General features: G+C 37.8%; 2 protein-coding genes and 1 pseudogene across 2 annotated transcripts; all 3 read left to right on the forward strand.

The window, feature by feature from the left end:
- The first annotated feature begins 798 nt into the window (after positions 1–798).
- Positions 799–3,990, forward strand: LOC115741893 (aluminum-activated malate transporter 8-like). The gene is made up of 6 exons (XM_030675908.2): positions 799–1,261; positions 1,528–1,668; positions 2,043–2,315; positions 2,431–2,552; positions 2,758–2,901; positions 3,215–3,990. The coding sequence occupies exons 1-6, from the start codon at positions 1,216–1,218 to the stop codon at positions 3,719–3,721; spliced, it is 1,233 nt and encodes a 410-aa protein (XP_030531768.1). The 5' UTR covers positions 799–1,215; the 3' UTR covers positions 3,722–3,990.
- A 14,751-nt stretch (positions 3,991–18,741) lies between these two features.
- Positions 18,742–21,285, forward strand: LOC115741867 (annotated as a pseudogene).
- Positions 21,286–53,895: 32,610 nt separating this feature from the next.
- Positions 53,896–56,847, forward strand: LOC115741868 (aluminum-activated malate transporter 8-like). The gene is made up of 6 exons (XM_030675884.2): positions 53,896–54,216; positions 54,662–54,802; positions 55,175–55,447; positions 55,563–55,684; positions 55,845–55,988; positions 56,323–56,847. Exons 1-6 carry the CDS (start codon positions 53,928–53,930, stop codon positions 56,845–56,847), a joined length of 1,494 nt encoding a protein of 497 aa, XP_030531744.1. The 5' UTR covers positions 53,896–53,927.
- Positions 56,848–72,089: the final 15,242 nt, after the last annotated feature.

The raw sequence follows: 72,089 nt of genomic DNA on the forward strand, positions 1-72,089 counted from the left end.
CCAAATATCATTTCTTCTCTCTCTCAATCCCCTCTACGAAACATTGTGTATGTGCTAAGTCAATAATAGTTAAGGTTATCAAATGAGCTTAATTTTGTTATGTGTTAAATTTGTAATCTCTCATTCTCAACTAGGTTTTCATATAGGCCCTAATCTCTTAAGAAAGAGAAAAGCATTGATCTGTCTCCCGGGTTTGAATGGTTCCCATGTAGTTTACTAACATGATCAGAGGCATTAATAGAATTTGAAGATGGTTTCCGAGTTAGACTAACTCCAAACCCAAATTGATTTTATTTCATTGTCAAACTCAAATTGGTCGCCCCCTCCCCTTTTTTTTTTTTTTTTTTAACTTTTATCGGATTCCACACGCTTTCAAGGCAACAAAAACCTTGGTGCCTCTCATCCAAACACTTCTATATGGCTCCTCCCGCTTCGCATGCCGTGTGTGCATTTCCAAATTGCATTTTGTATTTCAAATCTAGGGTTTCAATTTACGCGTGGGAATAGTACTTAACGCATGCTCTATGCACCCAACACCCCACATACATTATGAAAATATAAATTTTTTTTGGTCATTTTTTTTTGTTAATTTGTACCTTTTGTGGGGAAGGCAAAAGGACGTTTAGAGGGTACAAACAAGCACGAAACTTCTGGACTGAAGGGCCAGGATGCATAAATAAGAGGGTTTGTACATGATAGTGCGCCAGCTGATTTATCTCTTTTGATTACTAAAATTTTGGTGGGCTATTCGTTTGGGCCTAATAAAAATATTAGGTCGTATCTAGGTAAAAGCCTAGTCGGCCGAGTTGAAACGCCTTTGTCCAAGCAAAATATTCTGGAGACGATGCTGCCAAACTATGCCTCCTTATAAATCCATCGCCTCAAGACCCCATTTTCCTCCACACATCTCTCTCTCTCTCGCTCGTGCGTGAGAAGCAAATTGAGTTCATTTTCCTCGAGCCCTTATCAGCGATGGACATTGACGCCGTGGCTCAGGAGAGACGACCGAGGCTGCTAGCTCGAGGGTTGGGTTGGGTCCAGACACACCTCGTGAAGTCCAAGGACAAGGCGGTCGACCTCTGGAGGAGCATCAAGAAGCTCGGACAAGACGACCCGAGAAGAGTGATCCACTCGCTCAAAGTAGGGTTGGCTCTCACGCTTGTCTCCCTCCTATACTAGGTGAGGCCCTTCTACGACAGCTACGGGATTTCAGGAATGTGGGCTGTGCTCACGGTCGCCGTCGTCTTCGAATTCACCGTTGGTAAGTCTCGTCTCGTGTAAATCTTACACGTCTCGTCTAAAACAAAGGGTCCAAAAAAATGACTTCTCCATTACTAGTGAACAATAGCACCATTAGTTGAGCAACACGTGCACAAATATGTTAAAACTGCGACTAATGGATTTCTGGGGGCGTTGTGCGCAACTGACTATGTATAGACTTTGAATTATAGTGGATGTCACGTGTTTTTTTTTTTTTTTTTACATGATCCCAAATTGAAATTTACATTTTTGTTTTTTTTGGGGCAGGTGCCACCCTAAGCAAAGGTCTGAATAGAGGTTTTGCAACATTCTCCGCTGGTGCTTTAGGTGTTGGCGCACAGCATCTAGCATGTCTTTTTGGAGAGGAAGGAGAGCCCGTTGTCCTGGGGTTCCTCGTTTTCTTACTAGGTATGCATAATATTCCTATGGGAAATCTTAGCGATATCTTAGACTCTTTTTACTGAATTTCTTTTATAATGATGTGGCGAATTGGATGTTGAAGCAAATGAGACTAGAACAAATTAATGGATTCATTTTCGAACGCGTTAGCTAATTCGATATTGTCCAATCACTTTGACATTAAATTGAGTATATAAACTTACAGCATATAGGGTTTCTCTGATTTTGTCTCCAATGTGGCATAATAATTTCCTCATCCACGTTACAGCTAGATTTAAGTTGTAACTGAGTAAAGCCAGAGCATATTATTACCTAGCTAGAGGTTGGAATTGAGATTGCTAGTCTTGAAGTCTCACATTGGTCAAGTTAATCGACAATTTCAGCTGGAACAGCTACGTTTACCAGATTCTTTCCCCAGATAAAGGCAAGATACGACTACGGTGTCCTGATATTCATCCTCACGTTCAGTATGGTGTCCATCTCGGGCTATCGAGTCGAGAAGCTGCTCGAGCTAGCTCAAGAGAGGCTCTCGACGATAGTAATAGGAGGAGCGACCTGCATAATCGTGTCCATTTTCATTTGCCCGGTCTGGGCCGGCGAAGATCTTCACAAGCTCATCATCCTGCACCTGGAAAAGCTTGCCCTTTTCCTCGAAGGTCATTAAAAAAATTTAGATACTATCGTGAAAGATCGACCGTATACATCAAACATAACAGTGAATTCAACAAATATATTGAGATTGAGAGTGAAATACTTGAAACTTTCTGGCAGGATTTGGAAGTGAATATTTCCAATCGGTGAATGAAGATGAAGCTGTGATCTCCACAGGTGAGGAGACATTCCTTCTGGGGTATAAGAGCATTCTTACATCCAAGAACATGGAAGAATCATTGGTGAGATTCTCTCTGTCTCTCTCAACTTTACCTTTGAGTTCGTTAGTGCCATGAAAATCAGCACACTGCGTCAACATGTACCTTTTGGGATTAAAAAACTGTTTTGTCTTTTTTTTACCTGATACGATGAATCGAGATGTGGTTGCTTCTTTCCTACTATTTTCTGTTTGTTTATTAGAAGGACAATGTTTATGTGAATTCGCAGGCGAACTTCGCAAGATGGGAGCCAGGACACGGGCACTTCCGGTTCTGCCACCCGTGGAAGCAGTACTTGAAGATCGGAGCACTCGCCCGTCGATGCGCTTACCAAATCGAAGCTCTCAATGGCCACCTCAACTCTGACCTCCAAGTAACAACGCTTATTATGCTTGATAATAGTGTTCATTTGCATGCCAATGTCGCATGAGTCCTCATCATGATCGGTCTTGCCGCCATGCGTGGAAAATTCAACAAGGACGCTCACGCGTAAGGCGGAATGAAAAATTAATTTCGACTTGCTGCATTTGCTCCAAAAGAGAACGATATTTCGAGAAGATTACTTAGATTTCCAAACAATGGAAGATTTCCTAATATAAAATATGTCCTAAGAAGATTTTGTTCCTATCGACGCATTTAGTTAGACTCCATTAAACTCATGCAATTTCTTTTTTTCCAATCAACAGGCGCCGCCGTCATTTAAGAAGAGAATTCAGGAACCATGCATGAAGATTACTTCGGAATCGAGCAAGGCGTTGGGGATGCTCGTCTCGGCCATTAAACTCACCACAGACCCGTCCCTGGCAAGCCTCTACCTGCACAACTCCGAAGTCGCAGTCGACAACCTCAAGATTCTGCTCAAAACCACGCCATTGGAGGACACGGAACTGCTTTCGATTGTCCCAGCCGCTACCGTTGCTTCCGTATTGATTCAGGTGGTGAGGTGCGTTGAAGAAATCTACGAAGCCGTCAACGAGCTTGCCCACTTGGCAAAATTCAAGAGCCCGCCGAAACTGAAGGTGCCGCTGGAGAAACCGCAAGCGCAATTGCTGCTACATCGAGGGGTCGCGAAACCGGTTGTCGATGTTGCTGGAGACAACGGCGATGTAGTAGTCACGGTGCTTGATGACAAAACTCCAGAGGATGAAAATGATTCTCGAGAACATAATCCTGACCAATCCGTGAAACTGTAAATATTGGTTGTCGCTAGTTGTGACCTGTGCTTCGATTAATTAAGTTTATGTAATAATCGTGCCGTCCAAGAATGAACTCCAAAATCTCGGCCTGAAGAGGCGAGATGACAACTTCCATTTTACTGCATTTTCATTTTCTACTAGTTGGTGTAACTTGCATGAGGGTTTCACATATCATGTGGATCTCAGCCCATGCAAAAATAATCAATAGTATTGGCCAATTCATCAAAGTACTTTGGCAAAAAATAAATCTTGAAATGACATCGATATCAGATTCATTTCATTTGTTAAATGAAAAGAAAACAACCGCTACTTTAAATTTTTCCTGAATTTTTCATTTTTTATTTTTTTTTTCGTTGAGCTTACTAAAGGCCACGAGCCCTCACCATATCAGATGAGCACCGCCTCGCTAAAGGCCTCGAGGGCCGACCTCACGGCCTCTAGTAAGGGCCCAACCCCTATGGCTTGGAACAAGGTCGCCCTCACTAGTTTTGGTGAGGGCTCGACCCCCATGGGCCAGCGATGGCCACCCTCGCCCGATTTGGCGACAACTCGACCAGTTGAGACCATGACCATCACTAGTGACTAGTAAGGGCTTGCAGGACTAGCAACCCTCGCTAGCCACAATTGAAAAAAGAAAATAATTAAAAATAAAAAAAAAATCATAAAAAAATTTATTCACATTAGCATCAATTGTGCTATGTAGAACGGTCAACGACCATGTTAAATTGGCCGGATGAATTGTGTTGGCTAATCATCAAAAGGTTCGGATTCTATTAGTACGGTTGAAAGGTTTAGAAATGAATTAGCACAAATGCAACATATTTATGACTTTTTTGATACTTTTCCCTCCTAAATCAAATTCTTCTCTCTTTCTCTCTTCCTCCCCTCTATCTCCACCGCCACCGCCGGCAACAATCAGTCACCATTACTTGGAGGTTGCTAGGCCTCAAGATGATCTCCGATCTGAGCCGCCTAAGGTTGACGACCTCCAACCTAAGGTCGTGCGACCTTAGTTGCAAGGGGAAAAAAACAAAGGGCCATGACACTTACTAATTTAGAAGATTCCAATCCGAAAAAAAAAAAAAAATTAGGATAGTTCCAATAAGAAGAAGCATCATATACAAACGATATATTATGTATATGTTGGGTGGTCTTGAGCTTCTTTCATTCCAAAAGCTAGTTCAAAGGATGAGGCTTTCCTTCGCACTTATAAAGTGATCACCAATCCTTTCCATAACCGATGTGAGATAATCCAAACAATCTCCCCCTCACACATCGGGCCATGGGTCGGAGCCGCAACAATCCTTATCTCTCCTATGTGACTATTGAGTCTAAACTTGTTGGTAACCTGGGCTCTAACATCGGTGTTGGGTGGTTTTGGGCATCTTTCATCCTAAGAGCTAGCCCAAAGGATATGGATTTCCCTTGCACTAATAAACCGACTACCAGCCCCTTCCACAACCGATATGTAATAATCCCTCAACAGTATCACACAGAGAACATATTTAGGATTCTAAAGCTAAAGCTCACCACCGCAAAGTAGTAGATTTGCTTCTATACATTAGCAATATAGCTTTTGCATAAGATCACTCGCTCTCTCTCTCTCTCCAAATGCATTTCTAATCATAAAAATTAATTGTTTTTAGACAAAATATAACTTTTTATTGAGTCCAAATTTTAATAAATGCATTTTCTAATTCATTAAGATCAAAAGTATGATCTGGAGCCTAATCATTGTATCTCGATTTGAATCCCACAACTCTATCGTCAGCCTCAAAACTTGGCATCAAATTAATGGATCCCTATTAAGTATAAGGTAAAATTCTCTATAGCAATTGATATAATAAAAGCATAGCAGCGCCCAGTCCAAAACAAAATTGAGTTTGACATACAAGTTTTGACTCTCGAGGTTTTTTTCTTCAGAAAGAGTCTTGACTACCTTCGAAATGTGTGCCATAACCATATAAATACGGAGACCCCTCTCAACATGTTGATAGTTTGTTTGTGAAACAAATAAAGGTGTGACTTGTCTCACATCAAAAAGATGTGTGTGTGGACCAATATATAAGTGGAAGTCTTCTATCCTTACGATTGAAAACCACGGGCTAAGTGAACTATATCCTTCAGTACCCACTCTTCAAATCTCTCCTTCAAGAAAATGCTTGGTGCGGGGCGCAATTATTAGGCGCACTTATCGATGATCATTTCTATAAAAAAAAAATTGAATTTACAATGACAAGTTATGTCCTTTGGTAATAGTATGTCCGTTCACGAAAGGGTTTCATCATAATAAATTCAATGTTACTGTTTCAATATGTTACACTTTTCAGTTTTCTTTTTTTTTTCCTTAAAATACAACATCTATTCTCCTATTGTTTCCTTTTGAGATTTCTTGGAGAAACATCAGTATTGCTATTGGGTATTCTCATTTGAGACTTTATTATATATTGGAGGATTTTTATCAGTAACCTTTAACAAATTTGTTGGACAAATAATTCCTTCAATATAATTTATTCACGCCTCAAAATCTAATTCCATTCTTTCTAATTATTTCCTAACAGAACAAAGAACAAACGAAAAGGGCAACGAAAACCATCAACTTAAAGGCGGACGTGCAGTGGATTTGGAAATCATGCTGACGACATATCAAATGTATCGGGCATCATTTCCCATTAACTTTAGTTTATATTAATTGATTGTGCTAAAAGAATATTAGAATGAGATCGGTGTTCCAAAAAGGATGGCGGAGTTCAAAAGTAAAGAGGCTTAATCTATAGTTAAAGATCATTAGGTCATGCATGATATCGTCAGTCAAACAGACAACACCCGTCAACCGAGATGACCATTTCCTCATACAATTCGTTTCAACTTGTTGATATCAGCATGAAGAAAGCTGTGAATCACTTTTTTAAAGGTGATATAGATAGTCGATAGTTTAACCTTTTTTTTCCGTTGCTCAATTACATTCCTAAAGTTTTTATTTGTTCAATTTAGTCGTGAAATCTCAAAGGTCGAGTTAATTTGATCCCTCTGTTAAATGAAGCGACATGTCACATGTATATTTTCTCAACATGGACTAGTAACTCAGCGATAACTAGTCAAAATAAAATAATACGGACCATCGGATCGTGTTTTCCCAATTGCTCGTGCTCCCTCTCTGTCTCTTTGCTTCCCTAGCCTGTGTGAGATGCCCTCTTGCACCTCGGCCTCGATTGCCATCGGGATCTCACCAAGCTCAATGTCGGCTGGGAGACCTCGACATTTGCAAGGCGGCCTCTGAGCCTCCAAATTTGGAGGCCCCGTTGAACCTCAAAATTTGGAGGCTCGACCCGTTGAGAATAGAAGGCTTGCGCCATTGATGAGTAGCTCACCCCATGGCGACAAGGTGGAGCTCGACGAGTCGCACCAAGTGCATCATCGGGCTCCACCCAATGAGAGAGAGAGAGAGAGAGAGAGAGAGAGAGGAGAGAGAGAGGAGACGAGAGGGAAGAAAGAGGGAGAGATGGGAGAGCAGACCACAGAGGGGCTGGGGCCACATCGTCGGCATCAACTTGGTGGCAGCTCTCACGGTGGTCATCGTCCCTTGGGTGATCGAACTGGTGGCAAGCTTCTCTTTTTTTTTTTATATGGAGGCCCTATCCTAAATTGGCTACGCACGAGCCTACTTAATTTTTTTTCCTCCGGATGCATGTGAATTGGATAATTTGCGTGCCACCCTTATTTAGTCAAGCTTAAGGTTCAAATATCTGTGTTATTAGAAAATAAGAAAAGTTGAAGAGTTATGTAACGGTCTTGATAATCGCCCCATTAAATCATTGAGTAGTAAGATTTGCAGGGAAAAGCATTAAAAAAAAGTCTCAAATCTATCGCATTGGTACCAATTTAATTTTAAATCTTTCAATTTGACAAATTTAATCCTAAATATTTATATTTGTGCCAATTTAGTCAATTTGACCAATCTTGATAAAAAATGGCCGAAATTTAGTCAATTTCTATCTCACTATGATTCGTACTTCAAATCTCTGTTCTCAACCAACCGTGAGCGCACTGCAGGCAGCTTGACATTGCAAAAGTGGAAGTGGAAGACATTAGTCGCAATAGGCCGGGAGAATGAACATCCATGATTGCAAATCAAGATTTAAGATCGGCCTACATGTCTGGTGGTTGGCGTAAAGAGACAAGCTAGCTAGATCCTCGCCTAAGGTCATCAACAACCTCACATTCAACCACAAAGAGACAAGCAGCAGCCTCGTAAAAGGAAGAGAAAAGAACAGAGAAAATCAAAGGGAAACTTAGGTCATGGAAGTCTGAGTTGTCTCGCATGACATTTCATTAATAATTCAATGGTGTCTAAGGATATCAGTACCATTTGTTCGTTTTGTTTGACCTTAAACAAATATGTGCTTGCGAGGGTTCCTTATGTAGAATATCTTGCCACAACTTGGATCCGCATAAAATCTTTCCTTTTTGAACTTTTGTCCCCCTAGTTTAGTTCAATACCCATCAAATAACTACAATGCATAAAACAACATATGGAACATTATTGTCGATGTAATAGTTCTAGCCTTCTTTCGTGTTTAAGAGTGTGAGGAGGGGGACCGACGATATTTTTATTTATTTATTTTGTGTAAATGTGTGAGTATTATTAATTAGATGAGGTACAAAAGTTCAGGGGAATCCCTTAGCATTACAAAGAGGCTAATCATGCGAGAATATGGAGGGAGGAGGCCTCCATATAGTAGCCGGTAGAACATTTGTTTGAGTTGAAATATACATGTGAGTTCTGTTAGAGAAGCCCACATTGAAGAATTGATGTGGTCTTGAGCAATTACTACATCATAGTTGGCCAATAATTCATGAGTTTAAGATTTTGAGTGAATGTTTGTTCAATTGAATATGTTGACTGGCTCGAACTTGGGCTCCCTTTTGACAATCTCCCCGTGCGAAGGTGTCGGACTTCAATTTCGCGCTCCCAACAAATAGTATCAAAGCTTTGTTTGGCAAATATCTCAAAGAAAGAATCTAGTGACCAATAAAGTTTCCGGGCGGTAGTGTTGTGGATGATTTGACTTGAGATAAGTTGATGCAGAAGGATACCTAGATTAAGGGGGACCTTGAGTCGGTTAATATGTCATAGTTAGCCTTTAACTCATTTACTTAAGTTTTTGAGTAAAGGTGGGGGTGAAGGTATTGGATTTTTGCTGCACCCTCCCAATAAGTTGGGACCAATGCTGATTGCTGACGGTAAAGAAAAGGATAAATAATGTACTTAAAATGATAAATCAAAACCCTCAAGGGATTGACTAAGTAATTAAGCATTTGGATTGAATGAAACAGAGATTGTCGTGTTTAAATTACAGATTATTCCACTGTATATAACCCAAGTCACCACCGTCACTTTGTGGGTGGAGTTTTAGCCAATTCAACTGAATTGGGGGAATTTCCGAGTGGACTAGTGAAGGAAGGTCACTAAAAAAAAATTGTTGCTAAAAGTTCAAATTTGGGGACAAATGATAATCATTCTATTTCTCTGTTTCTATTCCAAACCTGTTTCTGAAACATGTTTGGAGCAGAAATTCGTTTGGTAATACAATTCTATTTTTCTGTTTCTGAAATAAATTTTTGTTCCAGAAATAGATTTGAATAAGAAATGAGAATCTCAAAATTGTAGCTTCACTATTCCAGAAACATAAATGGGAAATAACCTACCAAAGCCCTTCATTTTTTTCTCAAGTTCTTGTCGCATTCTCTCTGTCGCCCTTCCTTTATTGGTAGGCGCCCACCGCTGCCAACCACTGACCTCCGCCGGCGCCCCCACCATAGTAACCATCGCCAATCGCCGCGGCAACCAACGCCGACCGACGTCACCGTAAGCACCATCGTCACCACCATCATCAATCGCCACCACCCACAACCATGACCACCGCTAACCCCGCCGCCGCAAACCACCACCCACCACCATGACCACCACTAACCCCACTGCCGCAAACCACCACCCATCACGGACCTCCGTCGCCCCCTGCTAGCCTACACCGCTCACCGCCCCTACCTCCAATCACCGCCCTCCGCTGCCCATAGCTGTGACCACCGCCGGCTGTTGCCAACCTCTACGTCATTGACCACCACCCCCAGCCGCCACCGATTGCCCGTAGCCACCAATCGCCAACCATCGCCCACCGCAACTAACCGACCATTGCCCCTCGCCACCCTTTATCGACCATTGCAACCGTCGCCGGCCGCCACAACCACCGCCACCTTTGGAGTAAAAAATAAATAAATAATTTTTATTTTTAAACAGTAAACAAAATTTTCTAATAGTAAAATTTATTTTTTAAAGAAATTTAAAAAATAAAGTAGAAAATTTTGTGTTAATAATATTCTAGAAGTAGAAATTTTCAACAGTTATCAAACAAATTTGTATTTCAAAAACAAAAATTTTATATCATTACTAAACACGTTTTTTTCTCAAAAACTCATCTAGACCTAGAAATAGAAAAATTTATTTCCGGTTATAAATTAATTCCATAAATAGAATAGTTATCATGCACGCCATAAAAGTTTTGGTGGTTAAACGGAGCTATCAAGAGAGGAGAATCGACATTCTTACTTTATCCTTTCAGGTTTCTTATTGATTCATATTATTTTATGTCCTCAAAATATTATATGTACTTATATTATGACTCTATAAATAGTGCCCTTTTATGTCTATTATCTTCTTTTACCACGATTGATTTGGATCCACTTAAAATAAAACCCACGTAAACTCTAGCTGAGAATTTGATTGATGTTGATATTGATTCTGTTACAGTTATTATGCATATTATATCTTATAAAAGTTCATGTCTACACCAATACTTAGAATACAAATATAATCTTAGACTCGTGCAACATACGGGTATCTTCCTAGTAGATATGTATAATGAAAAAAAGAGGTTATTGACATTAAACAACAACCACATCTAAGAAATCATGTGGTATAAGCGTGTACTAACACTTGTATTACTAAAAAAAACATATTTTCGCTTTCTTCCTTCCAATAAAGCATGACCCAGGTGTGCTTTTAACGCTACATGTAGTAAGGAAGTGAAAAAGAAAATGACGGTAAAAAATAATTATTATACACGTAGTTTACGAGGGACTGTAATTGCAATACTCCAAGTACTGCATCAGTATGGGAGAGGGTCTCTGATGTTATTCAACAGTAAAGACCCGTTCGCAATTTGTTAGTGACTTGCTACTTCCTTTCAAGGTTTTGGCAAACACGGATCGAGTTGTTTCACTACACATGGTATCAAAATAACACTCCCTCTAATAAATGGGTGGTTCGAGGACGGATGAGGTCCTTAGCATGATCGCTTCTTCACGTGGTAGAAGTGTTAGGATATACACGTGTGAGTTGCGTTAGAGAAATCCCACATTGGATAATTGATGTGGTGTGGAGCAGTTAATATACCATAGTTGGCCATAACTCATTGGCTTAAGCTTTTGAGTGAAGGTGGGTCTAACTAGATATGTTAATAGGCTCGCACTTGGGCTCCCTCTTGGCGATCTACCTGGTGAAGTTATCGGATATGCTGGTGGGCGTTGTGGTGTAGCAATGTGGGCCCGATAGGCATCGATGGAAATTCAAGTTGAAATATGTTAGTGCAGAAGGATACTTGAATTAAGGGGACATACATAACACCGGAGCTCACATGTGAGGGGAAGATTGTTAGGATCCATATGTGAGTTATGTTAGAGAAGTCTCACATTAGATAATAGATTTTGAGTGAAGTTGGTCCAACTAGATATGTTAACGGACTTGACCTTAGGCTCTCTTTTGGGGATCTCTCCGGTGAAGGTGTTGGACTTTGCCATGCACTCCCAACAAGAAGTGGGACCTGTGTCGGGTCGCACCAGCTTTCGATCGAGCCCCACCATCCCTTGCTAGATTACAAGATAAACTGATGGATAGTGTAAAAGGCTACAAGTCTTCTTTCTATTGACCAATCTCTGTCTTTTTTCTTTCTCTTCTTCCTCCTCACCTTCGTCTTCGACAGTCGTTTTCAGTTGTTGCAACCTTTGCGAAGTTCCTGCCATAGTTCTTGCCCTCCAAAATTTGATCTCCATTGGCTTTTGTCTCGGTTTTCAACGGATGGCCTCCATCACCCCTCTAGTCCAACTCTCTCTGGGGCCGTAAAACTTCGCTTTTGCCAACAGCTCCCCAGAGAAAAAGTATTTGCCCTCATTTTAAAAACATAAGTGGAAGTTGAATATAATGACCATTGAAATAAAAGTTACGCAATAAATTTTCGAAAGGAACAATGGGGAAAAGTAAATGTTAGAATGTAAGGTAACATTTATAAAAAAACTCTCATGCTGTGTCTAGTATGAAATAGGGGCGTGCAACTAGATCAAGTAGAACTGAGAACCGAACCGGACCACCCAAAAAGCCTGTCTGATTCTCGGTTCCTACGTGAAAAGCTCCGGTTCCCGATTCCAAATGAAGACCTACTCGGGAAACGGACTGCTTTTGAAATTGGTTCCAAGCTACAATAAAAAAACAATAATTTCTCTAAGTTGAGTCTAATTCTGCCTTGTCTCATTTGTTTCTTCTCCATTCTTTGTCACTCTCTCTTTATTCTTTGGAGCAATATTTTTATGGATGAATGGAAAATAGAGTTTAAATTTCATTTTGATGAATGAGGAACGGAATTTTATGATATATGTTTTATGTTATGTGTTTGAACTTTTTATTGTTTATAATCGTACGCGGTTACCTATTTGAACTTTTTATCGTTTATAGTTGTACGTGACCCTGTGTTGGCAGATAGAGATTTATGTTGATCATCTATTACTTTGAACCGTTTTGCTGCTCATATTATTTTGCTGTAAAAACAAAATAAAAAAGGAAAAAAATAGGTTCTCGGGTAGATCCTAAAAAAACAAGGTAAGTTGTAAATTCTAAAAATTGAGAACCGGTCATAACAGGATAGGTTCCACTTGGAACCTACCCACCCTTGAACCGATTATCTCTAGTATGAAATACAATGGAAGGAATGGAATGGGAAGATCCATTTCTCCTTCCTCACTGATCCTTCGCCTCTTCTTCTCTTTGTTTGGTTGTAAAAAAAAGGCATGGAGTCGAATGAGGAGTACAAGCTCTTTGTTTGGTTGTAAAAAAAAGCGTGGAAATAAAAATGGAATGAGCATTTTCTCCTTAGTTGTTCGTGATTTGATTACTCTCTCTCTCTCTCTCTAAATTGTTTTCCAGTAAATGAAGAAGCCGTCATGCTCTCCTATATGCACATATTATTATGTAAGAATACCAAATTCAGTTTAATTTCATTTCCTTTTCACTTTCCCTTTCCACGAATAGCTTTTTGTCATCACAAAAAATTGAAGCAAATTTAACAATACATGCAACAATATTTTGGACTAAGGATAACGATCCTTAGTTATTTTCGTGAGTTCTTTTATCTCCATATATGACATAATAATGAAGACGGTTTGACAAAATCCATCTATTAATATCTAAAATTCCTTTCATTAAATTCAAGTGAAACATCTATATCATCATTATTGTTCAAGGCTATGACAGTATAGTTGGAATTGGTAAGAAAAGCCCATGGAAGCATGAGTAGTAGTACAAGTTCTTAAAATAAATTAGATAAGGAGGTGAAAAGCAGTCATGCGTGAATTTGCACTGAAAAAGTTAATGTGAATACTAAATGATGCTTAGTTAATTGATGTTTAGAGTGTATTTTGGCCAAGTAACTAAAAAGAGTGTGTTTTAGCCAAAATAGGTATGGAAACTGCTTCACCCTTTTAGATGTTTCCTCTTAAATCAAGATTGGTTGCTTATGATATATCTTTTTTCGGTTACTATTCTTCATTTTTAATTGATTAACTTTTACATTGAATGAATCACATTGTAGTTTTTTCTTATGTTTCTCGATTATTAATTTTCGTTATAATATTTCAATAAGTTAAATCTTAGTGGTATTTTTTTGGTCAGAAATCTTAGTGGTTGAAATGTGTGCAAATTACTCCTCTTTTTTTATTATTTATAAAATTTACAAAATGTTTGCAAATTTATCAATAATTACAGAAGACAGGAGGAAGATAATAGGCATCTTTTAGGCACAATGCGGCAATGAGAAGTCTAATTAAGGAAATAGCTTTGTGAGAGATCTATTTTGGGAAACAAATAATCGAAGTACTTCGAAAAATCTTATTTGAACAAACCAAGAATGTAAGAGAATCCACTCTCAATGGTTAGGACACGAAGTGTCGGTAATGGGTTGTTGTGTTTTTGTTCTTATTGCGTTTCTTGTTCGGGAATGTAACGTAGTTGTGGCAATATGGATGGAGACAAACCATTGAACACTACACAAATTGAGCAGATATTGATAGGATCTTTAGATTCTCAGACATAATCTTTCGGGCATACTTCAATAACAATTATGCAATGCTATCGAGGACGAAAGAGACGCTCCATTTTTTTTTTTTTTTGTTTAGTCCCTAGTGACGAATTTTTCTAATAGTAGAATTTTATTTCCTACTTGTCTATTGTTTAGTGAGAGAGGACTTAATCATTAACTTATCTGAATATTTTTCTACCCACCTTAATCTACCGATTTATATGTGTGGAAGATTGATGGACCTACATCGAGCCCATACAAGAACACTGGGACTATTATTTAATTTGCATCATAAATCACTAGTCGTTTTCATTGTCATTCAAGAATAAAAGACATAAGTGACCTTTGTGATAATTTTTCATTGATCAAGCATAGTAGGGGCAAGCAAAATTCAGTCCACTCGACAACCGGTGAGTGAAATCCTAGAATTGGCGCAGTTGATTGTCATTTTAGGGAATTTGCAGCTCAGGATTTACAGGTCATTGTTTGAAACCTACTGACCGTGTGCAAACAACTCTATATCAACACCACCTGCAAAGGTCAAGGCCCGCACTTATCGGCTCATGGGGCTTTTAGGGTGTTTCATGAACCTTCAAATAATTAGGTCTCCACACCCGAACCACATGGGCGTGTGCGCAATGAAAGTTTGAATGCTTCATTGAATACAAAAACTATCAAGTACTAAGGGTGTGTTTGTTTTAGTAAAAAAAAAAAATTCTGCGAATTCATTTTCCGGACTTTCACACATTTGATTTACTAAAAATAATTGGTTAGCGAAAAACTATTTGCGGTCAACGAAAACCTTCACGATCAACATAAGGAAGATAAGTTCCCTAATCTGAAAAAGGGCAAATGTTTTTCTTGAGAATGATTTTCATAAAACGCATTGCCCTTTATAATGAACTTTACCGGCAACAAATATATCCTAAATTGCAGATAAGGCGAAAGAACACACGCTTGCGAAATCATTAGTCTTCTTAACGTCTTTTAGCATAGTCATGTTAATAATAATCGGGTTTAATGCAAGACCGGCCTGATACTGGTGGCCCAATCATCAGGCCTATATTTATCCGTAGGCCTAGTTGCTAATTCATGTACAGTGGAAAGATAGCTACTAAAAAGAGAAACAATTACCATCGAATTGCACCTTTTGTCTGTATAATATAAAGCACATTCAGTCTTAAGACTAGTTTTGGTGACAAAAAAGCACACATATTTTTCTTCATCTACATTTCAACTACTTTACTCGTATTTTTCGTGCGAAATCCTATGGATATGAGTAATCGTATATGCACAAACTTCGTCCAATGGATTGGCAATCTTCATAAGATTAGTTCCATAAAAAAAATTCACGCTATACCGTCTTTCGAACTGTTTTTATTCTAACAGTGAATAAATCCTCAAGATTGATTACGCTTTAACTTTCATTAATAGTATAGTTCAAGGACTAGTATTTTTATTTTTTATTTTTTGGTCGAACAAGGACTAGAAGTTGTTACTAAAATAAATACACCACCTATTTTGTTGGAAGACTTACCACAAAAAGTAGGTGTAAAACAATGTGTAATATGCTTGAATCGTGCAAATGTCAAACTTTAGAGATGAGAATCTTGTGTTTTTATGTCGAAGGGACAAAATTGCGAAAACCCGCCCAACCGGTAAACGGTTGAAGTATTTAGGATCCACACTTGCAAAATTTGGGTTTTTGGATTGTCGCCCAATCTGATACCCAGCTTGAATCCACTTACCCCTACTTGAACTGTCTAATTTTTAAGTGCACACAAGGATCGAAAAAATGGGTAAGGTTGGGCCGAATTCGCATAGCTAACAAAGTTGTAGTACCAAAGTCGTTGGATAATCCCTCTGTTGCTCTTCTCCATCACCAGTTCCACTGGGGAAGGAAGAATCTATGGGAGGCAGGCATGCCGCAAGTTGCCTTGAAAAGTGGCCTTTAATCTGGGCAAAAACAAAAAATGGGACAGATCGAAAATTACCATCCTGAGGTCAATTTTTGATCCCAATCCAGTTTTGCTCGAAAGGGGACACTCACATGTCTAGGCCAAGGGTCTTATTTCGGCATCATTTCACATCATATGTCCGGGAAGTTATATGGGTTAGTCCTAAAATACGAGGAAAGATGGAACAGAAATTATTGGGAACGTGGGAGAATATTTTGATTGAGTCAGATCCTACTCACTAGTGATTCCTCAGTTTGCTTGATCCCTTGTCCAGCTGGATCACAGTGTCAGATTTAACCAACCAAAAAAAGAAGAAGACGAAGAATAAAAATATAAAGGAAAAGAAGGAAAGAGAAAAGGAGAACAATAGGAATCAAAGGAATCACACTGGCTTTCAGACAAATGCTGAAAGCAGGATGGATTCTAGCGATCTCTAGGTTGGACTCATGTGCTTTTACTTGCACGATTTTCTATTTTTTTAGGAGATAATAGCATATATTTAAAGAACCATCTCATGGAGGCCAAATGAGGAAGACAAACAACTCTATGGAAGATGAGAAAGTTGAAAGAGCGCCCATGTTTCATCGGGAATTACCGATGAACGATCTTTCATCGATGCGTTGAATCTTCAGGTTTTTTAAGAGTGGTTTCAGATTGGCGGCCATGCGGACAGAAAACGAATTGGCGATATGATGTACTAAATTAAAATAAAACTAAAGATGGTAACTAGTAAAAAATACTAATAAAGAATTGGTAAATTGCAAGTAAATTCGATAAGTTGTTTTAATTGTCGATCTTTTTTTCTTCAGAATTCCTTCGGCCATATATAACCGGATACATAAAGAATAACCCTGAACAACATTACTAATTCTAATCATAACTGCTCCCGAAGTGTTCGGGTTAAGCTCAATAACTGTACTTCAACATCCCAAAGTGGTTGATCCTTGACTCTGTGCGTGCCTCGATAACTTCTTGGTGTTGGGCATTGAACGTTTCATCATTTGCCGATTCCGGATGCTTACCAAGTATCCTTTATCTGTCACCGCTGTCGTTTTGATACTCCAATTTGTGTTGGATTGGTGGGTCAGTCCACTAATGATATCTCATGGGCTCTACGGGTCTTTCATGACCTAGGCAGGCCCTTTTTGGTGTCAATAACCCTATAGTTCTAGGTGATGCTCATGAAAGATGTAAGACGCATTTATTTAATGGAAAATAAATCATTTAAAAAATATTTTCTTAAATTTTTTTTCTTTTGAAATAATTAATTGATAAAAAAATCGCTCCATTATCAACAACAATATATGTTTGAATATTTTCGTGAACATTAAAAATATTTTTCATTGTTTCGTTCTTATATGTGAACAAGCGACTGTCTTAAGAAAAATGATTTTTGAATTATTTATTTTTTGCGAAACAAATTTATTCCCGTTACCGATATTCGAATTGAATATAAGTCCAATATCTTAGGTTTAGTGTGATATAGTTTTCTTCTCTTTGTTTTTTTTTTAACCGTTCCGGTTTCGAAAAGCGGTGTTGCAATTTTTTGCAAGGTAATTGGAGAGCATATCATGACCTTAGCAGTGTTTTTGGAAGTTGCCGCACAAAACACGTATAGACAATTTTTTGTTAAAAATATTCATTTTCTTCCTTTTACCATGTCACCTAATCGTCATGTAGACAACAACCGGTGGTCGTAGGTGAGCTCTATTGGTTTATTTTCTAGTTTACCCTCAGGGACAAGTTATAGCTTCCAAGCAGTTTTAAAAGGATTGGTTGGGGATTCTTATCTTTAAAACTGTAAATGTGAACACAAATCAAATGCTATCCACTCAGGTCTAGAGGGCATCGATAAGTGGGCGCGGGCCGAACCGGACCCTTGGATGGGGCTCAATTAACGAAAATAAATATTACGTTCTCACAAGCATAGCTCGAGTCTAGGAAGGTCGGACATGACCTTAAAACTGAAGAAAAGGCCGTCGCGCACACTCATCAAATAGGACCTCAAGGCTTTGTGGCTAGGGCAAGCTTGGCGAGCCCGTGGATAGCCAGACTCATGACTAGGGCAAGCTCAATTGAAGTTTGCATTTGTTTTTTTGTTTTTTTGTTTTTAGGGGAATTCAGTGTGGACCTCACTGTTTCCTACTATATGATTGACTCAAACTAAGTGGTTGTTTGATATAGTTAAATAAAAGGTGTTTGCGGCTCTTATAAGTTGTCAGGCAAACACCCCATAGTTGGAGCAATAGTTTTTAGGAAGCGGTCTCGCCCGGCTTTTGTATCGGGTCAGTGATTCAGGGACAACTTTGGTTATGTACTGAGCAAATGCCGGTCCAAGACCTCCAATTAACATATAAAATTCTATCCCTGCCTATGAGCATATATCAGCAATCCACCAAAACAAATTATTTATGCTATATACGTCATTGTAGATATTCCCACTCCCGATCAATTCGACAAGAATGGAGCTGAGCATCCGCGATGATCGGTCTTGACGCAAGTTGAAAGAAAATAAATAGCCCAAAAAACAGAATTTTGTCTATTCGAAAAAAAAGAAATAATGTTCGATATCAACCGTTGCGATTGCCAAACCCTATATATATGTATCGTGCATCAGAAGCAAATTGAGTTCACACTCCTCGAGCCCCTATCGGCGATGGACATTGAGGCCGTAGCTCAGGAGAGACGACCGTGGCCACTAGCTTGAGGGTTGAGTTGGGTCCGGACATGCCTCGTGAAGTCTAAGGACAATGCAATCGACCTCGGGAGGAGCATCAAGAAACTCAGACAAGACGACCCGAGGAGAGTGATCCACTCCCTCAAGGTAGGGTTGGCTCTCACGCTTGTCTCCCTTCTATTCTACGTGCGGCCCTTCTACGACAACATCGGAATTTCAGCAATGTGGGCTGTGGTCACGGTCGTCGTCGTCTACGAATTCACTGTCGGTAAGCCTCGTGTAATCTAACATGTCTCGTCTAAAACAGCGAATAAAATATTTGATTTCTCCATTATTAGTGAACAATAACATTTGAACAAGCATGATTAGTTAGGTAACACATGCGCAAATATGTTAAAACTATAAGTAATGAATTTCTATGTGTGTTGTCCGCAATTGTTGGATTTTTTTTACACATGATCCCAAATTGAAATTACTTTTTTGTTTGGCAGGTGCCACCCTAAACAAAGGTCTCACTGGAGGCCTTGCAACATTATCAGCTGGTGCTTTGGGCGTTGGGACACATCATCTAGCATGTCTTTTTGGAGAGGAAGGAAAGCCCTTTGTCCTGGGCTTCCTCGTTTTCTTACTATGTACATACAATATGACTAAGAACAATCCTAGCGATATCTAAGACTCTTTCTACTATTTTCATTTACATCAATGTAGGGAAATAACGTCGGATGTTGAGGCAAATGAAACTAGAACAAATTAATGGACTCATTTTTTAACTAATACGACGTTGTCCTATCGCTTGAAAACTAAATTGAGTATATAGTCTTAGAGCATCTAGGGTTTCTACGATTTTGTCACTAATGCAGCATAATAATTCCCTCATCCACGTTAAGTTAGAATTAAGTGGTAACAGAACAAAACTGGAGCATGTCATTTTATAGCTAGAGAATGAAATTGAGATTGTTAGTCTTACGTTGATAAGGTTATCGATAATTTCAGCTGGGGGAGCTACATTTACCAGATTCTTTCCCCAAATAAACGTGAGATACGACTACGGTGTCGTGATATTCATCATCACATTCAGCATGGTGTCTATCTCGGGCTATCGAGTCGAGAAGCTGCTCGAGCTAGCTCAAGAGAGGCTCTCAACCATAGTAATGGGAGGAGCGACCTGCATAATCGTGTCCATTTTCCTTTGCCCGGTCTGGGCCAGTGAAGATCTTCACAAGCTCATCGTCATGCACCTGGAAAAGCTCGCCGTCTTCCTTGAAGGTCATTCGAAAACTTCAAATAATATCGTGAAGAGATCCACAGTATACATAAAAAATACAGTGAATGCAACAAAAATTGAGATTGAGAGTGAAATAATTGAAACTTTCTGGCAGGATTTGGCAGTGTATATTTCCAATCGGTGAATGAGGATATAGCTGTGATCTCCACAGGTGAGAAGACATTCCTTCTGGGGTATAAGAGCATTCTTACGTCCCAGAACATGGAAGAATCATTGGTGAGATTCTGTCTATCCCTCTCAACTTCACCTTTGAGTTCGTTAGTGCCATGCAACATCAGCACACTGCGTCAACATGTACCTTTTGGGACTAAAAAACTGTTCCTGTCTTTTTTTTTACCTGATACGATGAATCGAGATGTGGTTGCTTCTTTCCTACTAATTTCCGTTTGTTTATTAGAAGGACAATGGTTATGTGAATTCGCAGGCGAACTTTGCAAGATGGGAGCCGGGACACGGGCACTTCCGGTTCCACCACCCGTGGAAGCAGTACTTGAAGATCGGAGCACTCGCCCGTCGATGCGCTTACCAAATCGAAGCTCTCAATGACCACCTCAACTCTGACCTCCAAGTAGCAACGCTTATTATGAAAATTCAATTTCAACGTGCTTCATTCACTAAAAAAGAGAACGATAATTCGAGAAGATTACGTAGATATCCTAACAATAGAAGATTTCTTAATACAAAACATGTTCTCTTATGCAAGTTTTTCCCAATCAACAGGCGCCTTCGGCTTGTAAGAAGAGAATTCAGGAACCATGCATGAAGATAACTTCGGAATCGAGCAAGGTGTTGACGGTACTTGCCTCGGCCATTAAGCTCATGGCCGACCCTTCCCCGGCAAGCCTCCACTGCACAACTCTGGAGTCGCAGTTGACAACCTCAAGATTCTGCTTAAAACCACGTTGTTGGAGGACATGGAACTGCTTTCGATTGTCCCTGCTGCGACCGTTGTTTCCATATCGATTCAAGTGGTGGAATGCGTCGAACAAATCTACAGAGCTGTCGACGAGCTTTCCCACTTAGCGAAATTCAAGAGCGCGGCGAAATGGAAGGTGCCGCAGGAGAAACGGCAAGCGCGATTGCTGCTGCAACGAGGGGTCGTGAATCCTGTCGGCGATGTTGGTGGTGACAAGGGGGTTGTCGTAGTCACGACGCTTGATAATGAAATTCCAGAGAATGAGAAAAATTCTTGGGAACATAATTCTGACCAACCCGTGAAGTTGTATGTAAGCAAATGATATAAACTTGATGTGGAAATTCGATCATAGAAGGATCTTTCGATCTTCATGATTTTCACAAACAATAAGATGAAGATCGTACCTTTGTCCATAGCGATTCCTCAAGAACAATTGATGCAGAAGACAAAGACGATGAAAAATCTAATTTCTCTCTTAACCTTCTGTACTTTACGTTAACTATTTGATGGAGGATAGAAAACACAAACTGATGTCTATTTGTTAAACGTCGTTTTTCGATAAGGATAGAGAGAGGACCAGATTCAATTTAAATAAAGCTATCAATAAGCACCTCTTCAATAGACGCCATCCATCAAAGCATATGAAGAGCTGTGTTTATTCATTTATGCCTTTAATAACCAACACAATTAATTATAACATGAACTAATTATTAAATCATTATTATAAAATCACATGGGCCACATTTATTTTACATTCTCCCACTTGGCCAATATGAGTTTCCTTTCATGGTTTAATAAATACCTTAACATGCACAATAACATCATGTTAAAACTGTTCTTTAATTGGCTATCATATAAGAAACACAATAAAGTAAAGAAGACTAATGCGAGTCATAGCGGTTGTGTGTCATTAATTGACACAGTCCCTTCTATGTACTACAACTATAGCTCTCCACTCATCATGATTCATAAATAAGAAATATATCGATAGTCCAACTATAGTGTCTCTGTTAGAGAGTATCTCGTCAAACATTCATATACTTCCATCATGTATACTAAGTAGAATATAGGATAAATCAGAAATACACATAAATGAGCTTAGAGTGTCAAACACATAAAATAAATAGAGTCATAATACAATATTGTTAGTGACGTCCAATAATGCACATCTTTTCAACATGTTCATTAAATAATTTGGGTGTCGATCCTTTTGTTAATGGATCTGCAATCATAAGATTGGTGCTAATATGCTCAATTGACACTATTTGTTTCTGAACTTTTTCTTTGACAGACAAGTATTTGACTTCCATATACTTAGCACCCTTAGAATACTTGTCATTCTTAGTGAAGAAAACTATTGCTGAATTATCATAGTAAATTTTTAGCGACCTAGCAATACTGTCGATAATCACAAGCCCCAAAATAAAGTTTCGCAGCGATAATCCATGAACAGTGGCCTCAAAGCATGCCACGAACTCAGCCTCCATAGTGGATGCAGCAATAACCGATCGTTTCGCACTTTTCCATAAAATTGCACCTCCAGCCAAAATGAACAAATAACTAAACGTTGATTTCCTTGTATCAGCGCATCCGGCTAAATCTGAATCTGAATATCCAATCACCTCAAGATGATTGGATTTTTTATAAGTGAGCATGTAATCCTTCGTTCCTTACAAGTATCTGAGAACTTTCTTTGCAGCTTTCTAGTGATCCAATCCTGGATTACTTTGAAACTTGCCCAACATTTCGACAGTAAAACCGATATATGGTCTTGGTGCAAGTCCGAGCATACATTAAACTCCTAACAACATATGCATAAGGAATACTTTTTATTTCCTCTCATTCCAATTCGGTTCTCGGATATTGCATAAGGCTAAATTTGTCCCCTTTACGAATTGGAACTATTCCCGCTGAACATTTGTTCATATTGAATCTCTCTAGAATTTTATTAATATAGGTCTTTTGAGACAACCCTAACAACCCTTGTGATCTATTATGGAATATTTCTATTCCTATCATGAAAACACAAACTGATGTCTATTTGTTAAACGTCGTTTTTCGATAAGGATAGAGAGAGGACCCGATTCAATTTAAATAAAGCTATCAATAAGCACCTCTTCAATAGACGCCATCCATTAAAGCATATGAGGAGCTGTGTTTATTCATTTATGCCTTTAATAACCAACACAATTAATTATAACATGAACTAATTATTAAATCATTATTATAAAATCACATGGGCCACATTTATTTTACATTCTCCCACTTGGCCAATATGAATTTCCTTTCATGGTTTAATAAATACCTTAACATGCACAATAACATCATGTTAAAACTGTTCTTTAATTGGCTATCATATAAGAAACACAATAAAGTAAAGAAGACTAATGCGAGTCATAGCGGTTGTGTGTCATTAATTGACATAGTCCCTTCTATGTACTACAACTATAGCTCTCCACTCATCATGATTCATAAATAAGAAATATATCGATAGTCCAACTATAGTGTCTCCGTTAGAGACTATCTCGTCAAACATTCATATACTTCCATCATGTATTCTAAGTAGAATATAGGATAAATCAGAAATACACATAAATGAGCTTAGAGTGTCAAACACATAAAATAAATAGAGTCATAATACAATATTATTAGTGACGTCCAATAATGCACATCTTTTCAACATGTTCATTAAATAATTTGGGTGTCGATCCTTTTGTTAATGGATCTGCAATCATAAGATTGATGCTAATATGCTCAATTGACACTATTTGTTTCTGAACTTTTTCTTTGACAGACAAGTATTTGACTTCCATATACTTAGCACCCTTAGAATACTTGTCATTCTTAGAGAAGAAAACTGTTGCTAAATTATCATAGTAAATTTTCAGCGGCCTAGCAATATCGTCGATAATCACAAGCCCCAAAATAAAGTTTCGCAGCTATAATCCATGAACAGTGGCCTCAAAGCATGTCACGAACTCAGCCTCCATAGTGGATGCAGCAATAATCGACTGTTTCGCACTTTTCCATAAAATTGCACCTCCAACCAAAATGAACAAATAACTAAACGTTGATTTCCTTGTATCGGCGCATCCGGCTAAATTTGAATCTGAATATCCAATCACCTCAAGATGATTGGATCTTTTATAAGTGAGCATGTAATCCTTCGTTCCTTACAAGTATCCGAGAACTTTCTTTGCAGCTTTCTAGTGATCCAATCCTAGATTACTTTGATACACCTTCCCAGCATTTCGACAAGAAACCGATATATGGTCTTGGTGCAAGTCCGAGCATACATTAAACTCCTAACAACAGATGCATAAGGAATACTTTTTATTTCCTCTCATTCCAATTCGGTTCTCGGATATTGCATAAGGCTAAATTTGTCCCCTTTCTGAATTGGAACTATTCCTGCTGAACATTTGTTCATATTGAATCTCTCTAGAATTTTATTAATATAGGTCTTTTGAGACAACCCTAACAACCCTTGTGATCTATTATGGAATATTTCTATTCCTATCATGAAAACACAAACCGATGTCTATTTGTTAAACGTCGTTTTTCGATAAGGATAGAGAGAGGACCAGATTCAATTTAAATAAAGCTATCAATAAGCACCTCTTCAATAGACGCCATCCATCAAAGCATTTGAAGAGCTGTGTTTATTCATTTATGCCTTTAATAACCAACACAATTAATTATAACATGAACTAATTATTAAATCATTATTATAAAATCACATGGGCCACATTTATTTTACATTCTCCCACTTGGCCAATATGAATTTCCTTTCATGGTTTAATAAATACCTTAACATGCACAATAACATCATGTTAAAACTGTTCTTTAATTGGCTATCATATAAGAAACACAATAAAGTAAAGAAGACTAATGCGAGTCATAGCGGTTGTGTGTCATTAATTGACATAGTCCCTTCTATGTACTACAACTATAGCTCTCCACTCATCATGATTCATAAATAAGAAATATATCGATAGTCCAACTATAGTGTCTCTGTTAGAGACTATCTCGTCAAACATTCATATACTTCCATCATGTATTCTAAGTAGAATATAGGATAAATCAGAAATACACATAAATGAGCTTAGAGTGTCAAACACATAAAATAAATAGAGTCATAATACAATATTATTAGTGACGTCCAATAATGCACATCTTTTCAACATGTTCATTAAATAATTTGGGTGTCGATCCTTTTGTTAATGGATCTGCAATCATAAGATTGGTGCTAATATGCTCAATTGACACTATTTGTTTCTGAACTTTTTCTTTGACAGACAAGTATTTGACTTCCATATACTTAGCACCCTTAGAATACTTGTCATTCTTAGAGACGAAAACTGTTGCTAAATTATCATAGTAAATTTTCAGCGGCCTAGCAATACTGTCGATAATCACAAGCCCCAAAATAAAGTTTCGCAGCTATAATCCATGAACAGTGGCCTCAAAGCATGCCACGAACTCAGCCTCCATAGTGGATGCAGCAATAATCGACTGTTTCGCACTTTTCCATAAAATTGCACCTCCACCCAAAATGAACAAATAACTAAACGTTGATTTCCTTGTATCGGCGCATCCGGCTCAATCTGAATCCGAATATCCAATCACCTTAAGATGATTGGATCTTTTATAAGTGAGCATGTAATCCTTCGTTCCTTACAAGTATCTGAGAACTTTCTTTGCAGCTTTCCAGTGATCCAATCCTGGATTACTTTGATACATGCCCAGCATTTCGACAGTAAAATTGATATATGGTCTTGGTGCAAGTCCGAGCATACATTAAACTCCTAACAACAGATGCATAAGGAATACTTTTTATTTCCTCTCATTGCAATTCGGTTCTCGGATATTGCATAAGGCTAAATTTGTCCCCTTTACGAATTGGAACTATTCCCGCTGAACATTTGTTCATATTGAATCTCTCTAGAATTTTATTAATATAGGTCTTTTGAGACAACCCTAACAACCCTTGTGATCTATCATTGAATATTTCTATTCCTATCACATACGTTACCTCATCCATATATTTCATTTCAAAATTTTTAGAGAGAAATTTCTTGGTTTCACTTAATAAACCCGGATCATTGGCGACAAGCAAAATATCATCAACATAAGAACTAGAAAGATAAACTTGCTCCTACCGACCTTCATATATATACACCGATCAATGGTCTTTTCCTTGAACCCAAAAGAAGTTATGGTATCATTGAACTTGAGATACCATTGTCGGGAAGCTTGTTTAAGTCCATATATTGACTTCTTTAATTTACACACTATGTTTAACTCGAAAAGCCTTCGATTGGTCCATATAAACCTCTTCCTCAAATTTTCCATTAAAAAAGGCAGTTTTCACATCCATTTGGTGTAACTCTAAGTTGTAATGAGCCACCAAAGCCAAAATAATTCTAAGTGTGTCTTTCTTAAAGACTAGTGAAAAAGTCTCCTTATAATCGATGTCTTCTTTTTTAGTAAAACCTTTAGCAACAACTCCGGCCTTGTATTGTCCAATATCACCTTTTGAGTTGCATTTGGTCTTAAAGACCCATTTACCCCCAACCTTTTTACATCCTTTAGGCAATTCAACTATATCCTGGACTCGATTCTCGTCCACAGATTTTAACTCTTCTTTCATGGCATCAAATCACTTTGTAGAATCACTACATTTCATGGCCTATGAAAATGAACCTGGATCATTACCAATTCCTAAATCAATTTCTAATTCTTGTAGATAAATCACATAGTCATCAGAAATAGTTGACTTCCCGTCTCTTTGAGATCTTCTTAATGCTATTTCTGGTGGTTCAACTATAGTGGGCTCACTATTGACATGTTCGTTATGGAGTATTTGATCATTTGTTTGTTGTTCTTGATTATTGTTTGGTTGAACAATAATATCAAGAACAATAATTTGAGAAGTTTTAGGTAAAGGAACCTCCACCCTAACTTCTTGAATGCAAGCATCACGCATTCTTTCACTCCCACCGATGTCGCCATTTTCAATGAACCTAGCGTTTCCAGATTCAACAATTCTCGTACTATGATTAGGACAATAAAATCTATACCCTTTAGATTTTTCTGCATAACCAATAAAATAACCACTAGTCGCTCTAAAATCCAGTTTCTTTTCATGTGGATGGTAAATATGTACTTCTGCTGGATAACCTCAAATATGTAGGTGTCGTAAACTAGGTTTTCTACCCATCCATAGTTCAAAAGGAGTCTTTGGAACTACCTTACTAGGAACCATGTTTAATAAGTACATAGAAGTTTTTAATGCATTTATCCACATAGATAATAGTGAAGATGAATAACTCATCATACTCCTAACCTTTTCCATTAGAGTACGGTTATGCCTTTTCGCTACACCATTTTGTTGTGATGTACCTGGAACTGTGTATTGAACACAAATACTATGCCTTTCAAGGAATTTAGCAAATGGACCCGAACATTGTCCAGATTCATTATACTTTCCATAATATTCACCATCTCTATCCGACCTTACTATTTTCACCTTTTTATCTAATTATCTCTCAACCTCTTTAATATACACCTCAAGTGCATTCACGCATTGAGATTTATCATGCAATAGATAAACGTAACCATAACCTGAAAAATCATCAATAAAAGTGATAGAATAACTTTCTCCACCAAAAGATGGAACATCAAAAGGACCACATATATTAGTGTGTATAATTTAAAGAAGCTCTATGCTTCTTGTGGTACCTTTCTTAATGTGTTTTTTTTTTACCTTTAATACAATCAATACACATTTCAAAGTCAATAAAATCCAAATTTGGAAGAATTTCATTCTTCACTAATCTTTGCATCATTTGTTTAGATATGTGACCTAAACGTTTATACCACAAGTAAGCAGAATTCTTATCAACTAAACTGCATTTAATGCCAACATTATGATACAAGGTCATTATGGTCTCAACAAATGCATTATCAAGTTTAAACTTGTAAAGACCATCACATAAGGTTCCAGTTCCAATAAGATTCTCATTCTTAAACAATCTGAAAGATCCACAACCAAACTTAAAGGAAAAACTCGCTACATCAAGTTTTGGCAAAGAAACTAAATTACGAGAGAATGTAGGTACATAAAGGGTTTGAAACAAATCCAACTAATGTCCAGTACCTAAGACTAAACGATAAGTGCCAATGCCTTCAACTGGAGCTTTATTTCTATTCCCTGTGTATACATAGTTCTCATTTGGCTTTAGGGTTTGGATCGTAAGGAATACTTGCATTGTATTGGAAACATGGGTGGTAGCACCCAAATCAATCAACTAAGTCTTATGAGGAACTTCAGTAAAGTTTGATTCAAAACATACTAAAGCACAAGGCTTACCTTTCTTTTCAAATCAAGTTTTACGCTTTAGACAATCTTTCTTCAAGTGTCCAATTTTATTACAAAAGTGACACTTAATAAGATTGTGTTCCTTCTTGCGGATTTAAGAAGTCTTAAAAGAGTCATTCGGGATGTGTAGTTCTTTCTTCTTGCTCTTTCTACCTTTTCTACCTTTCCACTTGGAATTCTTTTTCGGGCTCTTGATGACTTAAGAAATGAACATAATGAGCCTTTTGATTCTTTATCCTTGTTTTCTCTTGAACAAGCATACCGGCTAATTCATTTACATTCCACTTATCTTTTATAGTGTTGTAATTCATCCGAAATGGCCCATATTGTTCATGATACAAGGAATTAAGAATGAACTGTACTAAAAAAATACTCATCCATGTTTATTCCCAAAATCCCGAACTTTGCTGCTAAGTTCATCATCTCAAGTACATGCTCATGCATGGTACGTGAACCATCATATTTCATGGTGGTCAAAGTGTTCATTAGTGTACCAGCAAGTGACTTGTCGCCAGTTTGAGAATGCTCTTCCACAAATTTCATAAATTCCTTAGCATTGTAAATTTTGGGAAGAGATGTCTTTAAGTTGTTTGCTACTGTCATTCGCATGAACATCAAGCTTACTTTGAGCGATCTTTCCCAAATTCAATGGAAAGATATTTCATCATCGCTACTTTCATCGGTAATAGCAGCTGGTTTCTCAACTTGAAGTGCTAAATCAAGATCCAATACATCTAAGTAAAATTGGACTTGTTCACTCCGGTCAGAGAAATTCATTCCATTGAATAATGGAACAATCGAAGCGTGCAAATGCAAAGAAACAGGTACATATACTGCAAATATGCAAGAAATACTTATACATTAATGCTTTGAGAATATCACATTATCATAGTGAAATTAAAACAATACATATATATCGTAGTTCTCCTTCGGGAGATCTTATGATATATAAACATACTAACCATAATGGTGCTAATAACTTTTATTTGGTAATTACGAATATATCTCATTAAAATTTATTTGCTATCTTTGGATATACAAATAAATCTAATAAGACATATGAATTATCAACCATTACGTTCATAATTATAAGAAATTAATTAACCTTTGGGTTAATCCCGAAGTTCTTATAATAAATGAAATTCAATATATCCATGATACCAATAAAGATATGTTACATATCAAGTTCAATCATAGCATCAAATAATCATGGATAATTGAATAACAAATTATGAATTTCAAAAACTCAAGAAACTTAAGATTTGGCCACTTTGATGACTAACAAACCCTTAATTTCCTAAGCTTTATTAAATTCATGTGCCCAAGGGTAAATCGGTAAATTCGGCATTCAAGGATAAAATATAAATTTTATGCATAGGGACGAATCTGTAATTAAACTTCATGGGTAAAACAGTAATTTTATCGAAATAAGACAAAATAGGGGCAAAAAATTGTAATTTTCGCAAAAGGACAAAATGATAGCAAACCATAATTTTTGGAAAAAGACAAAATAGGGAAAAAGACAAAACTGCAAAAAAAGGAAAAAGAAATCGGTCAGATACAAACCCTAAACACCCAAAGTTTGCCACTCAATTAGCCTCCAGCGATCATCGGTATTCCGAATTGATTGAGGGCTTTTGTCGCTCATGATGAAGCGACCATACCGTACAAATTCTGGGTGGTGGGTGGCTGGAATTTGGCCGGAATCGGTGTTTTCTTTCAAGATCCAAAAATTGCCCAATTTGTAATTCGTTGAAAACCCATGAACATTCATCAATAAACATAAATGTAAATTCATCAAGCCTTTATCCATATGCGGATATACATAACTCATATAATCGGAAAATCATGAGATCCTAAACCATCGCTCCGATGCCAATTGTAAGCAAATGATATAAACTTAATGCGGAAATTCAATCATAGACAGACCTTTCGATCTTCATGATTTTCACAAACAATAAGATAAGGATCATAACTTTGTCCATAGCGGTTCCTCAAGAACAATTGATGCAGAAGACAAAAACGATAAAGAATCTAATTTCTCTCCCTTACCCCTCTGTACTTTACGTTAACTATCCGATGGAGGATAGAAAATACAAACTAACATCTATTTGTTAAACGTCGTTTTTCGATAGGGATGGAGAGAGGACCAAATTCAATTCAAATAAAGTTATCAATAGGTCTCTTCAATAGACGCCATCCATCAAAGGATGTGAAGAGTCGTGTCTATTCATTTATGTCTTTAATAACCAACACAATTAATTATAACATGAAATAATTATTAAACAATTATTATAAAATCATATGGGCCACATTTATTTTATATTGTAAATATTGATGGTCGCTAATTTAATTTGTGGCCTATGCGATTAATTAAGTTCAATATCTCAGCCTGAAGAGGCAAGATAACAATGAGGGGGACGAATTAGTAATGAAACCTTCCATTTGACTACATTTTCATTATGTTCTAATTGGCATCGTGAAAAATTTCGTGTATTTTGTATATGCATTTCGCATATCATGAGATCTCGGCTCATGCAAAAATAAATGAGAAAAGTACAAAAAATGTCATTAATCTATTATATTTATACCAATTCAGTCCTAAACTTTTCGGTTAGGCCAATTTAGACTTCGACATTTTCACATTGGTATCAATTAATTCCTTCCAACTGATTTAGGCCTGAAATTGCTGACAGAGACAGCAGCCATGAACAAGTGACGCTTATGTGATTATTTTTTTATAATTTTTATTTCTTTTAATTTTTCCTTTTTGTCCTTTCTTTTTTTATTTCCCCTTTCTTTTTGCTTGTGCTAGTGATACGGGCCTTGTCCGGTGAGGGTTGGGTGAGGTTTACCCTTGCTTGCTACAAGTGATGGTCGGCTTCATCGGGCCATGCTAAGGCTAGCCACGGGCCACCGACAAAAGACATGAGAAAGAAAAAAATTAAAAAAGATATTAAAATATCCACGTCGGCGCCAACTATGCTATATAAGATCGCTAGCATCCATGTTAGTGATTTTCGGTCTAAATTAGTCTTATGGATTGAATTGGTATCAATATAAAAAACGTTTAAGACTAAATTAGCTCAATTGAAAGATTTAGGATTAAATTGATGCCAATGCAATATGTTTATTACTTTTTTAGTACTTATCTAGAAAAGTCTCAAGAGTATTGGCAATGTAGCGTGTAAGCTACAATTAAATCCTTAAGTAGCACCTCAAGATCACCATAATCAGTATCACAAATCTATAACGAAGTATAGGAATTTATGCACCAGATTTGAAATCCATCGTTTTTTATGCGGAATATCAATGAACTAGTGCTCAAGAGCTTCTCCTATATTACCCTCTAAATCACCGGCTTTAATAAGATTGGCTCTCATGCATCGCATTTTACGACGACTCCTTATGTGAGGTTATTTGTGTATTATTAGATGAGAGGCTTGAGCTCTATTTATAGAGGTTTTAGCTAGACTCTCTCATCACAAACCGAGCCCAGCCCCATATTAAACTAATTAAGAAATTTTATATCTTTTATTTATTAGACCAATTGATAATTATAATAATAATTAATTTCATAGAAAAACTCTTACATTCTCCCACTTGAGCTTCATTAATTAAAATTGTACCGTATATGCGCATTTTTCTGTTGATGTAGAAATTATTCTTAATCGTCAATCTGATCCCATAAAGTCTCGGGCATCGAATCATGCAAGTAATCGCATCAAAAGATATGAAGCCATCCATGATCATGAGTGCTTTTAACTATATTGATATGGATTTAATATGGTAGTGTGGCAAATCGTAACATCTTACATAATAGAGATACTTTATGTGACATCCCCTTTGTCAATTACTATTCTCTCTCCTTATGTGTCATGACACCTAATGTGCTACTAGAGAATATCATTATGGTTATAATGAATTTACATATATCTTACTTTTATAGTTAACTTTGCTTTATGTGTAACGAGATATATCCTTAAGACTAACAACTAAATGCCCCTAGTATTTACTTAAGGTTTACACAATATCTTGAGATTTTAATCGGATACATATATTTTCTTTGATAACTATACATTCATAAACACTTTATAGAATGTAAAACAGTTCGTACATTTTTAAATAATATACAATGTAACAAATACAAATGTAAACTTCATTATAGCAAAAACTAAAGTGCTCCCACTAAACAACAGCTTCCCATGATGCTTATAAGCCCATCTTAATGACATGTCATTCAAATACACAAGGGTATAGACCTTAACTATATTATCTGTGGAAATATGCTCTCTTGTAGGGCTTAAGTACACCCCAAGTGCCATAAGTTGTGTACGGCGCTCACTTTAGTGCCAAAACTTTCAAATCGATCACTTTAATGCTAAGTTTTTGTAACTTCGATCACTTGATTGCCAAAACTTTCAAAACGATCACTTTAGTGCTAAGTTGTTGTAACTTCGATAACTTAAGTGCCAACTTCTTTTAAAAACGATCATTTTAGTGTCAAATTCACCGAGCCACGTCATCTCAAATATTAATAAAAAAATAATACGTGTCGAATTTTCGGCAAGCCACATCGGTTTTGGCACTAAAGTAATCGTTTTTAAAAGAAGTTGGCACTTAAGTGAACGAAGTTACAAAAACTTAGCACTAAAGTGATCGATTTGGAAGTTTTGGCACTAAAGTGAGCGCCGTACACAACTTATGGCACTTGTGGTGTACTTAAGCCTCTACCGTAGCGGCATCATTCTCAATTATTACCTTTATGGTCAAAAACTTAACCATTAAATATTTAGACCCCTTGAGATCTCTGTTGTTATTAATGAACAACACTACAGAGGTATTGTTACAATATAACAGCATGGGCTCATCAATAAAATTAGATGCGGCCAACTCCCTAATGAGGTTCCTAAGCCAAATAGCCCGAGTAGTAGCCGAAAAGCATGTTGTAAACTCTATTTACTTGATAGAGGATGACATAGTTTCTGGTGCTCATTTTTTCCCTAATACTGCGCCTCCTATTAATGTACAAATATATCTAGTTGTCAACTTCACATCATCCTAACATCTAGCAAAGTCTGAATCCAAATGCTCGGTTTATGGTGCTCATTTTTCCCTAATAACACCCCTCCCGTTAGTGTACAAATATATCTAGTTATCAACTTCACATCATCCTAACATATAGCAAAGTCTGAATCCAAATGCTCTACTAGCTGCGGGTCCTAAACAGGTCCGTAAATTAGCATATAATCTTTTGTCCTTTTTAAGTACATAAAATTTTCTTAGCAACCCCCGGTGATTGTATCATGGATTTGATTGTTATCTAACTAGAAGTCTCATTGCAGAAGTGACATCTAATGTGGTGCAAATTTGAGCATACATGATGTTTGCAAGTGCGCTAGCATATGGTACATTCTTTATATGAGATTTCTCAATATTTATATGAGGATACTATAACAAATTCAGTTTATCACCTTTAATGATAAGAGCAAATCCTTACTTGCAATACTGTATACTAATTCTTTCCAAAATATAACCACCATCTATCCTATGAGATAAGCCCAATACATGGCAAGAAAGATCCGTACGGATCTTAATGCCTTAGATAAAAGATGCCTTACAATAGTCATTCATGTTAAAATGCTTTGACAACATCTACTTCGTCTCATTCAGTAAGCCAAGATCATTGCTCACAAGCAAGATATCGTCTACATAAAATACGAGGAAAATAATTTCCTCCCACCGATATTGCAGTATATATAATGTTCTATGTTGTTCTCGACATAACCAAATGAAGTGACAACACTATAAAACTTGAAGTACTATGGCCTAAAAGCTTGCTTGAGGCCATAAATACACTTTTTGGTCTACACACAAGCTTACCCGAATCATCTACTGTAAAACCTTCGGATTACATAATATAGACTTCCTCATCAAAGTCTCCACTTAGAAAAGAATTTTTAATATCAATCTGGTAAAACTTTATATCATAATGAGCTACTAATGCCTTAATCGCTCTAAAAGAATCTTTAGGAGATAATGGAGAAAAAATTCGTTTACAATCTATTCATTCTCTTTGAGTAAAACCTTTGGCTACCAATCTAGTTTGAAACTTCTCAATCTTTTCTTTGGAGTCCCTTTTAGTCTTATGGACCCACCTGCAGCTGATGAGCTTGTAACCTTTATGTATTTCAACAAGCTCTCAAATAACATTATCTTTCATAGATCGTATCTCGTTTTTCACTACATCCAACCATAGATCCGGCCGAGGACAAGAAATAACATCTGTATAAATTACTAGGTTAACCACATAGTCGATATCGCAATCATGCTCTCCCACGCAGACTATATAGTGCGGTGTTATAGCTAATCGTTTCTGCTTGATAGATCTACTAAGTAAAGCTACTTCAACTTTATCATACGCTTGTGGAGTTTGATGAACTTCATAAGGAACTATCACAATAATAGGATCCCGAAACCCAACAAGCTCGGTCTACGATGTGAGAGGCTTAAAAATCAACTACATAGGCAGAGAAAAATAACACAGTAGTACCCATCAAACCGTTATCATAAATAGTGTGCAAGCAACTGCCTTCTTCGACCACATCAAACGCTAGAAACTTTGTCATCAATGATTTCACGATTTTCACGCCTCCATTGGGATCATAAATACCCCTTCAAATGATATGTTTAAAATACAAAGTAAATTGAGTGGTTCTGAAGTCCAATTTACTTAATATTGAATTATACAACTTCACTTCTACAAGGGAACCCCAAAGCTTAATATGGTTTAAACTAGGTTTATATCCAGTTTATGGCTCAAAAGAAGTCAATGGAACAGTTTTTGGTAGAAATGCGACTTGTAATGTAGAGGATCGCTTTCAAAGTTTCACCCATAGAAAATCATGTAAGTTGGTTTTTCTAATCATACTCCTCATCTTATCCATAAGGATTTGATTGCGTATTTTGGCAACACCTTTTAGATCAAGACTCCTAGGCATAGTAAACTAAGTTACTATCACAAAATCCTCTAAGTATTTGGACAATGGTTCTTTAAGCTATTCAGCATTGTCATGCCTAGGTCAAATCTTACAACTTTTATGACTTTTCCCAACTGTTTCTTGACTCTATTCCAAAAAATCTTGAACTTGTCAAGAAACTTAGACTATTTCTTAATCAAATAGAGATAACTATTTGACCCAAAAAAGTACATATAACTTTCTAGACAATTTTGTCGTATAGGGTCCACTTCTATAAGTGTGAATGACCTCTAATAGATCAGAATTATGGAATGCAGCTTTCTTCTTTATCTTAGTTATCTTACCTCTACACCGGTCCACGCAAGTCTTTAGGTCACTTTTAAGAGAAGGTAGGGTGTCGGCATTTATTAGCCTTTTCACTCTTTCCCTAGAGATGTGACCACGTCGTTCATGCTATAACATATAAGATTGCTCTTTAGGTAGAGGTTTTTTGGAAACAACCTTTTTAGCTATATAAGCAACGTATATATTATTATGAATTAAGCATAATTTATACAATCTATGGGACATATAGCAACACCCAACCTTATTTGAATTAAAGATCATAAAAACAATATTTTTCCTATTTCAAAAGAGTAGATACACATGTCCGTACATGATATGGAAACGAAGTCCATTCTTGAAGAAAGTATATAATATGTATTTCTTAATGTCAAATTACAACCACAATCTAGAATTAAAATAAAATTCTCATGAACTCAACGTCAAATTTATTGTTGTTTCCTACAATAAGCTTTGATTCATCCCGATTTGACTTCTTCTAATTTATGAATCTATGTATGGTAAACGTAACATGATTTGTTGCATCGCTACCTATCCCTCAAGAATCGGATGAAGATTCTGATAGGTTGGATTTACAAAAAAATACCAAAGAATTATTACCTGCGGGTTCACACTTAAACAATCAAGTTTTATATTTGTCGCGGTTTTTCTTTGTGTGATTGTTCTTCTCACAAAAGAAGTAGTGATCACCATCCTTCTTAAATAATGCTTTCCTTGGGTATATGAACCTTCGTAATTCATCACCTTTGGGTATATGCATTGAGAAAATCTTCCCACTCAACATTTTGATTCTAACAAAACTATCTCTCTTATGAAAGAATCTGGTTTATGCCTATAAACATTTTATTGCAAGAATGAACATGTGAATAAATGATTATATTGTTCCAAATTCGACGTTCAAACTTAAGGTGTAATCGTCACACATTTGCTTCAGAGAGAGTTAAAGTCTCTTATTCAGATGGAGGAAAATGTTGTCTTTGAAGACTTAATCTCGAGAAGACTTATACGACGCGTTAGTAAGGACAGTACTAAAGCTTAGAGTCACTATTCTAGCCTGTTCGGATTCAAAGAGTTTTTCTCCTTCTAAAAATGCTTCTGAATTATGTTCGGATTCTGCAATATCGCTTGACCAAATTCTAAAGACCCACATTTGGCGGGTTTTCGATTTGGCTGTGTTATTTATGAAGGTTTGTAATCTTTGATTGACAGGATTATTTTCCAATGAGATCAGAAAAATATCTATGATTGGATATTACCTTCTAGGAATAAGATTTGTTGAAGATTTGATTTAACTATACTTATAAACACTAAGGATTTAGTTGTATGGGCAATAAATCTGAATGGTTCATACTCTACTCCAATGGCTACTATATCTTTCCAAATACAGTCTCATTCAATCAAGATTAAAAATGTCCAATCAATGATTGAAAAGCGATCCTTTGAAGACTTGTCCAACGACTAGTTTAGGGGTGAAGGAACATAAAAGAAAGATCCATGGTGACCAATCGAAAGAGATCAGAACTTACAAATCCAAAGTGCTTGAGTTATTCGGATTCACATACTTGTTCTCGAGAGCTATAAGTTTTATCCTTGAAAGGCTTTGTAAGAGTGATTAAGTGTGACATCTCTTGTAATCTTTTAACGATTCGTATAGTGGAATCCAGCCAATCGATTATCGGCTTGAGAGAGTGGACGTAGGCTTGCTAAAGCTAAACCACTATAAATTTTGTGTGCATTTGTCTCTCACTCTAAACTTATTTCACTTTGTTTAGATTTTTGCACGTTTTATTGTTGAACTTATTCAGCCTGTGTTTTAAACTTGTTTAAATCCCGCATTAAGTCTCAAAACTATTCAAAATCACCTATTCACCCCATCTAGGTGATATTGCTAGATACTACAATTGGTATCGGAGAGGGTTGCTCATAAGTTTGAAGTGTTTTACTTCAGAGTTCACGATCTACTATATCTAGGAATAATTTCTCAAGAGCAGGTTATGCACACTTCAATAACAAACCACCTTACTTTGACGGACAAGATTACAATATGTGGTGCAACAAAATAAAGTGGTTTTTCAAGGTATCGGATGATCTAATGTGGGATGTTGTAGTCAATGGAGTAGTTCCTGCTGTCACAGCAACTCCTTCCATCGGAAATGAAACAAATAACAACAACAATGCTATAGCAACATTATCAGATCTTGAAAAAGTAAAAAGACAAGGACTCGATTCCAAAGTTGTTCACTCACTTTTCTGGGTACTATCGACTCCCGTATATAATTGCATTGCAAAAGAAGAATCAACAAAAACCATATGGTACAGACTTCATGTCACATATCAAGGAATCGATAGAGTGAAAGAAACTAACCTTAGCATTCTACCAAGTGATTATGAAGCTTTTAAAATCAAGCCCGATGAGTCAATTGCTGATATGATTGACGGGTTTCAAATATTAGCAAGTGGTCTTGCGAGGCAAGGTGCTCCTATGGCTGAACCAATGCAAGTTAGAAAGATCCTTTGAGGACTAACGGAGGACTGGAACTACATCAAGCCATCCATACGAGAATGTCAAACAATCAGGCTTTTATCCATTGATGAGCTTGTTAGAACTTTACAATTATATGAGGCAGAGCGTGCTAACAAAACAAGATATTCAAAAGGTAAGAAGTCAATTGTTTTAAGATCTAAAATTGACAATGAATTGCCCGATTCGGAGGATGAAGATGAGGCTATGAAGAGCTTGCACTTATGATGAAGAAATTTAGAAAGGTGGCACAAAAAGGTATACATTCCAAGGAAAACAAATCATTCAAACAATATGATAAAAAATAGTCAAGTAATGATTGGCAAGAGAGCAAAGTTGTAGTATGCTTTCACCGCAAGAAAGTAGAACACATCAAACCAAAGTATCCACTTCTGAAAAAGGACAAGGTTAAGTTTGAGAAATACAAGAAGGCATTGAAGGCAGAAACTCTAAGTGACTCTTAAGATAGTGAGGATGATTATGTGAACATATGTCTCATGGCAAGTTAAATTCATAATCGGACTCAGATTCAAATTCGGACATTGAGGTATGTTTTTCTGAAATACCAAATGAAGTTTCATAATATATCGATGAATTATCCAAGAATTACAAAGAAGCTCTAAAAAAAGGTTTCTAAATTAAAAAAAAAATTTCCTCTTTAAAACAAAAAGATGCTTCTCAAAAAGATAAGCTTGAGTTTTGGCAAAGGGAATTTCATCAGAAGAAGGAAAATCGTGATTTGATTTTGAAAGAAAATGATTCTTTGAAAACCGAGATTGAAAATATTTCAAAAAGATTTACTTGGAGTTCAAAAAATTTGGAAAATATTATTTCCAAAAAAGTTCCCTTCAATGACAAATCTGGCCTTGCTTTTAAAAAGGAAAACAATTTTAAAAATAAATTTCCTGAAACAAATGATGCAATTTTGTGAAAACCTTCCAATTCTACATATCGACAACACTTTCATAAACAGTTTACAAAACCTTACGTGTGAAAGTTCTATATAAGCTATAGAGGTTCGGATCACATCAGAAATAATCGCATGAAAGTTTGGAGACCTGTTAATATAAAGCTATCAATTGTAACTAACTTAGATGGACCCAAGAAGATTTGGATACCAAAGAAATAATGAGTTACTTTCATATTGCAGGTACCAAGGAAGAGAAAGGACAAATGGTTTTTGGACAGTGGATGTTCAAGTCATAGGAAACATTGTCTTGTTATCGTTGATGATTACTCAAGATTTACATGAGTTTTATTTCTCGCTCACAAAAATGATGCTTGATCATCTTTTTCAAAATTTACCAAGAAAGTTCAGAATGAGAAAGGATATGCTATTTCCTACATCAAAATTGATCATGGGAGAGAGTTTGAAAATCAAGACTTTTTTTATTTCTGTGATGAGCTTGGAATTCAGCATAATTTTGCTACCCATTATACACCTCAACAAAATGAGGTGGAGGAAAGGAAAAATTATTCTTTGCAAGAAATGGCAAGAACTTCTGATAGAAAGCAAAATAGCTTCACATTTCTAGGTAGAAGCGGTTTTGATAGCTTGCTACATTTTAAACCGTGTTTCATGGAGAGCTATTCTTCAGAAAACCCCCTAGGGATTTTCAAAGAAAGAAAACTTGACATTGCATACTTCCGAGTTTTTGGTTGCAAATGTTTTATTCTGAAGACTACTAACGATCATATTGCCAAGTTTGACGAGAAATTAGATGAAAGAATATTTATAAGATACTAAACAACGAGCAAAGCTTATCGTGTCTACAACAAAAATTCTCATGTAGTTGAAGAATCAATGAATGTCGAGTTTGATGAAAATATTCAGAAACAAAGTGATAAGTCTAAACATGCTCAAGTTCTCTAATTTCCTCAAAGTGCAGAACCTATAGAGAACCCTAAAGACAATGTTGCTTCTGAAGAAGTTCATAATCAAGAGATAGATAAACCAATGATAGTAGAACCATAGAAGATGCAGCTTAAATCCAAAGATCCGAGTGATGCTCAAGACCAAACATTCAATAAAAACTGAAAACATAAATCCAGTCAGCCCAAAGAGCTTATAATGAGAAGCTTGGAGGATGGAATCAAAACCAGTTCGAAGTTCAAGCAAGCAATTAGTAACATAGCACTTGTTTCTGAAGTTGAACCAAAAGGGATTGAAGAAGCCTTTGCTGATGAAAACTGGATCAACGCAATGCAAGAAGAACTTCATCAATTCAAGATCAATGACGCCTGGGAGCTTGTGTCAAGACCCAAAAATCATCTTGTGATAGGAACAAAATGGATATTCAGAAACAAGTTGGATGACAAAGGAAAGGTGATCAGAAACAATGCAAAATTAGTGGCAAAAGGATATTCCCAAGAAAAAGGAATAGACTATGATGAAATCTAGACACATGTTGCCCGATTACAAGCCATAAGGCTACTTCTTGCTTATACTTGTTACAAGGACTTTAAACTTTTTCATATGGACATAAAAGCGCATTCTTGAATGATTATATCAAAGAAGAAATTTATGTTGAACAACCACCTAGTTTTGAAGAACCGAGAGGAAAAGATCTCTTCCATATACTGAAGAAAGCCTTATATGAATTGAAGCAAGCACCATGTGCCTGGTATGAAAAGCTAAGTAGTTTTCTTTCTAAATAAAAATTTGTAAAAGAAAATGTTGATACTACACTCATTATTCAGAAGCAGTGTAAGGATATTCTTCTCGTTCGGATTTACGTTGATGATATTATTTTTTATTCTTCTACCGAATGTTTGTGCAACAATTTTTATCAAAGTGATGTAAGATGATTTCGAGATGAGCATGATGGGAGAATTAAGATTCTTCCTTGAACTTCAAATACATCAAAGAAAGAAAGAAATATTCATACATCGGGAGAACTACGCGTTGGAAATTGTCAAGAAGTTTAGTTCGGAAAACTGCAAAAAGACGGAGACTCCTATGTTACTTTCTTCCAAATTTGACAATGATGAACAAGAAAAGTAAGTTGATCCAAAAATTTTCGCAATATGACTGGCTCACTTCTATATCTCACAGCTTCAAGGCCTGAAATATTATACATTGTACGCTTATGTGTGAGATTTCAGTCAAGCCCAAGAAAATCACATCTCTTTGCTATTACGGGGATAATCACGTATATTGAGACTTATCCCAAATATGGTTTATGGTACTCTAAGGAGTCCGATTTCACTCTGAGAGATTATTCAGATGCAAATTTTGCTAAATTTAAGATTGACAGGAAAAGTACTTCCGGAACCCGTTAACTTAGGGGAAATATGTTGATTTCATGGTATTCTAAGAAGCAAAGTACAGTTGCACTCTCCACAAGAGAAACAGAATATGTATCTCTTGTAAGTTGTTGTGCTTAGATTTTATAGCTTAAACAACAACTAAGAGATTATGGAGATGAAGATACGAATGTGGAAATACTATGTGACAATACAAGCGCCATTAATCTAATCAAGAATCCCATTCTTCATTCATGTGCCAAAAACATTGAGATCAAATATCACTTCATTCACAATCATGTTCGGAATCGAGATGTCCACGTTCATTGTGTTGACACAAAGAATCAACTTGCAGATATATTCACTAAACCTCTTGATAAAGAGACCTTTCATTATAATCGCAATGAATTGGCTATTATTAATTCTTTATCTTGAGTTGCGTTAGAAATAGACTCTTTGCTACATTTCAGAAGCACAATTGCAGAACACTCATTCAAAAGCAAAGGTCAGTTATTTCATTACTTTCTATATCTTGATTTCATGATATTGCAAAGATTTAAGGTAAGTTCTCTTGCAATCTTATCATATATGGTTGATTGTTTTAATACATATTACTTTTAGTTGATTTCTTCAGGATTTTATTCAAAATTGATTTTGTTTCCAAGATAACTGTTTTACAGTTTTCTTTTATATTTCAAATTTTTGAAGAGACACAAACCATCACCTTTCTCTGAAAAACATCTATTAATGTTAGTTCTAACTGTCCCTCTTTCAAAACCCTAAACACTCGAATCTCAAAAAACACTTACTTTCTCTTCTCTTTTAAAAAATTCTCCTGCGATATCTAAAAAATCCAAACTTTTTCAATAATGGCTCCGAAATCATCCTCCTCTATGAAGAAAGTTGTCGAGGAAAGTGAGAGACAAAGGAGAAAGTCATCTCGTCTTAGCAAGGGCGCTAGATCTCGGGATACAACTCCGGTTAAGAACTCGGCGTCAGAGCAAGAGCAAGAAAGGAACCGTGGTCAAAAGGACACGGGTTTGTCTGAAACCCAATATGATGAAAGAGTCACTTTGGCACTCTCTATTAAACCCCTTTATGACGCCTTCAAGGAATAGGGGTCAGGAGACGATCTTATGATGAAATTGCTTAATATTTATAAGTTCTCTAGTGAAGAAGATTATCTTGCTATTTTGAATCTATCTATTCGAATAGTAACCCCCTTTCTACGAATATTCCTGAAAATGTATCATGGAAGGGTAAAGAGAAGGCTGGCGTGTCTGGTATACCCAAACCTAGAAGGATTCCGCCAAAAGGGATTGTTATTGAAGAACCTATGTTGGAAGAGAATCACATCGAAACCAAAGGAAGATTCGATGACGATGACGTTTTTACGAATTTAGAAGGAAAATGCTTTCACGAGGGATAAGAGTTTTAAAAGTAAGCTTTTTCTAAGTCAAAAGCATCTTGAAAGGTATAAGGCCTTGAAGGAAGAGGAGTTATGCCTCACATAGTGTTTGATGTAAAGTACTTTGATAGAGTTGGCAACCCTGGGCAAAAATATTTGGAAGAAATGAAATTAAGAGACTCTCTGACAGTAAGGGCATCTATTTTCCCTAACCTAGTAGCATATTTCTATTCAACTCTTGCATTTGTTGGTTCAAATTCTTTTTTGTACTACATTGAAAATGATTGATAGACCTTGCATATCATCGAACTTGCAAAGCTTATGGAAATAAATGCAAGAGATTTCAAGCCCATCGACATACAACCTGAAGCAGCATATAGCTACTTGAATTGGAAGGAAAATTATTCCAAGGAATCAAAAGTTCATATTTCATATAATGAGTTTCATATAAAGCATATTGTGATGCATTAGGTTGTGATTGAATGTCTGCGACCAAAGGCCTCTTCAAAGACTGATATCTCAAAGTACAGAGCTAAGTTATGTGGGCACTGTTAACAGAGTATGGTGTCTCTCTTGTTCATACTATTTTCTTGCATATGTACAGAATTGTGCAAAAATCGAAGGGAAAATTGTTGTATGCTGGGTTAATCTCTCGAATTTTGAACTATCACAAAGTTCATCTTCCTACTGAGTTAACCCAAAATCAAAGTTAGACCACCATGGTTGCTGGAGAGACCATGATTCAAAAAATGGGATTCAGGTTGACAGACAAAGGCTAAATGAACAAGAATGGAGAGCTTGTTTAGGTTGAACTAGAAGAGCATACTGAAGTGGCAAAAAGATCTGCCATGAGGAGAAAAACAATTGCAAGAAAAGGAAAGAAGACTATTGTTCAAGAAGAATCCTCTAAGGAAGAAGAGACTGAGGAAGAGGTAGATGTAGATGTATTAACAGGTTTTGATGATGAAAGAACTCCCTCAGTTTCATCCAAAGACATTTCCAGTGCCAAGTTAGATGATGATGACCATGATGATGGTAAGGAAGATGGTGCAGAGATTATTTCTGAAGATGCTGGGAGAATACATGAGCAGGAGAATCTTATGGACAAAGAAGAAGATCTTTGTAAGACTCATGTGAGTGAAGGAAGTAAGGAAGTGAAAAATGAAGAAATATCTGCTGAGAAAGCAAAGAGAGAGGCAAAATATGCTTAGGAACAATATATTGAGATAAGGGAAGAGCACATGGATAATAGAGAAGAAGCATCATGGCTTGATGAACTTATTCCAAGCTTAAAAGATACAAAGTCTCTAAGATCTGTAGATATGGAAGTTGATAAAGAGGTTGAACCATTTGTTGTTGAAGAGAAATTGAATGTAGTGAATCCTAATAAAATAGAAGAGATTTGAGAGGAAAATAAAGAAAAAGCTTAAGTCTCTACTTTAGTTCAGAGGCAGACTAAATCTATTGCTTAGATGGAGCAAATAGCTGGTCAAAAGGAGCAACCTAGAAGAGAAAAATCTGATATTCAGAGGAGCGACTTATAGAGAAGGAATCTGCTGCTGGTGTAGTGATCCTGAAGGAGACAGAATTTGCTATTGTTGAGACTGGGAAGAAGATTTCATATGCAGCCCCTGCTCAGACTTAGGAGGAGATTAACTTGCAACGAATTATGGATGCAACCTCTAAGGGAAGTTATTCGAAAAAGAGAAAGGCTCATATGACTGAAAAAGTTATAGCTACTCCACTGGGGAGGAAATTGACTTCAGAGGAAACTCTGAATGCCTTTATCAAAGAACCGATGGATACGGTCATAGAGTCTAGTTTAAAAGGATGTGGAGAAACTCCGAGTTGAAGTATGGCAGAGGTTGGATGCGGTCGAGAAAATGGTTGTGAAGAAGATGGATACCTTTCAAAAAATACTCGACCAAAATTGCCGCATCTTCTACTCAGAAATGGCGAGTTTGAGGACTTCTACTTTGATCCGAGATGAAAGAATCACTCAAGAGTTCCCAAAGTTACAAGCTTTCAAAGATTTCGCTTGAACTATTGCTGGCATGAGTAGAGGAAATTAGAACCAGCCTAAAGGAAATCCCCAGGAGGACGATAAAGGACCAGAGGATATTTCCTCTTCTTCTACAAAACCAACTCCACACCTTCTATTTGAACTTGTTTTTCACAAATAGCTAGTGTTTGACTTGCCTGTGTCAAATTTTTGGGTTGTTATGACTTAAACTATCACGTCCTTATTATAGACTGATGGTTCTGCTATTTAAATAAAGCTTGGTTTGTGTGCTATATTGCTTCATTATCCCTATTGCTGATGACAAAACGGGGGAGAAAGATTAGCTCAATATTATTGCAAGCTTGCATGATTACATATGCAAGTCATTATTGTGGAGGAATATGCACTAAGATGAAGTATCTTTCATGAAGGATTTACGTGAGGATTTAGTGCCAAAATGAAATATCATTTATCTTCGCAAACGACAACACTCGGTGATATTTTTTCAATTTCTATGTGCATATGTTGAGCTAATATATTGTTTTTAGATGCACATCTTCTCGAAAAGATTTAGATGACATAAAAGTTTACACTTTTTTGACTCTTTCCATTGCTTATTTCTTATTCAAAAAGCTTTCAAAATCTACTTTTATTGAGGAAGTTTTGTTATCATTAAAAAGGGGGAGATTGTTGAGAAAACTCTCTCTGAATATTTTGATTATGATAAAATTATCCCTCTTCCGAAAGAATCTGGTTTATGCCTATAAACCTTTTATTGCATGAATAAACACGTGAATAAAAGCTTATAATATTTCAAATCTGGCATTCAAACTCAAGGTGTAGTCGTCATGCATTTGTTTCAGAGAGAGTTAATGTCTCTTATTCAAATGGAGGAAAATGGTGCCTCCGAAGACTTAATCTCGAGAAGACTTATATGACACGTCAGCATGACGTTACTAAAGCTCGTAGTCATTGTTCTAGCCTGTTCGGATTCAAAAAGTTTTTCTACTTCTAAAGAATGCTTCTGAATTATGTTTAGATTTTGCAATACCGCTTAGCGTGATTTTGAAAACCCACGTTTGGTAGGTTTTCGGTTTGGCTGTGTTATTTATGGAGGTCTGTAATCTTTGATTGATAGGATTATTTTCCAATCAAATCAGGAGAATATCCACGATTGGATATTACCTTCCAAGAATAAGATTTGTTGAAGATTTGATTTAACTCTACTTATGGAAATTAAGGATTTAGTTGTATGGACGACTGAATCTGAAAGGTTCGAACTCTACTCCAATGGCTACTATATCTTTCCGGATACAGTCTCATTCAATCAAGATTGATGACGCCCAATCAGCGATTGAAGAGCGATCCTTTGAAGACCTGTCCAACGATTAGATTGGAGGTGAAGGAGTATAAAAAGATGATCCATGGTGACTAGTCGAGAGAGACCAAAACTTACAAATCTAAAGTACCCGAGTTGTTCAAATTCACATACTTATTCTCGAGAGCTATAAGTTTTATCATTGAGAAGTTTTGTAAAAGTGGTTAAGTGTGACATTTCTTGTAACCTTCAACGATTTATATGGTGGAATCCAATCAATCGGTTATCGGCGTGGGAGAGTAGACGTAGGTTTACTAAAGCCGAACCACTATAAATTTTGCATGCATTTCTCTCTTACTCTAAACTTATTTAACTTTGTTTAGATTTCTGTACATCTTGTTGTTGAACTTATTCAGCCTGGGTTTTAAACTTATTTAAATTATGGATTAAGTCTCAAAACTATTGAGAATCACCTATTTACTTCCTTTAGGTGATATTGCTAGGTACAACAATATGAACCACTTGGATTAATCAATCCCCAACCTTAAGATGTTCATGCACCCCTCCATGAAACGATACACAACCATCTCCTTTGGAAGTATGACTATTAAAACAGGAGACGACCTATCACAATATGAAAATGAAATTTCTTAAACCCAATCAAGTGTGTCACTTGGACGGTCACACTCCAATTGAATCTTTGAAACTTTCTCATACTAGGGATATAATATTTATGTTTCACATTTATTATAGACACGTAATTATAGAATTGAAGATAGGGGGCATTTAGTCACTAAAATTACATATCATACTAATTTACATTGTTCCATTCAAGATACATGTTAACCTTATACATGCGGCTAATTAATTACACTCTACACAATCTTTATGTAGTCATAAACATGTAAGCATGCTTATGTACTTTGAAAACCATAAAGAAATACAGAAAAATATAAAAATACATCTATTTAGGGTTTTGCACGTATTTTCAAACATGTGAAAAAAAATATGCCACTTTGTAGAGTATGAACATACGAGCATGCCGGTACTTGGAACTCCCTTAGAATACACAACGCCCTCACGCGGTACTAAATTTCTCGATGCGTCGGCCCCACGTGCAAGCACATGCTTTGCACGTGATCGAGTCATTAGCGATCTTGAAAACCACTCCGATCGGTCCTGTTGATCCGACCGCTACCAAGCAACCGATTGAATGCATTCATAGAAACTTAGGGCCTGTCTTTAGTTCCTTCGAAAGGAGGTGCCCGACATATGCTAACTTTTATCGATGGCTACTTGAGGAAGTTATGGTTTAATCGATGTGTTTGATCGAGTTTAAAAATTTTAAGGTATTGATTGAGAAGTAGTTAGATAAACATATCATGCGCCCGAGAACCAATAACGGTATGGATTCTGTGGATAAGAATTTATTGAGTTTTGCTAGAGATAAGGGATTGTGAGACAACACACTATACTCGAGACACTACAACAGAGTGGCATTGCAAAATAGAAGAATCGAATTTAATTGAGCGAGCTCGGTTCATGTTTTCACATGGAAGAATAGGCAAGGAATTTTGAGCTAAAGCAATGAACAAGGTGCATTACCTGGTCAATCGATCTCCATCATCCGCTATTGAGTGGAAGACTCTTGAGAAAGTATGGTCGGAAAACTTTTTTTTTTTTTGGTAAGGTAAGTATGTATTGATCTTCCAAAAAGCTAGGTACAAGGAAACCGGACACAAAAACCATGAACTCAATTTGGCACATCAAGTGACATAGGGAGTTCAACGGTGAACCGGCCGCAAGATACAACCGAAAAACGGCAAGCAAGGGACCTAGAGACAAGAACACAAAGAGCAAAGCTAAATGGAAACAAAGAAGAAAGGCCTCCAGCCTCAAACAACACTAAACAAAAGCTGAATAAAGGAGGGGGCAACAAAGCCAAAGCATAGGGTAGCATCAGCAAGTCACCAACAGCAAAAGAGGTCCACAAAGTAACTCCGGAAGGGAGAGCCAGCAGCAAATTGTTGTGGGAGCGCGAGAAGGGTGAGTGCAGCACGCGACCAAACAGGAGGAGAACCATAGCTGCGTCAAAGTTGATAAGGCAAGAGCAGAGGAGGAAGGTTGGTGAAGTAGCAGCCGTTGCAGAGACAAGACCCGAAGTGTTGCACCAGCAGAAAGAATCGAGAGCAGCACCGGGGGAGGTCAGCGGGCACAGAGCAGCGGCTCCTCGTAACAGCAAACCGTAACAAAGCACAACCGGTGCAAGAACAGGAGAAAGGGAGGGGGGAAGAGGAAAACACGAAAAGAAGGCGAAACAGGCAGCCAGAGAAAAGGAGAAGACGAATAGGACCAACGGGGAGGAGGTAAAACAGAAAAAGCAAAGAAAGGGAAGGGAAAAACACCAGCAAGGAAGGAAAAAAACCAAGGCAGCAGGGGAGAGCAGCCACTGGAGCTAACACCAGCAACAACAAGGAGACAAGGGGGCCACGGCTACAGCACACTAAAGAAGGCAGCAGCAGAGGTGGCAAGTTGAAGAGGATGCAGCAAACGTAGAAGCGAGTCCGGAAGCGTCGCACCAGCAGAGTCGCCACGAACCCGAGGAGCAGCATCGGAAGAGGACAGCACGTGAACAACACAAGAGCACCACGGAACAAAGATCGAAAAACACAGGTAATTCCAAAAAGTAGCAGCGGTGGAGCCAAGAGAGGAATCCAAGAGCCATAGCAGATAAAACCGGAAGTGGTAAGAACAACGAGAAAGCATCGCAGTAGAGTTCCAACAAAACATCACAAGTGCAATAGACTGTTGAACTTTAAAGAGGCGGTAAAAGGAAAAAACTCTCAAAGTGCAGCACCGTGAGAGTCCTCCGGATCGATCACAGCAGAAAGCAGCAGATTGTGCCAAGATGAAAATAGCAGCGAGTATAGAACCCCGCATCAAAAGCAGACATGGGCATCTCCATTTCCTTTAGCAGTTGATGTAAGAGGTCTTCCAAAATAGGGTACCAGAAGGAGGCACCACGAAGGAACGTGCAAGTCTGTCAACAAACAGGTTACTACATAGAATTAATTGAAAACCAGGATGAACAACAACTTAGGAGTAGGCTTGGAAAGTGGGATAATCCCCATAAGTGCAAGATTAACAGCCAGCAACACCCGAATAGGCGCCTCAATAATAGATGGACAGATTAGTGGCCGCCTTACAACAGATTCCTTGAACTATACGCAAATACAACCGATATACAATGTAGCAGCAGGTATAGAGATTCAACAGTGCTAAACCATGAGGGACCTCCCCCTGACCCAATAATGTAAGGGCCGGGGAGAGCAGGCCGAGCAAAAGAAGTTGGTCTTCCATATTGGGGTAAAAGAGGAAGGCAACTGGATGAGATCTGCTGCAAAAGTTCCGCCTCTTTGCCCGACCAATGTGCAGGTATCTACCACCAGCAACATAATCCAGCCTGAAGGCATAGGCAATGCAGAAGCCACATGTGCTATGGAGGCTCGTCAAACATAGAGGCCGAGAGACCCCAATGCAGCCTAGGTTTGAGTAAAGGCTTGAAAGCAGACTTGGACAGTATTATTCAGCATCGGGGCAAAAGAAGTGGCACACTTTGTAATAGACACCCCCCTGTGTAGCCCGGGTATCCGTAGTAGTAGACATGTAATGTGATAAGGGGGCAACAATTGTAGCAGCAGATTAGAGAGCATCTGTATTTGAGCATCCATCCGCGTAGGACCCCGGTGTGTTCTGAACAGCAGCAAATCGGTGGTGGAGCGACTTGTGCAACAAGAACATTGCTAAGAAGGTTCATCAAAAATAGTGGCCGAGAGACCCCAGTTATTTTGGATGCGTCCATTACGGGAATGATCTCGAATATGCCCCAAAGATGCAACTTTATCCTTGACGGTCTCATCAACTTTATTTTGGATGCGTCGGAAAACTTGTTGATTACTCTTAATTACGATTATTTCGATGTCCAGCGTATGCGCATGCAATAATGGTAAGCTTGAGACGAGGGTGAAGAAGTGCATATTTTTTGGTTATGCACATGGGGTGAAGGCTATTTGTTACGGTGCACTAATGCTAGATCACCCAATTTTCTAATCACCAGAAACATGATTTTCGACGAGACTACAAATGCTTCGAAAAAGTAATCCTAAAACATAACTAGTAAAGCATACAAATCGTGGTGTCGGTAGTGAGGTGAAGATTCAAAAGACCTTAGAGGAAATAAAGGTAGAGATTGTAGATGAGACCCCAGCTCCTAAAGTGAGCAATATTGAAGAACTAGCACAGCCACAACACACTATAGTCGTTGGTAGACAGAGAAGACAAATGAAATCACTATGTGTTATGGTTATATAGATATAAATTACGCATTGATTATAAGTGCCAAGGTGGAGACAGATGAGCCTTCGTCTTTCTCTAAGGCAATGGCTAGTAATGAGTCATTGCGGTGACTAAGCACCGTGAGCAAAGAGATAGGAATCATAGGATCACCGCATCAAAAACAGACATGGGAACTAGTCAAAGTATCCAAGACTTAGTTAGGGTTTAGGCTAACTTAAACTCTAGAATATGTGAGGTAACTATTATTATTATTATTATTATTATTATTTTAGTCGGAGAGGTAACTATTATTTAGGCATTGCTTATTTTAGGGTCATAATTAATTTCAAAAATGATAAAAATGTCATCCATGCTATGTCATATAGATCGCATGCTAGGTTTGCATTGCATTTAGAATTGCATGTTTAGGTCTTTAATTAATTCGCACGTCATGTAGTCAATTTAATTAAATCTTAACATAATTTGCATATTAGTTTAATTAAATGGCATGTCATCTAAATTAGTCATGTAATTAGTTAAATTAATTTCATATGCATAAACTTAGGATAGCTCGCATTTAATTCATATCATTGCATTAGAATAATTTCATGCATTGCATATATTTAAAGTTAAATAAAGAGAAAACCAAAAAGAGAGAACAATCGCTTGATGCTTGCTCCCTAGATATTATCTTGAGTTCTTAATGTTTATTTGATTGATTGCACACCCGCATAATAACCTATGTTAGTGACTTAGGATAAAATCAATTAAAGCTGCCTGATTAAATGTTTTCATATAATGAAATGTTACCAAAAGGGCGATAGAAAATCTAGCGTAACCAAGTCCACGAGTCCATAATCTCTAGTTATAGAATAGTTCTCCCACTATTTTATTTAGTGGCGGCTCCAAAGTTAGATAAATTGCATCTAGGCATAAACCCTAAGTTGTAATTTGGTATGGACTTGGGAGGGTTCAAGCTAGGTTAATTAAATAATTAGCTTAGTAATCCATTAGCCAAAAAAATAGGTTGCAACAGGAGGAGTGTATTTACATGAGACAGCTATAGGGATTTGTTATTCTGGTAAGTAAGACCACGTTTGTTTATTGAAGAAATCTTTATTTGGGTGAAATATTCTCCTAGGCAACGGTATAAGCATTTTGATGCATTTGTGGCTAGTATTCGAAATGTTAGATGCATAGTTATTATTGCTTTAGGAGATTGGAGGATGGGTTTTTTATATATCTATTATTATATGTTGACAGCATGTTGACTACTACGAACATATCTGACATTGATGTATCGAAGAGGCAGTTAATTGTTGAGTTTAAGATAAAAATTACGTGTCGTAAGTAAAATATTGGGCATGGCGATTTTGCGTGATAGAACTGCAAGAGTTTTACGCTTGTCTCAAAAGAAATATATTGAGATGATTGTAACAATTTTTAACATGCAGTCTGCCAAATATATAAGTATACTCTTAACGAAGCACTTTAAACTTTTAAATAAATTATCACGGCAAGCCGAGAAGAAGGGGGAGCTTATATCTCTATGTTTCATATTCTAGTTTAGTGGGTAGTGCTATGTATGCCATGGTATGCATTAAAACTAATATTTCACAAGCTATGAGCGTAATTGTGAAATGAATCCTCAGATACTTAAAGGGGATAAGCGATGTTGGCATAGTGTATCAAAGGGACAGCAATGGCAGTGAAACCACATGTTTTGTCTTCAACTAAGGCCAAGCACATGGCACCGATTTTTGTAGGGAATGTGGAAATATGGCTAAAGGATTCGCTCTCGGACTTTGGGTTAAATCAGAAAAGTGTTGATATACACTATGATAATCAAAGTGCAATATATCCGGCATATAATTCGGTTCAAAACGAGAGAATAAAACATATCAACATCGGTGTCATTTTCATTCGAAATGTCTTAGGGAATGATAAGGTTGTTGTGAAGAAGATTGCGATAGCGGAGAACTCGACAAACATGATGCCAAAGTCTGTTCTTTTGGGGAAACTCAAGCTTCGTTTGAGCACAATTGGCGTCTATAAAGAGCGAGCGCCTGTCAAGGCATTGGGAGAGTTTACATGGATGATGAGTACTATGATTTGGCAACAAACATCAAGCAAAATTTAAAAAAATCGTTAAATTAGGTCTCAAATTTGAGCTGTACACGAAATCCGATCAATTGGAAGATGTTGATATGTTCAAAATCTGATAAGCTTCCAAGCTTGACCTTGAAGTGAATTTAAACTAGCTAGGAAACATGTTGCTCACTCGTCTTTGGGCACAAAGTGAACAGCTCTGCCACCGACAAAATAGGGGACTCGTGTATTATATTTTATTAATGGCGTTAAGTGTTCTTTGTCAGAGAAAGAAACAAAAATCAAGGGCCTTACTTTATTCCTTCGGCCTGCCGCCGACGGAGAAAATACTAGGTACCTCTCGAGTCGAGTCACCTCATTTTCACATTAGCCCAAGATATTTTCTCCTGCGGAGAAAGAAAGCTCTGTCACTACAAGATAAACTAAGGGACTCGTATATTTAATTTACGGGTCTAAGTACTCTTTATCAGTCAAAAGAAACAAAAAGTGAGGGCATTATTTTATTCCTTCAGCCTGCCGCAACGGTAAAAAGAGAGGAAGCTCTACGGAGGTGATTCTTTGAGTTCACCGTGTGAAAGACTTTTGCTTGGGCTTGAACACTCCATGATTTTTATGCGGCGAATTTCACGTTCAATTGAGTTATTTATTTATAGATATTTTGGGCATATGTGTAATCTAAGTGTGAAAAATACTCAAACATGTGAACGATTATAACTATGATTTTCGGATTATACTGGATTATTAACTACTATCTCTCCCTGTAGATATATGTATCGACACTTAGATCCAACCATGTAAATCTTTGGCATCATTTATTATTTCTCGTTTATTTCTCTGGTGATTTTGCGTCGATTTAATCGTAAGATCCTATCAATTTCTGCGTTAATTTTACAACATACATAAGAAAATATAAATTAAAATGGTCGTGTGCTTAATTTGTACATTTTGTGGGAAATGCAAAAGGACGCTTAGAGGCGTCAAACAAGGACGAAACTTCTGGATTGAAGGACCGTGAGGCATAAAATGTCTCTTTCGATTGCCAAAATTCTGGTGGGATATGTGATTGGGGCTAGTAAAATATTACGTCAGATCCAGGTAAAAGCCTAGTCAGCCACATTGAAACGCCTTTGTCCAAGAAAATCTTTGTCCTCCAACACAACATATGATGATGCGCCAAACTATGCCTTCTTATAAATTAACGGACTCAAACCCCCATTTTCCTCCACACACATCTCTCTCTCTCTCTCTCTCTCTCTCTCTCTCTCTCTCTCTCTCTCGAGAAGCAAATCGAGTTCATTTTCCTTGAGCCCTTAGCGGCGATGGACATTGAGGCCGTAGCTCAAGAGAGACAACCGACCCCACCAGCTCAAGGGTTGAGGTGGGTCCGAACATGCCTCGAGAAGTCTAAGGACAAGGCGGTCGATCTCGGGAGGAGCATCAAGAAGCTCGGACAAGACGACCCGAGAAGAGTGATCCACTCGCTCAAAGTAGGGCTGGCTTTCACCCTTGTCTCCCTCCTATACTACGTGAGGCCCTTCTACGACAGTTTCGGGATTTCTGGAATCTGGGCTCTGATGACAGTCAACTTCGTCTTCGAATTCACCGTTGGTAAGTCTCATGTAATCTAACATGTCTCGTCTAAAACAAAAGTAAAAAAAATGATTTCTCCATTATTAGTGAACAATAAGCTCTAAGCAACCACTATTAGTTGAGCATCACATGTACAAATATGTTAAAACTACAACTAATGGATTTGGAATATGCCGATGTGACAGTTTTTTATTTGTTGTGAGATTGACAACATGTTGTGAGTCACAAAAATAAAATAAAAAATAATTAAAAATTTTTTGTGGGGGTCTACTCCTTAAAGAATTTGTGGTCTACAGTATGTTTTTCTCACAGCTGCCAAAAAACCGTTAAGTTAGCATAGTCCAATGGACTTCTATGTGCGTTGTGCGCAATCTATATATAAACTTTAAAATAATAGTGGAGGTCACGTGAATTTTTTCACATGATCCCAAATTGAAATTACTTTTTCTTTTCTGTTTGGCAGGTGCCACCATAAGCAAAGGTCTGAATAGAGGTTTTGCAACATTCTCAGCTGGTGCTTTAGGTGTTGGGGCACAGCATCTAGCATGTCTTTTTGGAGAGGTGGGAGAGCCCGTTGTCCTGGGGTTCCTCGTTTTCTTGCTAGGTATGCATAATATTCCTAAGGGGAATCCTAGCGATATCTTAGACTCTTTTTACTATATTCTGTCTATAATGATGTGGCGAATTGGATGTTGAAGCAAATGAGACTAGAACAAATTAATGGATTCATTTTCGAATGCATTAACTAATTCGATATTGTCCGATCACTTCAAAATTAAATTGAGTAAATAGTCTTAGAGCATATAGGGTTTCTTTAATTTTGTCACTAATGTGGCACAATAATTGCGTCATCCACGTTACAGTGGATTTAAGTTGTAACAGAGAAAAACCGGAGCATATTATTATCTAGCTAGAGAATGAAATTGAGATTGTTAGTCTTCAAATCTTACATTGGTAAAATTATCGATAATTTCAGTTGGAGCAGCCACATTTACCAGATTCTTCCCTCGGATAAAGGCGAGATACGACTACGGTGTCCTGATATTCATCCTCACGTTCAGCATGGTGTCTGTCTCGGGTTACCGAGTCGAGAAGCTGCTCGAGCTCGCTCAAGAGAGGCTCTCGACCATCGTAATAGGAGGAGCGACCTGCATAATCGTGTCTATTTTCCTTTGCCCGGTCTGGGCCGGCGAAGATCTTCACAAGCTCATCTTCATGCACCTGGAAAAGCTTGCCGTCTTCCTCGAAGGTCATTCGAAAACTTCAAATAATATCGTGAAGAGATTGACAGTATACGTCAAACATATAGTGAATCCAACAAATATATTGAGATTGAGGGTGAAATAATTGAAACTTTCTGGCAGGATTTGGAAGTGAATATTTCCAATCGGTGAATGAAGATAAAGCTGTGATCTCCACAGGTGAGAAGACATTCCGTCTAGGCTATAAGAGCATTCTTACATCCAATAACATGGAAGAATCATTGGTGAGATTCTCTCTGTCTCTCTCAACTTCACCTTTTGGTACTAAAAGTATGTTGATGTGTTTTTCTTACCTGATTCGTTGAATCGAGATGTGGTTGCTTCTTTCCTACTTTTCCTATTTGTATATTTAGTTAGAAGGACAATGGTTATGTCAATTTGCAGGCAAACTTCGCAAGATGGGAACCGGGACACGGGCGCTTCCGGTTCGGCCACCCTTGGAAGCAGTACTTGAAGATCGGAGCGCTCACCCGTCAATGCACTTACCAAATCGAAGCTCTCAATGGCTACCTCAACTCCGACCTCCAAGTAACAAAGCTTATTATGCTCGATAACAGTGTTCATTCACATGCGAATATGGCACGAGTCCTTATCGTGATCGGTATTGTCGTCCTGCATGGAAAAGCAATATTTTTTCGTTGAGAGGTTATTGTATGATTGCACGTAAGGCGGGATGAAAAATTAAATTCAATTTGCTGCGTTCACTCCGAAAGAGAACGATTTTTCGAGAAGATTAATTAGAAGATTTCTTAATATAAAACATGTTCTAAAAAGATTATAAAAAGAAAAGATAGGAACATGTTCTCTTCGATGCATTTAAGTGGGACTCCATTAAACTTAAGCATGTTTTCCCAATCAACAGGCGCCCCCGGCGTTTAAGAAGAGAATTCAGGAACCATGCATGAAGATAACTTTGGAATCGAGCAAGGCGTTGAGGATGCTCGGCTCGGACATTAAACTCATGACCGAACCTTCCTTGGCAAGCCTCCACCTGTGCAACTCCAAAGTCGCAGTCGACAACCTCAAAATTCTGCTTAAAACCACATCGTTGGAGGACGCAGAACTGCTTTCGATTGTCCCTGCCGCTACCGTCGCTTCCGTATTGATTCAAGTGGTGAAACACATCGAAGAAATCTACGAAGCCGTCGATGAGCTTTCCCGCTTAGCAAACTTCAAGAGCGCGGTGAAACCAAAGGTGTCACCGGAGAAACCACAAGCGCAATCGCTACTACATCGAGGGGTCGTGAAACCCATCATCGATGTCGGTGGCGATAATGGCGATGTCATAGTCACGGTGCTTGATGATAAAATTCCAGAGAATGAGAATGATTCTCGGGCGCATAATCCTAACCAACACGTTGAAATTGTAGACATTGATCGTGGCTAATTTGTGACCCATGCTTCGATTAATTAAGTTTATGTAACAATCCTGCCGTCGAAGATTGAACTCCAAATCTCAGCCTGAAATTTTTGTCCGCTTTAATTTTCTCTTCAAAATAAAAGTTTCCACTCAAATTTTCATTCCCATCATTTTCCCACATGAGTATAAGTACCACCCCATGGGAGATTGTGACTATTATTCATGGAATCTTCACACTACCGAGTAAACAAACCTATGCCCTATAATAATAACAGTAACAATAATAAAATGATGATATAGTTCCCCAGCAGTAGCATACAATTACCTCAAGATGATCAAAATACTCCTACCTTTAGAGGGATTTACCTAGAAAACCTAAACCTAAATCAAATTCGTCTCTTTCTCTCATCCTCCCCCCTGCCTCCACTGCCACCGCCGCGGAGATCCGCCACCATTACTTGGAGGTTGCCCAGCCTCCGATCTGGGTTGCCTAAGGTCGATGACATCCGATTTAATGCCGCGACCTTAGTTACGAGGGCTAAAACACAGAGACCCAACCGGGGCGTGGGGGGATAACATGGGGCCCCGTGGAATTGAGTAGGGGAGAGAAGGACAGAACTAGGAAAGGAAAAAAAGAAAGGAAAAAGGATACAAATAATTGTGGACATACCAAGTAACGCACAGAGTTGGCTTCTAGATGTAGAGGTGACAAAATGGGTCTAAAACTCATATTTTAACATATATTTGGAAATGTGGGTCATAAGGCTTTATTTGTTTCGTGTAGAACAACTTTCGAAAAAAATAGTTTTTGGATTTTTCAGTGTTTGGTTCGTGAAAAATAAGTTAATCAAGGAAAACATATTCCACACATGGAAAAAAAATCTTCAAAAGTGGAAAAAATGTTTTCCTCTTATTGAAAGGAGGAAAATATTTTCCTCTCTTTCCTCCCTCCACTTCTTCAAGTTTTTTTCCTTTTTAACTATTTAAAAAAATTAACAAAAAATACACATTCAGAGTGTTATCATGACTCCTGATTCCATTTTATCCCATTTGTGATGATTTTTTCCAATAGTTTTAAGGATTTATTCATGAAACAATAGAGTCGGAATCCATCAAAGTCATGAACCAGGATATGATGAAACTAAACTGGTTCGATGGCAACAATTTTGCACATTAGAGAGACAAAATGATGTTTCTCCCGACGGCCTTGAAGACATCCGACATACTAGATCCTGTTTTGATGCCTATAGAGGATTCGCAATCTGCGCTCGAAGGAGGACAGCCTAATGCAGAAGATGTCAAAAGGGTCGACAAGGAGAGGAAGAAATGTGAAGAGAATGAATTGCTCTGTCGATATCATATACTAACCATATTATCCAATCATCTCTATGACTTATTCATTGAGATGAAGTCTGCTAGAGATATTGGGAATGCCCTCGAGTTCAAGCACAAAGCGAAGGAGCAAGGTACGAACAAGTATTTGATTGCAAAGTATTTTGACTTTAAGTTCGTTGATACTAAACCCCTGTTGGAGCAAGTCCATGAATTACATGTACTAGTTAATAAAATCTATGTCATCAAAATAGTCATTCCAAAATCTTTTCAAGTTGGAGCAATTAATGCAAAATTGCCTCCAACTTGGAAAGATTATGGAAAGAAGATTTTGCATAAGTCGGAGGACATCAATTTGGAGCAAATATATAAACATCTTTGCATTAAGGAAGAGTCACGTTTACTTGATAATTCTATTTTCTATGATACCACATGGTTTGAAATAGATCAATTCAAACACAACCAAAATTTGAAACGCAAGAGATGGCAGAATTTTAAAAAGCCACAAAAGAAGAAAAAAAAAAAGTTGATGCTTTGTTTGTGGCAAGGAGGGTTACTATGCGAAGGAGTGCAGGCACCGCAAGACCACATTCAAAGACAAGAACACTTCAACAGTGAGGGCAGATGCAAATATGGTAGGAGAGAACTACGTGGCCATTCAACCAAGTTTTCGAACTTGAATATTTCTAAAAAAATTAAGGACTTTGTGACCATGATTTCTGAGATTAACTTTGCTTCTGTTGAACCTTGTTGGTGGGTAGATTCTGGAGCACCAGTTCAATGTGTAAGGATTGACCAATATTCATGTATTTTGCAGAGACTGTTAACGCAAATGTTCAAGAGGTCGAGATGGCAAATAAAGCTCTTGCAAAGGTGGTCGGCAAAGGAATAGTAGTCTAAGACTTTACTTCTGAAAAGAAGGTTACCCTTCTTAATGTATTGCTTGTACCTTGAAATTAGGAGGAACTTAGTTTCTCTTAATTTACTTTGCAAAATGGGTTTTAGGTTTTGTTTGAGTCTGACAAGGTTATCATATTGAAGAATGGGTTGTTTTTGGGAAAGGGTTGTGCCACTGATGGCATGTATCAACAGAGTATTAAACAAAGAATATATCTTCTGCTTATGTTGTTGATTCTCCTCATTTATAACAAAGTAGATTAGTGCATTTAAATTTATGCTATATAAAGAATATGAAAAAATCAAACTTGATAAGTTTTGATGGCGAATTAGATAAATGTCAAATCTACTAATTCTAAGTTGACTTAGTGATGCTATGTCTTCTAGAAGACAGTCCTAAGAGTTTTAGTGATGCTATGTCTTCTAGAGGTGCTTTCTTTTTGAAAAAAGCTATTAATGATGAAATGGACTCAATTATGTCCAATAATACTTGGGTATTATAATATTTACCAAAATGATCTAAACCTATTAGGTGCAAATGGATTTTTAGGAGAAAAAACAATTCTGATGGTGTTATCCAAGCTTTTAAGGCTAGGTTAACGGCTAAAGGGTATAGACAAAAGAAAGGAGTAGATTATTTTGATATTTATGCTCTTGTAGCTTGTATAACATCTATTCAAATTCTTTTGCTCTAGCATCCATTTATAATCTTTGTGTTCATCAAATGGATGTCAAAACCGCTTTCTTAAATGGAGATTTAAATGAGAAAATTTACATAGAACAACTAGAGGATTTTGTTCTTCCAGGAAATGACAGGAAATTATGTAAATTGGTTATGTCTCTTTATGGGATTAAGCAAACACCAAAGCTATGACATGAGAAATTTAATTCAGATATATGGCCCAATGATTTCAAGCATAATAGTATTGATTGTATTGGGAAAAGTACACTAGAAGTGCCACAACTTGTGTACGGCGTTCACTTGAGTGCCATAACTTTCAAAATGTTCACTTAAGTGCCATAACTTTCAAAAATCGTTCACTTGAGTGCTACGTCGGAGCAAAATCGTTTACTTGAGTGCTACAAGAACTTTTCCGGCATGCCACGTCATTTTTCCGGCGTCTACAGTAACTTTTCCGACGTGCTACAGTAACTTTTCAGGCGTCTACGGTAACTTTTCCGGCTGCCACATCAACATGGCACTCAAGTGAACGATTTTTAAAAGTTATGGAACTTAAGTGAATATTTTGAAAGTTATGGCACTCAAGTGAACGCCGTACAAAAGTTATGGCACTTCTAGTGTACTTTTCCCGATTGTATTTATTCTGAATTCACTAAAGACTATAATGTTTTAGTTTGCTTATACGTTGATGATATACTTATCTTTGGAACTAATATGACTAGAGTCATTAAGACTAAGAAGTATCTAACTTCAAATTTTAAAATGAAAGATTTGGGTGAAGTAGATACTATCCGGTATTAAAGTTAAAAAGCGTGGTGGGGTTATTCTTTGAGCTAATATGATTTTGTTGAAAAATATTAAATAATTGGGCAAATGCCACCAAAAACCCCGAACTATGCCCATTGTGACACATTTACCCGTTGACACCTAAATTTTGATTTTCAGAAATTCATTCATTATTATAGCATAAAATGAGGATTAGTCATAGTTCTCACAAAAAAAAATAATTTCTCATGCATAGGATATTTATTTTCTGTTAATCATGCATTTTCATTCAGGCCATAGGCAAAGCAATTGAACTTAATTTGCCATGCGACTGGACCGGACTCGGTTGGAAGTTTCCAATCAATCACAAGGAGGTGTGCTGAATTTTACAAGAGGGCTTGAACCTATTTTTAGATTTAATTCAGCCCATTTATGCTCATTTAAATGTTAAAGGCTCTTAATTAATTATTCATTTAATTAATTAAAGCCCAATTTGAGCCCAGGATTGTACAGTTAAGCCTGCAAAAGTGGGAAATTGAGCTAGCCCATGACAATTCCTCTAGTGGCGGAAATTATTGAAGAGTTTTAATGAAATCGGACTCTTGAAGATCAAAATTTTTAATCCGATGGTCATTAAGGAATCCTTCTTCAACTAGTATTAGATGACCCTACTCTATAAATACCACGTTAAACTTAGGGTTCAAGGGAGGCCACATAATTTTACATACACGGCAGAATAGGGGGCCAATTGATTATAATACATGGCCAGAGAGCTTCACTAGGAGGTCGACACCAAAAAGATAGAAAACGAGAGAAGCTGCTGGAGAGGGTGAGAAGCAAGATTTCTTTCCACGTTTTTTCTTTTTTTGCAGGTTCTCAAGCCATCCATGGACAACATCAGACACGGCAAAAGAGAACCAAAACATGAAGAGGAAATAAGACAAGTGCGTGGCAACAGAGGAGCATGATTAGTGAAGGAAATTCCAGAATTTATGCTTCTTATCTCTCTGCCAGCTGTTGCGTTTGGTTCTCATCCTTTTCTCGTTTTTTTTTTAACAGATTAAATCAAACCCACACTGAGGAGTCCTTGCTTCAGCCACCGCCGTCTCACATTCTAGCTCAGCCCTGCCGATTCAAGCTCACGTTCTGTTGCTGCTCGGTCCGAGTTTGCTTTGCTGTTCGTCCAAGTTTTTGTTGGCCGATTCGATCCAGCTTTGCAGCTGTTCCACCCCCTGATCCATCGCTGTTTGGTATTGTTTCACGTGCTGTTTGGTCCCTGAGTTGCTGCTACTTTGGAGGCTGATTTCGCTAATGTTTGGCGCCGATTGAGCTGCTGTTTGGGGCTGTCCAGGCTGCGGTTTGCTGTTGTTCGAGCTGCAGTTTGGTGTTTATTTTTACTACTGATTGTTGTCGATTTAACTGCTGTCCAGAGGCATTTTGCTGCTGTTTGGAATCCAAAACAACCCCGTTTTTGGACGATTTTGCTTATTAAACAGTGCAGTTTTTCTTCTGCAGGATTTACGGTGATCTACCTATTGTTTTGTGGAAGATTTCCTTTTTTCTGTTGAGTGTTGATTTTTCAGCCAATTGGTGCTCAAATTATTGATGCAAATTAAGCCTTGTTGAAGCCACAAAATCGCCTTTGCCAAATTCCTTAACGCGTGCGGAATTCTCTAGATCAAGCCAATCATCCGAGCTTGGTGCGCAATTTTCGAGCAAGGTTTGAATTAGGAAATTCCAGTTCGCAAGATAAGGTAAAATTCTACTCTTGGATATCAAAGTTATCTTGTTTGAATTTGTCCGGATTACTTGAGATTATCCGTAAGGATTTTTTTTTCTTTTTTTTTTTTCTTAAATTAGAAAATTGGAATCTTGAGCAAACTTCTTGATATCTATGCTTATCTCATGAATATTTGGCATTGCTGTTCTTTGATTTGAATTTGTAGTTTCAAAGCTTACCTAGAGATTATCCTAGAAGTTTTTGGTTGTTTATTTCGAATTTGCAGCATATCTCATGGATATTATGCGTATCTTTGAATTCAAATGGTGGATATTCTGATTGAATTTTGGATGTATCTGATGGCTCATTTTTTCTCATGAATCTAAATCCCGATCATTATATTGAAGAGATTGCCATATCATTTGAAATATTCAGATTATCTAGAATTTGGATTGGAATCTTTTTTGAAACAATCTTGAGTTCGGCTTAAGGGATAAAGATTGGTTGGATAATTATCCTTTTTTTTTAAAGAATTATCTGAAACTAGATTTTTAAATCTTAAAGATAATTTTCTCAAACTGGATCAAATTTTGGCTGAGGAAAGGTGGATCCCTAATCTCATATTTTCGGCCACCCCTTTGACTTTTCGAAAATTAACATTAATTGGCTTATTTTTATTTTATTTTTGTCGTGCTTGTTTGTTATAAAATTTGCACATTTTTAAACAAACATGCTCATAATATATGCTCCCCTATGTGCCTAGACCCTTCGGAAAATTAAATTGCACGCCTTAGCCATGATCTTATGGAATGGGATGGCAATTTAGTATAAGACTTTGTGTTCTTTCCCTTTGGCAAAAGGGACGTTGTCATCTTATACCCCCGTCCGCATACCGGCTCAAATCCTCGAGGATGTAGCGGATAAAATCTCGCTCTAACCCGGATCTTTGGGAATGAGAGGATTTTTGAAAAAATCGAAAATTAAAAGGTATATTATGGGCATTTTTGTTTATTTTTGTTCAGATTTTTGATTGCTTTTGAATGTTTTCTTTTATTACTGAAAATACCAAAAAATCATCCTTTGGGCGCTTAATATATGGTCTTCATGTCACATTTTTTTCAAATTAATCAAGATCGTTCAATTCACATCGATCAATCAGAGAAGGTTTTTTTATGAAATTGGTACCGAAAGGGCATTAAGTTTTTCAATTAGCGTAACCAAGTCCCCGGACTCATTCTCTCTAGTTCGTAGAGATAAAATAGTTCTCCCGCTATTTTATATAGGTTTCTAATCAACCTACCGTAAATGATTAGTGGCGACTCCGATTGAATAATTTCTCATGAATAAACCTAAGTTGCGATTCGATAGGACTTGGGAGGGTTCGAATTAGGTTAGTTGATTTAATTAACCCGATAATCCGTTAGCCTAAATTTTAGGTCGTGACATTACCTCATTTTTTTTTGTGACACTAAAAATCCGAAATTTCTATCATAGTGACACATCTACCCTCTATTAGAGTTCCGTTAAAAATATCTCGTTAAAATCGATATGGCAATGATGTGGCACCACATCAAATTTTTTTAAGGAAAAAACAAAATTTAAAAATAGTGTTCATCGTTTATAGTCACTGTTCATCGCCACTGTTCATCATCTTCAACCTGGCATTCCTCATCCAAAGCTCTTTCGAAGCTCGTTCGCCGCTGCCCACTGTCGCCGATGAGGCGCCATTGCCAAAAGGGGCAGCAGAGTTCGCCGGCCCTAGGCTAGGGTGGCCGACGGTCGCCAACCCCGGACGAGGCCTTGTCAGCCCCAGGCAATCAAATGACGCAAAGTCCAACATAACAAGCATGTCCAACCATTGTCAGCAAAACCAAATCCAGAAACCTTCTAACAAACGAAAAAAAAAATCCAGAAACCTCACCTTAGGTCAGAGAAGCCAAGCACCAGAGCTTGATTTCATCCATCTTCTTCGTTCTCCTCGTCGTCTTCCTTGTTCTCCTCGTGCAGATCCGACGGTGCGAAGTGGCTCGAGGATTTGAATAGACTGCACTTCCTCCCATGGCGGTCCACGATGGCCTTACCTTTCTCGTCATCTTCATCGCTACTGCCGTCGTCCCTTCACAATGATCACGCGCATCGTCATCCTCTTCGCTAAGGGGGAAGAGGGGGCATAGACTTAGCAGATAGGAGAGAGAAGTTCTTGGACCAGCGGAGGATTCACCGCTTCTTGTTGAACGGGTGCTCCGGCTTCTCTAGATCCTCGGCGCTACTCACCACCTCCATCAAATTCACCTCCAAAAAATTGTTGAACGACTTCGATTTCCCGAGAAGTGGTTCGACATCCTCCTCCTATACCCCCGGATGCAACCTAAATCAGTCCCCTTTATATCCATGAATGACCTTTTTACGAGTTAAATGCAATCTTAATGATGGATCATCTCCAAATTGCAATCAAAACCTCCATGGAAATTTTAGTTCAATCTTATGGTTAATGGACGATGAGAGAGAAAAGGTATGAGTAAAAGGAAAGAGATCAGCTCGAGGCCAAGCTAAGTCCGGCGCAAGATCTCCGCCCGGATCCGGGCAAGCCTCACGTACCCTTGCCTGGGGGTGGCGAGCCCCGGTCACCCTAGCCCAGGGCCGGTGAACTTTGCCGCCCCTTTTAGTGATGGCGCCTCATCGGTGACGGGGGGCAGCGAAGAACGAGCTTCGGAAGAGCTTTGGTCGAGGGATGCAAGGTTGAAGACGATGAATAGTAACTATGAATGATGAACAATATTTTTAAATTTTGGTTTTTAAAAAAAAAAAATCTAATGTGGCGCCACATCATTGCCACATCGGATTTTGACAGAGATTTTTAACGGAACCTAATAGAGGGTAGATGTGTCACTATGATAGAAGTTTGGGATTTTTAGTATCACAAAAAAAAAGTTTAGGATAAATATGTCACAATGAACATAGTTCAGGATTTTTTATGGCATTTGCCCTAAATAATTTTAAACATCTTGGTTTGAAAGAAGTGAGTACTCCAGTTGATCTCAGTATTAAATTAGATTATAATATCGGTAGAGTAGTAGCACAACTTGAATATGCTAGTGATTTAGGTCTTTGATGTATGCCATGCATTGTACTAGACATGATAAGTTGAGTAGATATATTAGTAATCCAAGTATAGAACATTGGAATGCCATTACTAAAAATTTGGTTATCTAAGAGAACTAAAAATTTGGAATTGTGCTATAACAATTATCTAGTTGTATTAGAAGAATACACCGATGCAAGTTGGATTTCTAGTGTGAGAGAAAAGCATTCCATTTATGGATGGATCTTCGTAGATGTACTGTATCTTGTGCGAGTAAGAAATAAATATGAATAACTCACTCAATGATGGAAATGGAATTGATTGCTTTAGCGGTAACTGGAAAAGAGGCTGAGTGGATTAGAAATTTGCTATTGGACATCAAATTATGGCCTAGTCCTATGCCTCCTAATTTTGTTCATTGTGACAATCATATTAATTTGCCAAAAGCTGATAGTAGCACTTATAATAGAAAATCTAGACATCTTAGCCTAAGGCATGAGTACGGGAGACAATTGATTCAAGATAGTACCATAACAATTATCTATGTGAGGTCAAGCAAGAATTTGGCCGATCCCCTTATAAAGGCTCTACCAAAAGAGATGGTAAATGTGACCTCAAAAGAAATAGAGCTGAAACCCTTTGCCTAAAAGCATCAGTAATTGTAACTCGACCTAATACTAACGTACCACTAGTTATAAGGTTTAATGAGTAAAAAAAAGTTACTAAAAGTGATTATTTGATATTGACATTGGCACAAACATGAAGAAGTCAGTATCGTTTGTTACGTTTTAGAGATTGAATTATATTCTTAATGAAGTATAACACAAAAATAAATTGTGTTATTATTAATAGAAATACATGGTAGATACTTCACTTATATCATCTTAGAAGTCGTGTTGCTTCTCACGAAAGTTACGGTTCCTTTCTAGATAGCTCATAAAATAGGTACAAATACAAAACCATAATAGTGCTAAGTAAATATGAACTTTTCGTTGAAACAAAAGATCCGTATATGTACAGTGTGTCCAATTATATTATATAAAGTAGCAAATTTAAAGCCACAAACTATTTGTCATTGTTGACACCTCATTTTTAGTCAAGTTTTCTTTAGTTTTATTTTCTAAAATTCACCAAAAATTCACAAAAATTCAAAAATTTAAAAAATCAAGTTTGGTAGCCTTGGCCGAGCATAAGGAACCAATTTTGAATGAAAAATAATTTTTCATATTTTTCGTATTTTTTAATACTTTCGAAAAATAGGAACATACTAGAAAATTCATTAAAAAAAAATACTTCCCGAGGTCACAAAAATATAGAAAAATGTTCCATATTTTTCTTTTAATTCCCTTTTCATATGGGCCTCAAGAAAAATTGAAAATTGAATCCAATTTTAGGTGTTTCTTCATAACACTAAAGGCTGAATTCGCGTAAAAAATACAAATTGAGTCTTTTTATTTGCAATTTTTGCACATTTTAAGTCAAGACATTCAATTGTGGTCCTCTGCAACTTCAATTTGATCAATTGCACCTACAATTGCACGAATTGCACAAATTGGGCAAAGATTCCTAAAATTCTTGCAATTTAGTCCCTCAACTTTTTAATTTTTGAAATTACTTTTAATTGAGGGACTTTCGGGGTAAAATTGGACCATCCCCGAGGGTTTTCACATGTTCTGAATCGATTGGCAGGGGTGATTGGATCCAATTTGGCCATTTGGGGGTCCAATTGAAGTTTCCCTTGGGAATTTTGTAAAATTTGGGGTTTTTATAGAAATTGATGAGAACTTTTGGGCAAAATCACATTTCTAGATAGAATTCAAGCCCCTAAGTCCAATTTTGAAGTTTAATTACGAAAAATCCCCACCAATTTTGATTAATTTTGAAATTTTTAAGTCTGAACCGGTTCGGTCGGGTCTGATCGACGGCCGGACCGATCGAACCGGTCCGGAATAGTGCATCGTCTTCCTCAAGCTGCGTGAGTTGCGGGTTTGAAGGCCGAACTTCAACGATCAAATTGAAGACCAATTCAAGCCTAATCGAATCAATTCCCTTAGGTGTTTCATGCATTGGATCAATACCTGTTGATTGGGACCAATTCCACGATCAATGGTCGCGGGAGGAGCTCCGGCGAGCTAGCCAAAGCCCCGGCGTTAAAAAAGTCAACATTTTTGAATCCGAGTCTAATTCACGCTCGTTTGAGCTCGATTGAGGGTCTAACGGACGTGGACGGAATCATAACTGATTCCGTCGCCGTTCGGTGACCAAATTGTGTGCATACGCACGTGTGAGGGAGTCTCGGTGAAGCTCGCCCGTGCGCGCCCAATTTAAAAACAAGTATAAAAGCCTGAGGAAGATTCGAGAGAGAGGTGGAGCTCATTGTGATCACGCAATAACGGAATAGAGAGAGAAAGAGAGGGAAAGTAGAGCGAGAGGTTCCGGTGATCACCATCGCCGCTCGTCGGAGCTCGAGTTGCGGGTTCTTCGTTAGACCAATCCAGAGCGAATCAAGACCTCGGATCAAGTTCGGAAGCTTCGTCCAAGCTCCCGGAAGCGACCGCACCAGCTCGATTGGCCATAGACCTCCAAAACTGGTAAGTCGAGCTTCGAGCCTTCTCATTGTGCATTCATGGCATCATATTCTCGCGAGCTTAATCCTTTCAATTAGTGTGTGCCTTTTGTTCCTGGAACACTTCTAACCACGATCACATCTCACTTTTGCATCGATCTCGCGTGATAAACCCGAGTCGAGCCTCCGACATACCTCGGTCTAGCCGAGCACCGGCCAGACATTTCTAGCCATTGCGAGCTCGATCGGAGCTCGAGGTAAGTCTCTTGAACCTCCTATGAAGCTTTCCTATGAATGAATTGCTTTGATTTGGCTTTGATCTGTATATTTGAACTCTGCAATGCGATATTGTGCGAAGTCCGATACTCGCGATTTAGCCAATAGAATGGTGTGATTTTGAGATATATTAAACTAGAGATCGAAACGAGTCGATAGGAGTTGGTTTCGCGAGTTTTGGTCGAGGTTTCACCGTTAGATCGTCGCCGAAGGCTCTCGGCCATTTGTCCGGTCCTCGTCGTAAGGTTGAAGACGAGCCGACGTGGCTCGGTCATAAAGTCAAAGTCCGATGTGGCGTCCCGTGATTGGTCCAGGTCGTCGTTGACTCAGCCTAGTCGTTGGCGCGAATAGGCTGAGTCAGATTTGATCCAATGGTGATGATAATTAGATGAGTTTAATTCTGGGCCGTTGGATCTAATTTTCATTTTTTCAGATATTAATATAATAGGTAGAAAAAAAAAAAGGTCAAAACGGTGCCGTTTAGTCATTAGTCGTGCGGCGTCGTTTAGAGCTAGGCCCAAGATACGTCGTCGTTTTAGGCATAAGTGAGGTGAACGGCCCGGATTAGATCCGAGGTTAAATCGTAGCTGTTTATTTGTTTAATAGGGCGATGTCGTTTAACATGTGAAACAAAGGCGGCATCGTTTTAGGCTTAAGAGGGGACGAACGGCTCGGACCGAGTTTTAGGTTTTAATCGTGGCCGCCCATCTATTAAGCAATGCGGCGTCGTTTAGAGAAGGGGTGCCAAATGCGTCGTCGTTTCGGGTCCGAGCGAGTCGACGGCCGAGATCAAATCTGGAATTGATCTCGACCGTCCATTTTATTTCTATATTTTTGGATATTAGGAAAATGATTTTGGAAAATAAAAAAAATTTAAATATATATGCGGCGTCGTTTAGTGTTCAGCGAGTCCGGTCCGGTTCAGGGTTGGGTTGACCGGTCATTGACCGATTTGACCTGGTCCGAAAATATTAATAAAAAAATAATAATAAATTTCTAAAAATCCAAAAAAAATTGTAAAATTCGTAGAAAATTCATAAAAATTCCCGGATTTTCTCAAAAAATTTCTAAAAAATGTTTAGGTCGATTCGGGACTCTTATAGTCTAGATCGAGAATTTTCGACACTTCGAGGGTCGATTCACATCGATCCGAAAAATTCTCGACTTTTTTAGAAAATAAATAAAAAATCCAAAAAAATTAGAAAAATTAGAAAAATTCTGAAAAATCACAAAAAATGGGAAATGATCACATTCAACTGGCCCGACCCCGATTTTGTGATTTTTAGGTCCCGAACCCCCAAAATGACCATTTTACCCCTCCGGGCATTTCGCCCCAAAATTTTCCCGAACCACCCCGAAACTCGATTGGACCTATCTATGGGCTGATAGGGCCATATTGGACATGTGCCATACTTGCTTGATTGATTGATTGATGTGATGACTCTTGATTGCGCATTTTAATTTCCCGATTGTGATTGTTAGGGTAGAAAATTTCCGTCCGCATGATACCCTAAGATCGTTAGAGCCTACCTCACCCAAAATTTCGTCGGCATGAATTCTTAGGTTAGAAAATCACTCAACCTCGGTAACCGAAAGGGCGTCAACGTAAATCTCGGCGTAACCAAGTCCCCGGACCCAAATATTTGGTTTTCGCAGAACCAAACGGTTTCTCCCGACCGCTCGGTAGGGTTTCCGATCATACCCTCCAATAATTGATCGGCGGCAACTCCATATGCATGTACACTATGTACACGTCACACGACCACACTAAGGTCGACCACGATAAAATTTCCTTCACATCGCGATTCGAGTAATGGGTCTTGGGAGAGACCCGCGTGCCAAAGACCCACCGTCAATCGGGGTTCGAAGCACGGCTAGTTAACCTCTCTCGCCTCACGGAAATCCGTCGGAGGAGGGTCACGACATACCGGCGACTCTGCTGGGGACGCGAATGGTTGCTAAACCATTAAGAGGACTTAAGCCGATAAAAATGTTGAGTGTTTTCTAATCTTGTTTTCTGCAGATGCTCTTGAAGATAAGGTACGTCCACTAACAAAAAGTGTTAAATGTTGATGCAGATGGGAAGTTATAAGGGGTGGCATCTTTGCTAACCTTTTTGTGCATATGAGGTATTTTGGGGTTTTGAGTGTTTATTTATGCGCATATTGAAGCGGTGTTCTGATATAAACTGTTGTGCATGTCTTGCATATTTTTGAGGATCATGACACCGCACACACAAGTGCCTAAATCCGAGCCGCGAATCACCCTTTTAGGTCGCCATAGATAGGGATTGGTATGCGAAGCTCCTGTATTTGATTGCACTTGGGTTGACCATATTTAATCCCGCTCGCTATGCGAGGTTGATGGTCCTACCCACTTGTTGTTTGATTGCGCTTGTAGGTGGTTCATTAATTCGTATAGCGAGAGCCTTTTTAGGTCCCTACCCGAGCCTTTTTGATTTTTTTAAAGTTAAACCTCACTTGTGTCATGCGCATGTAAATGGAAGGTTGGTATACCTAAAACCAAAAACCCAAAAAAAAAGTAACATCGGTTGGTAAGACTTTTTACCCTCTTTATTTTGAATTTGTAAATTTAATTTATGCACAACATGCATTTTCACGAGCATATCACGAAAATTGTAAGATCGTTTAAGTGATTGGGGTTGAAGGTCAATTTTCCTTATTAGGATAGATGGCGCCCCAAAGTCAGATCGGTGTCCCCGATGTGTTTACATGGAAGTGGAGGACCATTCTATCAAAGGACTAAGCACTCGCTACCTTCCGAGTTTTTGGATTTGTCCATGGAAGGGAATTCAATGGACATAATCGAATCCGTGGTGAAAGCTGTAATTATACACATTGTGCACGCCATTTGGAGCTCAAGCGAGGAAAAGAGATGATTCAAGACTTATATGCGAAATTGATGAGGAGGCCTCGTGCGATCAAGACATCCCCGAAACAATCTCCGATCAAGAAGAAGGAAATCCTCGTCATATCCTCCGATGATGAAGAAAATGATGAAACCCCCGAGTTGATTGAGATATCGTCGGATGAGGATGTTGCCTCGACTAGTTAGCCTTAGTTGGACTTTGGGGCATTTTTAGGGTCTATTGCACTTCCTCGGGATTATCCGTATATTTTTTCTCGACATTTATTGGTCGAACATTTCTAGACATTTTTAATTCCGTACTATACTTGTGAATTTCTTGGATCATCAAATTTAAAGCTGTAATAGTGATCTTCTACCCCGATTGCATTTAAACGATCCTAATCAATTACATGCCATCTTTGGGTGAGATTTGGTCCATAACTACCCCGTTTGGTTTATTTGAGTCATATGGGAGTAGTTGACCCTCATGTTACCAAAAGATGACATGGAATTTGGTTAACGCATTTACATCACATTTCATGCATATACATCATGGTCCGTGGTAATTGACACTAGAATCATCATTTTGCATGTTTTAGATCATGAGGAATGGAGATATTAAGATCATTCCGATGCCGCGCAAAGAACTCTCTCTATGGTGGGATCGCCTCATTCCGATCAACCTAGCATATGTTGAAGGACGTCTAGGCCGACTAGTGGATTTGATTAGAGTTGAGTATCAACCGGTCCTCATTCAAGTGTTAGCCAAAGCATGGGATATGAATACGATAACTTTCAACTTTCAAGGCCTCGAGTTGACCCCCACGCTCGAAGAATATTCCGCCATCATCGGGGCCAATTTTGACGATCATATAGCTCAACCCCCTCTGGATATGGATTCTACCCGATCTCTATCGAGCTTCCTTCGCCTCAAAACTTCCGAGATAGAAAAGGTCTATAAATCCAACTCCGTTAGGTTCACTTTCTCATTCCTTTTCGACAATTACTCTTCCCCGCCCGCCGATACCGATCATAAATTGGGAAAGGTGTTCATTCTAGCTTTCTTTGCATTCGTTCTATT

The sequence above is a fragment of the Rhodamnia argentea genome, chromosome 7 (assembly GCF_020921035.1).
Source record: "Rhodamnia argentea isolate NSW1041297 chromosome 7, ASM2092103v1, whole genome shotgun sequence".
NCBI lineage: Eukaryota > Viridiplantae > Streptophyta > Magnoliopsida > Myrtales > Myrtaceae > Rhodamnia > Rhodamnia argentea.

Coding starts and splice junctions, on each gene's coding strand:
- LOC115741868 (XM_030675884.2), top strand. CDS start 53,928: ATGGACATTGAGGCCGTAGCTCAAGAGAGACAACCGACCCCACCAGCT. Junction 54,217..54,661: donor CGTCTTCGAATTCACCGTTG/GTAAGTCTCATG, acceptor TCTGTTTGGCAG/GTGCCACCATAAGCAAAGGT. Junction 55,685..55,844: donor ATAACATGGAAGAATCATTG/GTGAGATTCTCT, acceptor GTCAATTTGCAG/GCAAACTTCGCAAGATGGGA.
- LOC115741893 (XM_030675908.2), top strand. CDS start 1,216: ATGTGGGCTGTGCTCACGGTCGCCGTCGTCTTCGAATTCACCGTTG. Junction 1,669..2,042: donor GTTCCTCGTTTTCTTACTAG/GTATGCATAATA, acceptor CGACAATTTCAG/CTGGAACAGCTACGTTTACC. Junction 2,316..2,430: donor GCTTGCCCTTTTCCTCGAAG/GTCATTAAAAAA, acceptor ACTTTCTGGCAG/GATTTGGAAGTGAATATTTC.